The sequence below is a fragment of the Onychomys torridus genome, chromosome 10 (genome assembly GCF_903995425.1).
Source record: "Onychomys torridus chromosome 10, mOncTor1.1, whole genome shotgun sequence".
Lineage (NCBI taxonomy): Eukaryota > Metazoa > Chordata > Mammalia > Rodentia > Cricetidae > Onychomys > Onychomys torridus.
In genome coordinates, this window is record NC_050452.1 from 34410005 (window position 1) to 34481879 (window position 71875).

The window sequence follows — 71875 nt, forward strand, 5'->3', positions numbered from 1 at the left end:
CCCCCCCGGTCCCAAGACTATCAACAGTGTTTGCTACCCTCACGGGTTGTCTTAAGAATGAAGCATGAATGAAGTGCAGTTTTCAGAACTATGTCTTCTCAAATGCTGGCTGCTTTTATATTTTCTGGCAGCCTTCTCTAGTGCTATGTAGATATTCAGTTGTTTAAGTTCCTGTATCTTCTACATGCTTTATTAAAGAAACATTTATTTTATTATTTGTATATATTTGTGTAGGTCTGTGAGCATGTATGTGTTTTCCCATGGAAACCATGGCAACAGAATCCCTGGAGTTGTAGTTACACACGGGCTGCGAGCTGCCCGGGATAGGTGCTGGGAACCAAACTTGGGTCTTGGAGAAGAGCAGCAAGCATCCTTAATGCTGAGCCATCTCTCCACCTCTACTTTAAAAGTTTTAATTTATCTTTTTTTCTTTTTGAGGAAGTTCTAAGTAACTATTGGCAAGTGTCTGGTGGTAAACACATGGGTGTATAGGTCCCTAAGACCAAGATATTTCCTTTACAGGTAGCAAGTGATGAAGAGCCATGTTATCTGTTTCACAAAAAGGATGGAATGTCATTAAACTATTTATTACACTGTAAGATATTATGAGTAGTATATGTAAGAGTATTATGAACTCTGATGAAACTTGCTAGGCAGGTCTGAATTCCAGGTAACTGAGCCTTCTCTTCCTTGAACACAAAATATACGCTTTAAGTTAAAAATGTAAGCCACACATAGAGTCAAATAAACTTGGGAGCAGAAAGAAATCGGATAATGAGAAGAAAACAATGCTCAAGAGCTTGACAAGAACGGCAGTTGCAGGTATGGGTGGGTTATAAACTGAGCTGACATCTGGCAACGTAGTCCTATGCTCTGTTAAGTCCCAGCACACCAAAACATGGGAAAGCAATTAAATGAAGTAAACATAAGGAGGTGTCATGCAAATGTGTAATTGACTAATGACAATGTTTGAAATCACAGCAGCCCCAAGAAAAGAACAGCTTGTCACATTTTAGTTGTGAAAGTTTTTTTTTTTTTTTTTTTTTTTTTGAAAAATATGTAGAGAAATGCCCCCTTCTCTTCCGCTGAAGGGCATCTTGGTTGAAAGGCCAGCTCTAAAAAAGGCCTGACCAAGGTCATTCTAGGGGACCGTGGTCACGGAACCCGGTGGGCGAAAGTACTCTAGCAGTCGCAGAAGGACCAGTGTTCATCACTCTGTGGTGGCCAGGGAGCCCTGGTTACCGCCAGTTCCCTGGATCTCGAGCTGTAGGTTTTTTGGACAGAGCCAGGCAGAAGTCCCCAACCAAACAGATTTGAAGTTGATGGATGGAGGAGAAAATGGTAGGGACATCGGCAACTTGAATAAGTGCCTGTCTAATTAAGGCGTTCAGACCCGAGTTTTAAAACTATGACTCAGCTGGCCAAAGCACCATAAAACAGAACTCCCAAGTTCTGGCCAACTCACTGCAAGTTGGTGCCCCAAATACATCTAGGTCCAATGTCTGACCTGCCGCAGATTTTTGGTATCTCGGGATGCTCAGCGGCAGCAGCTAATTGAGGTCCGCACTTGAAGGCGCCTAATGAGGGCGCAGTGGGCCTTGTCCTTCTGGCGACAGCAAGTGTCTCAGAGCCCGTAACTGGCTACGTTTTACTTCTACCAGAAACCGAACTGCGTCCAGATTTTCTCTCGGGTGCAACTTGCCGCCAGGCACAGTTCCGGGCTAGTGGGAGAGTGGGCGTGGGAAACTGGGAAATCCAAACCTGGTATCCAGCGAGGGGCGTGGCCGGACGCGGGGAGTCCCCGCCCCTCCCAGCAACGACCCCGCCCCCACGCTCTAGAGTTTAGCCAGCGCTCGCGCAGGGCACTGAGTCCTCTGGACCCCAGGAGAGTAAGAGTAGGCTGTGTTTCCTTAGATCGCGCCGGACGCTACCTGGCACCAAGAAAGCTCAGATTGCTTCCTGCAGCCGGGATAACCTGGCTTGCCGGTGTCCGCAGATCCCGCTGCAGTTGCGGCCCGAGCCAGGGCGCCCTTGCCGGGCGCTCTCCCCAGTCTTGCGCTTCAGGGCGCGCACCGCCTCTGCAACTTCTTTGCGCGCCAGGGACCGAGAAAGAGTCTGTGCCTGAGAACTGGGCTCTGTGTCCAGCGCGAGGTGCAGGATGGAGAGCAAGGCGCTGCTAGCTGTCGCTCTGTGGCTCTGCGTGGAGACCCGGGCGGCCTCTGTGGGTAAGGAAGGAGCCCACTCTCTGAAAGTAAGGCGACGAAGTAGGGTGCGGGCGGAGAGCGGGGATGCGAGAGAGAAGAGGACCTAACTCGGAGAGAACTAGGGACCTGCCCTTTGGTGTTCTTTCATTATCAACGGGGAAACGGGCTCAGAGACCAGCCCCAAACGACTCAGCCAGTCGGTGGTCTCCAGAGCTCTAGCCCAGAACTCTAATCTCCCCTAGGTTTAGGTTGGAGCTTGTTGTGCCTCAGGCGCTGGGGAGGCGGGAGTGGAAGGCGCTCGGAGCCCGGGCAGGAGATGCTCCTATAGGCAAAAACAGGCAGTGAAAACGCCTGGAAGCGAGCGCAAGCCTGGCGCCCTGCGTGGCATCCTGCACTCCATGGAGCAGGGAACCCGCCCCTGCTCCGCTCCGCTTTAGCTCCAGCACTTGAGTACACCGACTGTGTGAAGTGAGGTCTCTTCATAGCGCGACACTTTCCTCCTCCAACTTTCTTTGATGCAGGATGCTACTTTCCTCGCAGGAAGAATAGGGGTTCCCTCTTCTTTGACAGCTTCTCCCGGTGTCTTACAAAGTAACTATCCACTTAATACCCCAAAGCGTTTGGTCCTGGGGTAAACTCATAGTCAAAAGCTGAGTTTCAGAAACCTCTTGGGTTTGGCACCTAGTTAGAGGGCCACTTTTCGCGTCACTTAAAAATGCTCTCTGCTTCAAGGTTAGTAGCACACACGCTCTTGGGCTCTTGGTGCAACAAATTCCCTTTCCTTCCCTTCCCCTCCCTTCCCTCCCCCTCCCTTTCCTCCCCTTCTCTCCTTGCACTCTTCCTCCTCTATTTCTCATTTCCTTTTTGTAGTCACAGTTTGCAGATTTCCCAGTCTCCACCCATTGGAGAATGAAGGGTCAGAAAAAAAAAAGTCAATTCTGTAAAAACATTCCTTGCATCAGAGGAGAATTGCATGCCTTAAAAACACTGGCACTAACATACAGAACCAAGATCATCTGTCCACAGTTATTGAATTTTCTTCATAATGACTTGGTTCATCAAGCCAGCTCCGTCCTGGGTGCTCATTTGTCCCTGACAAACCGGCACTCTTCCCCCTTTCTGGGAAGAGAAAGACAATCTGGAACATGTGCTTGCCCTGTGTCCCACAAAGAAGTGAGTTGCTTTGAAGCCTGGGGTGTTCCTAGTACAGCAGTTTAACAGTAGCCTGCTTCCCTGAATAAAATAGAGGTTGCCCTTTTGGAGTGTGTGACTTGCTTAATTGGATTGGACTATAATTGGTGCCATCGAAGTCTAGAGACAGAGCTGCTGTTGTTTTTCCTTCTTGTCTTCAAGCGGGAGGGATAACAGTGCGCAAATTAATTAATGTTGGTTCTGGGATTTGAACATAAAAGGGCTTTTATTGTGTAGTAGCATATGTACCTCTTACAGTCAGAATGAGCTGTTGAAGGGAGAGGACCCAAACTTGCCAATGAAAATGAATGAAGTTTAAGGGCGGGGGGTAGTGTTAGTCATTGATGTAACTCTCCAGTTATTATTGATAACCTTGTTGACTAGATTTGATTGTGGATAGATCCCTAGGATAGCGCGATGTTGTATTTGGCTTCTGATGAATGGGGTGTCTTGTCTTTTAAAGATGAACATAGCTAATGTGCCTGCAGTCTAAGATAATCTCTGGCTGTATTTCATTATAGAGACAGTCAAGAGGCTCTCAGTGACTGTGGCATGTAGATCAGTGGAAGGCATGTAGATCCTGTAGGAAGTGCCGAGGGGTCACTTCCCAGCGCTGAAGAAGAATGAAGGTCTTTTACTGCCGAGGTGGAGTGGACCCAACTTATTGAATGGCTAGTTATTTGCCACCACATTTTCCCTCACACATCTGCCCAACTAATGGCTTCTTTTTCATTCGGCTCATTATATGGGCTGTATCCAGTTATTGTTCTTAGGCTAATGTTTCTCAGTCATGTTTAAAAATCTATTTATCAAACAAATTGTTTATATTTTCCGCTTCTCAAACAAAGTAGAGTTCCATCATTGGAAGACTTGTTTCAGGGCATTTTAATTGCTTGACTATGTTAAGGGCAATGACTTCTTTCATATGGAAGAGTGTTGTACGGATTGATTGAACATGACTACCCAGTTCTGCTGCTGTCTCAGGGTGCCCCACAGAGCACCCATGATACAATCACTTTAAATGTATATTTGCAGATCTAGGACTCACCAAACACTGCATAAAGTTCAGAACCACTGCCCAAACACAAGTCATTCACATTGTCAACTAGCTGCTGAGGTTTATTAATGTCATTTAATTTCCAATGTTTTCAAATAAATCTATAGTTATATCGGCAACATATGTGCATCTGATTAACTTAGGTGTATTTGGGGTGGTATGGCTGTAGACTGTCCTGCACATCTGTGTAGGTGTGTGAGAACCTTTGCTGTTGGTTAATCGCCTACCTCCAGTTGTTCACATGGGGCCTCCGTGTCATGGCACTGGATATTTGCCCTAGCTATTTGCTTATACTCTCTTTATCTGCACAGCCTCGTATTTGCTCATGTTCAGTTATTTGCCCAACAATGTCATTGCCAGCTGAGGCCTCCTTAAGAGTCATCTGTTGTTAGCCAGTGTGAATTAGAAAGCCTGGATGGTTGCCTGGTATTAACTAGTTATTTTTTCTTTAGACAGTCTCACTCTGTGGCCCAGGCTAGCCTCAAACTTCTGGTCCTCTTGTTTCATCCATCTGAATGCTGGGTTTCCAGGTGTGCACCACCATGCTAGGCGGGCCAGTTACTTTTCAAGCTGAGCGTTGGAAGATTTTGATGTCCCTTAGCCTGGTGGGCAACTTCTGTTTTTCTCATGCTTTTAACACACCTGGTGACACTTTACATTTAGGTGACCAAAAACTAGTTATCTTGCTGTGAAATGACCTGTAGAGATGTGACTCTCTCGTGATTTTTTTTTTTTTCTACACTTTAATCCTTTAGGTAACACGTATCTTGTGTCTGGAGCTTTTGAGTCAAGATGAGCTCAGAGTTTTGATTAATGAGTTAAGGCTCCCCCCCCCCCAATTGCAGCTCATTAGAGTTACACTATTTTTAGTTTTGTTCAGAGAAAAAGTATATTAATATGTATATATATGAACTTGAGAAATGTTTCTCTTTCTCAATTCCTTTTTGTCCATTTAAATGTGCTGTTTTTAGGAGCCACAACCTAAGCGTTTGCTACTCAGTTACCAAAGGAAATCTGCTACACTGCATGATAACAGACAATGGGACAAGGTCACAGTGGCTCCTGTCCCTTTCAGGGGTATGGAGATGAGCTGTATAGAGATCTCTCTGGGGAGTTTTGACTAATCAGCGATCTAGCTAGATGTGTGCATCCTATGCTTTACAAGAAATGTCAGCGGGTCCTTTCCCAAGGGCCTGAGATCATCAGATGGCCGTTCACCGGGTTTCAATGTCCCATATCCTTTTGCAAGACCTTGAAGTTGGCAATGCAGGAAAACAGGAACTCCACCCTAGTGCCGTGAATTGCAGGACTGTTGTGTGGGTTTGTGACCATCTGCCCATTCTTCCTGTTATGACAGAGCTTGTGAACTTTTTACTGGGAATGGGGCAAAGTGAATTCCACTTTTATACAATGAATTGCTGAAGAGGCCTTTTAAAACTTGTAGTGTGCATTGTTGATGGAAGGTGTTTCCTATTGGGTCCAACTCTTATCTAATTTGTTTCTAGGTTTGCCGGGTGATTCCCCCCACCCACCCAAGCTCAGCACACAAAAAGACATACTTACAATTCTGGCAAATACAACCCTTCAGATTACTTGCAGGTAAGGATTTGTTTCAGATTCAGATTTCCTATGTGGAAGGACTCATTGTTTACTGAGGTCACAACAATTTCCATTACTGAAGAATTATAATAGTATTGTTTAATATGTTATGAGACTTCTAAGAACTCACATAATAATGAAACAATGAGAAAGGTCTTTTCAAACTTTTGTACTGTCTTGCTGGGCCTTTTCAACATGTACAAGCATTTTACACTAATGCAACACACACACACATGCACACACACATGTGCATGCATGCCAAAAACTGACATGTGATAGACATTCATGACTATTGATAAGTCAGTAAAGTTAAGGACATATCCTTATGAAATAGAGTTGAAGTTTGAGCCATGTACATGTCAGTCAGAATGGCTTTTGGACATCTTTTTAGCCCTTCATAAGAACTGTATTCTACAAATGGAATTCTGTCTGTAGTAGCAATTTAATCTCTAGTCAATAATATTCCTGACCATATGTCCTGTTCAAAACATGAGCTTCAGACTCTGGCTTGATGTTCATGGCCACTTTTCCACTTGCCAGCAAGAAGCCATGTTGTTGATGCTGGATGAGCAGGCCAACAAAGTTCTTTGACAAAAGTGGCCTTTGAATTTTGCTTTTCAACCAAGAGGCAAGAAAGGAAACCTAGAGGAGGTATAGGTGGATGTGGTGATCATTCATGAAAGACCTGGAGGTCTCTGCAGACAAGTGTGGTTTTGGAGATGATGTTGACAGATCCAGGCAATGGTACTATCTAAGAAGTGTGCTTGGCACCACAAAAAGTCCTGGCAGCTTGTGGCCATTGCCTCATTTTTTAAAACTACCAAGTGGTCCACAGAATAACTCAGGTCTGTTTTAGATTGGTGCAGTGGCCTAGGCCTCCCTCTTATATGAGGTCTGCAAAAGTCACCAATACCTAGTCCTTTGGGCGGAAAACAGAAAGAGAAAGCCTTAGCAGGAGTTGTTTATCTTCAACAAGTCACGGCATTTCCAGAGACTTTCCTCTACCTATTCTCAGACACAAAGCTCACTTAAGATCTGCAAAGGTTCCTCCCTCCCTTTGGAAATGGCAGAAACATTTCTTGTGTTCTAAGCAAACCCTGGAGTAAACAGGTAGTCAATACTGCGATGTCCTGGGATTTTCAAGCTCTTTGAATGAAGGCTTGGTGGGTCACATTGTTTTATTCATATTAACCATCTTCCATTTCCCTTGTGGAGAAATGAAACAATAAATGTGTTTCCTATTTAACATGACCCTTATGAGGTACCACAAGTCTCCTTTCTCTGAGACCTCTCTCCTTACCACCACCACCCCCATACCTACATGATGACTCTGGCTTCCTTGCTGTTCCCCCAACACTCCAGATGTGCACTGGTCCCTACCCTTCACATTTACTGTTCCTGCTTGAAATGCTGTTTCTCCTGATGTGCATAGGGCCATCTTGGCCAGGTCCCTCCCTTCTCTTGGCTTCCTTCATATTTTTTTCTCACAGTACTAAAATCACCACTTTTTATACAATGACTTGGACTTTCTCGTTGTTTATCTCCCCTGATTAAAGTAAGGTTCCATAAAAGTGCTTATTTATATCTTCTTGGTGCACACTAGGTAAGTGCTCTAGAACTGAGCATTATATCCTTGGTCCCTTAAAGTGTTGGCTTTTGTCCTTAATAATGCTCAGCAATCACATATGCTTAAAATATATTGACTGAAAGAGTGAGTGTGTGAACTAACAGAAAACACATGACCCTGTGGGTGATTTCTGAAACAGAGTGTGTGATCTTTGGTGGTATGTCCATGCAGACTGTCTTGAGTCAACTTTAAAGTGTCTGTCGAGCCTTTTACATGCATGTGAGAACCAAACCTTCTGTTCTCTTAGTCATGGCCTCATGCCACGGAGTGTCACATGAATATCTTCCTGGAATACTTTTTTCAGGGGACAGAGGGACCTGGATTGGCTTTGGCCCAACAATCAGCGTGGTTCTGAGGACAGGGTGTTGGTGACTGAGTGCAGCGACAGTGTCTTCTGCAAGACACTCACAATTCCAAAAGTGGTCGCAAATGATACCGGAACCTACAAGTGCGTCTACCAGGACATCGACATGGCTTCCACCGTTTATGTCTATGTCCAAGGTAAGCAGTGGGCCGCAATGTACTTCCCAGTCCACTCACTGAGTCTAAAACACAAAAGGCACCAGAAAAGTTGAATCTGACAGAAGCCTAGTTGGAAAGGCTGTTTGCCAAAAGAAATATAAAAACTTCTCTCCCAGGCTTCCGTTGAGAAAGTACTCACTGCCTGCCTGGGCTTTGCTCTGAACTGCATTTCTCTCCTCCAGTGAGGTTAGTCCTGGTCCTTTTTCTATGATGCTCTGCGATTTTCTGTGACCCGCCGTGGCCTATAGGGACTCATAAAATGCCTTTGCTGTTTGAGACCCTGGGATCTTAGAAATGGAGGGAGATTGGAAGTAAATTATAGAGAGGTTTCTGTGGTGAGATAGGTTATCTAAGGAGGGAGGAGGTTTTTGCAGGAATGCATAGCCAAGGACTCTGGAGGTTGTCTCTTTCCCCTCCCCCATAAGATCTCGCCTTTCCAGACTCACACTTTATTAAAAAAAATTCACATACCCATGGGCAAAGCACAGCCCCACCTCTAGAGAATGCCTCAAGGGATGACTGCATTTCTTGTCTTTGCTTGTGTGCTCTGAGAGGGCTGGAAGTTTGGAATCAGCTTCAGGGAGATGCAGCCTAGGGACATGAAAAGTCACTTCGTAGTTAGCTGGGTAGCTGTGTGGGCTTCCTTTGCATACTTCACCTTTAAGGGCTAATGATTTAGGCCTGATTTACAAAGACCTTTCATTTTATGTCACAGGATTAACTTAGCTTTTGTCTTGCTTCAAAGGGTTAGTTTAACTCCATAAGCAAGATGTGTAACTTAGCATCTTTATAAGTAAAGCCACAGTGCCATATGTATTCATTCAATGTTCAGAGCATGAATTATGATCTTTAATATTTTAAAAATTGCACACCACTTTTTCTTGTGGAAAAACCTGTCTTCACTTATGAGATGCACTTCTCAGAAATATAAAGGTTGCATTAAATAGAAAGATTTATTTGTTTTTTATTTTTTGTGAATGAGAGTTTTGCATGTATGTATGTGTACTGTGTGCATGCCTGCTATCTATGGAGGTCAGAAGAGGGCATGGGACTCCCCCTCCGGCCCAGAACTGGAGTTACAGATGGCTATGAGCCACCATGGGTGCTGAGAACTGAATGCAAATCCTCTCTGCAAGAGCAGCCAATGCTCCTAACTGCTGGGCCATCTCTCCAAGTCTGGGTTGCATTATATCTGACATGGGCATACTGCGCTGTGTTTCTTTCAGAGAAGGGTGGATCTTTAAAGCTATTTTATTATTCATCTATATGCAACCTTACATGTCAGAGGACTTGAGACAGATGAAAATGACTTCAAAATTTTTTCTAGAAGCCACTATTACCAGACAGGAAGGCTATTCATCAGGGCAGCACACTTGCAGATCTGCCCTTCCATTTTAGTAGGGACAGTCAATGGAAGACCACATCCAAATGACCCATGGTGCTCTGGGGCTGCTCAGTGGTTGGGTGATCTTTCTGCCCAGGGTAAGCAAAGTCTAAGGTGGAGTTCTGTGCCCTCCTCCTCCTCACTCTGCAGAGCTGAGGGAGACAAGGCTCGGACCTTGGGGAATGTCTGGCTCCTTTTGATCTGGCAGTCTTAGGAGATGTGGCTGTCTCAGAAGATTGCAAGGATTTCCTGCTCTCAGCCTGTTTGGAAAAGCTACAAGATGAGCCTCTCCCACAATATCTTGTTACTTCCTTCTCCCCGAGTCAGGAAACCTGGAGACATGAGAAAAGTCATTTCATGAGTTACCGTAAATATTTTATTTTGAGAGGATGCGTGGTTGTTTAGTGTCCCTTTGTTTATTTCCCCTTTAGGGCTACTGAAATAGAACTGATTCGCCAAATAACTTTAGTCTTAAGTAAAGAGGTTAATTTAGCTTCTCCAGGCTTTCTCTGAATGAAGCAAATCATGTAACATTCCATTCACATGTGCACCGAGGGTAGACAATAGCAACAAGCGGTGGTCTCTGGCGCTGTTTGTCTGTCTTCTCCATGCCTTTGGATTCACCAGGAAATTCTGCTCCTGCTTCAACTTAGCACTCTAAGCTGAGCTATCCAAGAGTTTGGTCATGAAGTTTAACAACAGGAAAGAAAGCATTGACTATATTATTCCCTATGGACAAGTCCTTAATGTCCCCCTCTGGTCCCCACCTCACTTCCTCTGTCCTCTGACCCATCTAGAGGTAGACGGAGCCAGGAAGCTGGCCTTGGCCTCGTAAGATAATGGCTATGGCACATGGGGGGCAAAGCTAGCTGCATTTCTCTGCTTTCCAGCTGGGGAGGAAATCAGATTTTTGCTGTTGAAAGGAATTAGCTACTCTTCTTCCCTTTGGTTTCATTAACTCTTTCTTGACCTCTGAAAAGGCTTGGTCAGATTGTTGGGGGGGGGGTTAGGAGCTGAGATGTTATCTCTGAGATTTCAAGCGGTGACTCCAGACCATGTCCCCTGTCTCTGGAGAATGGAGAAAATTCTCAGCCATGTCTTAATACTGTGTGAATGCTGTCTGAAGGATATTAAAATCACTCTGGCTCAAGCTTTCTGCATTGTGGTTTACCAAACATTCATTGGCAGAGATACTAATAAGTTCTAAATCTTGAACTAAATGTAGTGGTTATTAAACATTATTGCATAAGGGCTTTGCTCCTCGGCACTCACAGTCTTAAGGTGTCATAGAAATCATTCTTTGAATCAATCATCTAATTGTTATTTTCTCTTAGTTTAAAGCCTCTAATTTGATTTCAGGTCAGTTACATTATTTGCCTACTAAAAGAAATGAATTTTTAGCATCCTAGAACTCATAGTTTAGGTGTATGGATTTAAATTGAAATGTTTATTTTATAAAAACAACTATAATAATCTCTTAAAGCATGGAATTTTTAAAATAGATTTTACTTGTTAATGATCCATGTGGAAGAAGTTAAGCTCATTTTTGGAGTTTTCATTCAGGTCTCCCCACCCCCACTTCCCACTGTGTGTGTGCGTGCGTGCATGCGTGTATGTGTGTGTTTGTGTTTGTGTGTTTCTTTCCCCTTCTTGGACCATATCTTTGGAGCCAGATATCTGCATGCAGACTAACCTGTGGGCATCTTTGCTCATGCAAGTTGTCAGTGACAATCATTCACTCATTCAGTTAGGGTTCATGGACCCAAGAATATCAACTCTCCTGCTGATGACTCACTGGGAGAATTCCCTTTTCTTCCAGATTACAGATCACCATTCATCGCCTCAGTCAGTGATCAGCATGGCGTCGTGCACATCACCGAGAACAAAAACAAGACTGTGGTGATTCCGTGCCGCGGGTTGATTTCAAATCTCAACGTGTCGCTCTGTGCAGTGAGTTGCCTCTTCTTCATTCGCCTCCTAAGTTTCCATGGTTGCAAGCCTCTTTGCAGATGCTTCCTGCTTCCAATAGCATGTCAATAATGCACTGCAAAGATCCAATAGGGAGGGTCAACAGAACAATAAATGAAACCAACTTACATTCTTGAAAGTAAGATGCCTCCTTCAGGGGTCATCAAGTTAGGACGACACTGGGTAAATATTCCTTTTTTCTTTGTTGCTATGCAGAGATATCCAGAAAAGAGGTTTGTTCCGGATGGAAACAGAATCTCCTGGGACAGTGAGAAAGGCTTTACTATCCCCAGTTACATGATCAGCTATGCCGGCATGGTTTTCTGCGAGGCAAAGATCAATGATGAAACCTATCAGTCTATCATGTACATAGTTGTGGTTGTAGGTAAGTGGGTATTTCCTTTCTGTGCTATTCATCTCATAAAGAGAGGCTTTCTACGTGAAGATCCTGGAGAGGAAGGTGGAGGGTGGAGGGCAAGGGATGTGAAAAAAGAAATTAGTTTGGGATATGGTGCTGGTCAACTCCTTACAAATGCTCTTCTCTACCAGACAAACATTGCAACTGGGGCAGGGGGTGGTGTGTCTCCTTTCTTGCCAAGACCAAGAATGAAAAAGTGTCACCATAGGAGCTCGGTTTTATGAAAAGTGCAATATTCAGAGCATTGCTGGGCACTTGTATCTATTTTATGGAAAGTTCAGCAATTTACTCAAGTGGGCCCCATTGGCCCAGACTTTATTATTCACCAGGTTACAACATTTTGGAAAATGCTGAAGGTAGTGATTTGTAAATCACTATAAACCTTTTTCCTAAAAGCCATCAAGAAGCAATGAGTCCCTCAAAGAGAAGCGATGTCACATGCTTTGCACCGCTTTAAAAGATGTATGCCAAGTCCTAGATGTCTTTTCCATCTTGCTTTCTGCTTTTATCATTTCCTTGCTCCAGGATTTAGGATTTATGATGTGATTCTGAGCCCCCCTCACAGAATCGAGCTATCTGCGGGAGAGAAGCTTGTCTTAAACTGTACAGCAAGAACTGAACTCAACGTGGGGCTTGATTTCACCTGGCAGTTCCCTTCTTTGAAGGTAACACAAACGGCTCAAAGCCAGACCTCTGAATACTTTGATTACAAACTCCATGGGTCCTCTCTGGTCAGGTGAATTATAAAGGCTTTAAAACACATGTGCATGCACACAGAGACACACGTATGCCTCCCCACACACATATGCACACACACACACACACACACACACACACACACACACACCAGTGCACCCACACTTAATATAGGAGTATGGCAGAATACATAGCAACCATGAAAATAGACCTTGCTAGGAATCCCAACCCACCCTGCTGCAGTTGGGCTGAGCCTATTGGTCTCTATTAGGTTATTAATCATTTGACATTACATTATTTCTCTGTTCTCTATGTCCCTTGATCTATTTTTTTCCTTTAAGAGATGACCTGAGTTACATTTCTTTTTAAACAGTTGTATTTGTTTCTACACTTCACATACATCTCATTCTCATTAGGTAACAAAGGCTTCAAAAATCCTACCTCGGTTCCACATATTTCAACTTCCTCTCTTCTCCTGAATCCCTATGCACATGTTGCTGATGTGGTGTTCAAAGCCTCAATTATTAATAGTAATGTTCACCAAGGGACAGGACTTGATTCAGCCAGTCTCTAGGAGCTATTGGATAGTGTCCTGCTGAGCTGTGAACATTTACTAAACTCTTTTTGGTTTTCAGCATCAGCATAAGAAGATCATAAGCTCGAAACCCCTTCCCGGGGCTGGGACCAAGAAATTTTTGAGCACCTTGACAATAGAAAGTGTGACCCGGAGTGATCACGGGCTATATATCTGCTCAGCGTCCAGTGGGCTGATGACCAAGAGAAACAGCACATTTGTCCAAGTTTATAGTAAGTGACCATTTCCTTGCTAATACACTGTACCTGGGGGAGTGAGATGACTTATATCAATTTAGGTTGCCTTGCTCATTCACAAGGTACTTTTGAGTTCTTGTTAATGACGACACAAGACCTGGAGGTCAACAGCATAGCGTTGGAGTCAGGGACTTGGGTTCAAAACCTCAACTTTGAAATGACATATGGTAAGTGTTCAGTAGGCATTATTTGTTATAGATGTTCCCGAGATTCTAATTATTACTGTAAGTAGAGTGTTCATATATATGACACCATATTGTTAAAGATTTCAGTTTACTGTAAGGAAGGCTAAGGGGCTTACTTGGATAAGCATGCACTTCTCGAATTGGGAGAACCCAGGTTCAGATGCTTTCTCTGTGGCTTTAGAACCAAATTTTTGGTTCTGCCCTCCCATTTCCATAGCTGTCTCTGTTTAGATAATTTATAGATACTAGAGCTCTAGATTGTGCTTTTACAGGACTGCTTTGAAGCTTACATGTAATAGTTTATTTTGTGACATCAGGGTTTTGCACATGCTAGGCAAGTGATATACCAATACAATACTTTAAGAAAGCGAAGGAAGGAAAGGGGAGAACAGTTAGGAGGTTGATTGTTCAAATCCAGGTGAGAGATGGTGGAGGACTTGGACTAGGGTATGTGTGGAGGAAGTAGAAGTGATGAGATCCTGGATCTAGTCTGACAGCAGAGTCAGCAAGACCTGCTAATGGATTCACTGACTGTAATAATGACTTGAGCTTTAACACAAAGAGATGGCTTATGCTTTAACACAAGCAATAGAACAGTGGTATTACAAAGTGAAGGGGGCCGTGTGGGGTGGTATTTGGAGAACAGTGTTGAGTGCATTGCATTGGAGATGCCCATTAAACATTCAGGTGGAGATGTTTGATATATAAACTTGGAACCCAGAGAAGTCAGGGCAGGGATTGAAAGTTTGAATATGTAACAGATGCTTTAAATGTGAGACTAGATAGAAAAGGGAGCAGGTAAAGAGAGAAGGTCTGAGGAGTGAATTTGGGAGAATCAGCACATAGAGCATGGGTAGAGGATGTCATGGGAGCAGAGGATACGGTGTGCCCCCTGGGATTTAGAGAAGGCTGTGTGGAAGAATGGATGCTCAAGGCTCATGAGGGAACACTAGCGAGGAGAGAATCCTGACAAAGGCTGGAGGGGAGCTAGAATGTGGCTGCTATGGACAGTGTGGGACCTCTCAGAATGGCAGTCTATATGTGTACTCCAACATCTAACCTTTCACCTGATTAAAAATCCAAACCAAAAGGACATTTACACTAACTTGGCATTTATGAGAACCATTGCTTTTGTTTTCTTGTAGCAAAGCCTTTTATTGCTTTTGATAATGGTATGGAATCTTTGGTGGAAGCCACAGTGGGCAGCCCAGTACGAATCCCTGTCAAGCACCTCAGTTACCCGGCTCCTGATATCAAATGGTAACTACTGGAAATAAAAGCCAAGTGCTGATCTGCACAAACTAAAATCCTTCTGCTGCACTGACTCCTGGGATTATCTTCTATAGGTACAGAAACGGAAGACCCATTGAGTCCAATTACACAATGATAGTGGGTGATGAGCTCACAATCATGGAAGTCAGTGAACGAGATGCGGGGAACTACACAATCGTCCTCACCAATCCCATTTCCATGGAGAAACAAAGCCACGTGGTTTCCCTGGTCGTGAATGGTGAGTCCACTCAGTGCTTCCTTGCCCAAAATTGATTAGAAGGGAGAGAATGACTCTTCCTACATCTCCCAGCCATCCTTCCTTTGTCTCCTGTTATATCATCCACATGCTTAACTGGGCCAATGCATAAAATATGGGAAGTGACCCAGGGAAGTGGATTTGAATTGAGATGTGGTATGGCCTGCTCTGGCCATGCCTCCTTGAGAAGTCATGGAAATGTGCTGTTGGGGGTCACATGCAAGGTGAAAGTTGATGGCACCCCCTAGACAAATGCCTCGGGGGTCACCCTAAACTTTGTGAGCTCCCATTGCTCCTGTCCACAAAACTATGCATTGAGCAAAGATTTGGGCAACTCTCTTTGTGTTTTGTGTGATGTTTTAGTCTGAAGCTTTAGCATCTTTACTCCAGATACGTGGCAGAACTCCACACAGGAGACCCGTAGAGGCTAGCATCCTTGGCTGACTTGCGGTCCAGTCAGAGGACATATTTTGAATCTGCCCAGGAAAGACTATAAGCTTTAGATTTAAGGATGATGTAGACTTGACTTTCCTAAGGTAAACGTTACAATTAAGTATTTGGGGTTAAGGGAAGAAAGATGTCATGGTCAACTGAGTGTAGAAGGTTCCATGCTGGCTATGGACTTTTTTTTTTTTTTCTTGCAAGACTTCTTAGAATCTTCTCTATGCTAATGAATATTGCCTTCTCCATTGGAAGAGACAGAGTTCAGAGGATTTAACTAGCTCATTTGATGAGAACACTTTTCCTACCCCAGTAAATGCATTCATATTTTGCTCCAAACACAGTCGGAGAAATGCTTCTAGAGTAATCCTTTGTGCTCCCCCGCTGGTACCACGCATTCAAACATCAAGATATTGCCATACAACAGTAGTGTTCTTCCCACACCTCTCCATCCTCCTCTGTGTGTCTGTCGAGCATGGCTTCATTTCTTATTCCTTTAGGGAGTGTTTTAAAGATAACAGGTTCTGGGATGGTTGCTTGGGAGCAGCATGGACAAAGGGGATTCAAGAGAGGGGAGGAAGACAAAAGGCACAATGAGAAGGAAATAACCAGACCGCAAAGACAGAGAGACAGACAGTGAGAAACTCTTCATCGCTCTGCTCCATGGAGTCACCACATGCAGTCACCTTAGCATTTCCCTCGCTGTGTGCAATAAAGACAGACGTAAAGTTGGGGCTTCTGGTCAGATGCCAGAATGTACTACCTTTGTCCTGGATTTCGCCACCTGTCAACTGATGCCCTTGGGCAAGCCTTTTCATATTTGCCTCATTTCTTCTCCTGTGTAGAGTGGGAGCCCTAGCCATGGTTATGAGTACTGAAAGTCAGTCAGTTGAAAGCACCTCAATAAGACTTGGTGCACAAGAAATGTATTTGCTGGGTTATTCCAACAGCTTTCTCTGTGTTGCCTCACCCTATTCTTGCTAGGCTGGAGGACATGAAGAATAGTATCTTTAATGTAGAGTAAGTGAGTGAGGCCTGGGCATGGGGAGGTTGCCGAAAGTCACTTGGCTTATTGGGTTTTAGCTTTATGATACCATAAGAATTCAGGCTGTCTCTGAGTCTAGGTGTTCCTTTGGAAAAGCAAGCCGAGGCGAAATCATCTGAGTACAGAAGGCAGATCCGGCTGCTGAACTCCTCTGCTTGTTCCTCATAGCAATCAGGCAATTCACAGGTTGTCTTTTCTGTGTCCAGTCCCACCCCAGATTGGTGAGAAAGCCTTGATCTCTCCCATGGATTCCTACCAGTATGGTACCATGCAGACGCTGACGTGTACAGTCTATGCCAACCCTCCCCTGCACCACATTCGCTGGTACTGGCAGCTAGAAGAAGCATGCTCCTACAAGCCCAGGTAAGCAGGGCCATGTGCTCTGTTTTGCATGCCATCTTGCATTCCTTCTGGCCAATCTACGCCATGATTCCATCTAAACCAGCAAGGCTATCTCCAAGGACCCTTTCAACAATACTTGGACTCTCCTTCCACTGTCCTCTGTGTCTTGAGTTTGAACCTTGGCTTGGGGCATCCCACTGTGTGAGCCAGCTTTCTTCTTAGTTAGCCCCGATGTCTACCTCTCCAAATGAACACTGTTTGCTTAGTCTGCTCATTGCCAGTCTTTGGATCATCTTCTGCCTGTAAGCTGGAGAGAACCACATTGCTCCTCCTTATCTGTGGGAAGGTCCATCTCTCACAGGAAGTGCTGATGGGATGGGAGGCAGCGATAAACCTAGCCCAGGCCTCAAGAGCCTCTGGCTCAGCTTATCAAGGTCTACCACAAGTGCAGACATCCTTAGGGAAAACAACAGCCACCACCTTCAACCTACCATCCCAAGCATTCCACTTCCTGTTGTTGTTTTTGAAATAGCAAACACAAGTTTCTTCCTCAGCTGCTGGCTCCTTCCTAAACAAAAGCCACAGACCCAGAGAGATGACTTTAAGAAGCCCAATGGCTTCCAAGTTTCCTTACCTTCCTTCGGACTGAAGCAACTTGAGTTATCTTGTCGATTCAGTGTATGAATGGAGTCTTGTTCCCTAAATAGCTACTTCCCTTCTGTATCCTCAGTCAACCACCTTGGACCTTTCCACCGTTGTTAGCATCTATTTTTAATTGGCGCCAAGTCTTATGAAGTGTTAGCCTGTATCAAAAGTTATCACTGAGAACATGATAACCAAGGTCTGGCCCTTTCCGGTACTATTGATTCGAACGAAAGAAAAGTCAAATCATGACAGGCTGTGCTTTCCCCTCCTACAGCCAAACAAACCCATACACTTGTGAAGAATGGAGAAATGTGGAGGATTTCCAGGGGGGAAATAAGATTGAAGTCACCAAAAACCAGTATGCCCTAATTGAAGGAAAAAACAAAGTGAGTTTGAACTTCTTGATTTTTGAATATATCTCTTTCTAGTTCTCACTCTGAATAGAAGAAGGTGGTACAATAACATGCAAAGGTATATTGGAGGTTATTAATGAAATAGCCTTTGTGACACCATTCATAGTAGCCAAGTTCTAGAACACACACACACACACACACACACACACACACACACACACACACAGAGAGAGAGAAGAGAGAAAGAGAGAGAGAGAGAGAGAGAGAGAGAGAGAGAGAGAGAGCTTCATCTTTAAAGAAGAAATTTATGACATTTGTAGAAAGATGTGAATCATCATGTTAAGCAAAATAAGCCAGACTTAGAAATACAAATATGCTTTCTGTCATATAAATCAAGATTGAAAAAAGTACACAAAGGTATAGAGGACTATTTGGGAAGAAAAGAGGGATCATTTGGACTGAGGAAGGTGAACAGATGGGGTGACTGGGAGAGAATATTATCTAATTATATTATGCATGTGTACAAAAATGTCATAATGAAGCCTATTATTTTGTCCAACTAATACCTACTAATTTAAAAAAAGAAGAAGCAAACACAGTACCCATAGCTTACTAGCAGTGTGTTGAAGAGAAACAAAACACACTGCTGCCATCCAGTGTGCACATCCGCTGAGAGATAATTCCAATTCTGCACACATGAAAAATGAAAAGTGTGCATAATACCCATTAAAGTGAATCCTTGAGGATTTCCAAAGCTCACTTGCATCCTGTGGACAACTGCCTAGTTAGAGCTGCTGACCTTGGAAGTTAGACAGTGTGTAGTGTGAATGGCAAAGGCAGGTCTTAGCAGCTGTGGGGGCTGATGGATTCAGTCTGGTGGGGGGGGTGTATGGGTGTATGCATACTCAGCCTACAATACTCATGGCTTGGGACTTGTGTGTTCACAGACTGTCAGTACTCTGGTCATCCAAGCTGCCAATGTGTCCGCATTGTACAAATGTGAAGCCGTCAACAAAGCGGGACAAGGGGAGAGAGTGATCTCCTTCCACGTGATCAGTAAGTCAACTCTTGAGGGGTGGGGTGGGCGTCCCTCAGAAAGTGGGTGCTAAGCTGTGAGCTTCTCTGTCATCCTTGGGGTTTGAGTGAGTAGCACGGTGTATAGTTAGGACTTGAAGGTAACAGAAGTTAAGCCTGCTCAGGTAGCCTCTGGGCTTGCATGAGGGTTCATGTGCTGCTGCTGACATCGGCCTGAGGATGCTTTAGCATGCTCTGAGGCTCCAGCTCCGTGTTGTGTATCTTGCTCACCAGTTAGTGTGATTCATGACTCACTGGGGTTCGTGATGTTATCTGTGGGTTTGTTATAGAGCAGCAGTGAGGCTGGAAGGGAGTGGAATGGCATGCGAGTACGGGACTCTGCCTTCCAACACTCCTGATTGTGTCTATGCAGCCCAGTTTTGTGGGTAAACGTGTGCTGATTGTACTGGCTCAAATATTCAGTCTGAGATAATTGTAATAAATGTAGTTTTACTGCCACGTATTAATAAGAAGGCATTGTTAAATGATGATTAAATGCCTTGCTTTGGGATTTTATTTTATTTTTCAGCTTAGAAACCATATCCAGAACTCAAAGTGGAGTGCAGTAAATACTTGGGGAAAATTAATTTGCATTTCCAAATAATAAATTTTGGGAAACGCGTTGTCTTGTCTGGCTCTGTCCTTGTAGTAATGGCTGGGAACGGCAAGACCTGTCTTTTATTTCTTCATAGCTGTGAGTAGACAGTGGTGTCATGCCCCGACTGAAGTCACCACCTCTAACTGTGGCTTTACATTTCAGAGGGGCCAGAAATCACCGTGCAGCCTGCTACCCAGCCAACCGAGCAGGAGAGTGTGTCTCTACTGTGCACTGCAGACAGAACTACATTCGAGAACCTCACATGGTACAAGCTTGGCTCTCTGGCCACATCGGTCCCCCTGGGCGAACCACTCATGCCAGTTTGCAAGAACTTGGATGCTCTTTGGAAACTGAATGCCACCATGTTTTCTAATAGCACAAGTGACATCTTGGTTGTAGAATTCCAGAATGCATCCCTGCAGGACCAAGGAGACTATGTCTGTTCTGCTCAAGACAAGAAGACCAAGAAAAGACATTGCCTAGTCAAGCAGCTCATCATCCTAGGTATGGAGGCATTCCTGCACGATGGGCTGCAATGTCTTAAATGCAGTGTATTTGGGTGTGTGTTCATAGCACTGGCTTCTGGGAGCTTTTGTAGTAGGCTGGAACACCCTAGAAACAGAACAAAGCTAATAGTGGTTAGGGGATGCATTGAAATTAGAAGACAGCTTGGCCTGTTCTAGCCTTTTATGATGAAGTTATTACCAGTATCTACAAGGGATTAGCTTGAACCAGGGAACTTCCTATGGCATCTTTGAGCACTCAGTGATTAAATCAGAATGTTTGGGTAATACTGTGAGCAAAGAGAGTGCCAGAACCTCATAGTGCAGAACTAGAAGAATGGGATGAGAACATAGGCAAACACTGTGGTCATGCCATTGTGAGGTCTCTAATTCATAAGGACAAAAACTGGCCTCTGCTTGCTTACTATTGTTGTGCATTAGCCACAGAACCCAGTGGCATACACTAGGTGCTCAGTGTGATATCTGCTTCACAAACAGTGTGATGAGGGAGTGAGTTTAACATCCAGAAGATTCCATGGGAAGGGCACTACACTCATTGCCTGTACTTCTGTGGTTTCCCATGTGATCTAGGGTAGCTGAAGTTCAGTGAGATAAATTTGTGATTAGCAAGCCTTTCACATTCCCTGTGGGGATGATCTCTGTGCCTTGTCTAACCTTGTGCTTTGCACACAACCTGGGTGATCTCTGCTCTGTCTCTGGGGAGAGCTGGTGAATTTAGGGGGGTTCTCTTTCTTCCTTTTCTTTTTGTCTCCTTTCTTTGCTGTACCCTTCAAGGTTCTTGTGATGTGTATCTTCTCTGTTTTATAGTGCAAGGAGGAGACACTTCCCAGGTTATCTACATCAAAATTTTATATGAATATCATCTTTCTGAGAGCTTTGGAATATCTCAGGAAGTCCCTCCAAATAAACACCAGTGTAAGATTTCTGTTATGAAGACTTAAGGACAGAAGGAAAGATGTTTTTGAGTTAAGTCATTCCCAAGACCCTCAAAATCACAGCACACATAGGACCATTTATAACACATGAACATTAGTAGCTGGTCCAGTTGTGGAAGGATTTAGAAAGAGATGTGAAGGAGGCTCCTGGCTTAGCCATGATCAGGGAGTGAAAGATCACAGTCAGTGGGTGTGTTTCCAAAAGGATGCCCGTGTTGTTCCCAGAAATCTGTTCTTAGAAATAGACCAGAGCCCAGTACACGTGTTTGAACTCCGATGTAATGTGCAGCAGAGATTATCACATTTTGTTAAGTGTTGAAGTGGATTCTTTCAACGTAATTCTTTTTGATTCTCATTTGGGTTGGACAAGATTTTTCCAAGGCAGTTGGATGACTTGCAGGAGTGGGGTAAAGCTTGTGTTTTGCTGTACATGTAAACAAATTCCCATGGGTCCGTGCCTTTTTGTAGGATATTATTGTTTGGTTTGTTTGTGTTTTAGTGGAAACTACATTGGACTTTCAGGCTCACCACATTCTGTTATTAATACAACCATCTACTTAGTTATAGGGACTGGGGTGAGATACTTAAACCCCCTGAATGCAATCACTTCACCTAAAACTAAGGCTAATAGCCTGGCCCTCATCATATATGGATGCTAGTAAATAATAGAAATAATATAAAGTTACCCCATGAACATAAGTCACTCCCTATGTACTTGTGCTGAAGTTATGCCCTTCCCCAGTGAAAACATGATGGAATTGTACACTTAGTGGCTACCACTTTGATGAGAAGGAGTTGCCCTTGGGGAAAGCCTTGTGTGATTGGAGGGGAGAAATTCTATAACCTGAAAAGAACAATCCTCACACATTCCCGAATCCTCATTTTGTGATTTGCATGTAGGGTGGCTGAGGTGAACATTTAAAAGCTGCCGTGGTCTCATCCACCAGCAATGCTCTTGTCAATGGGCAGCTTCAGCTTGCTTTCTCAGTGGGCCACGGATGCTTGAGTTTGGACTGTTTAATAGTCACAGGACACTAAAGCTGTTCTCAGTTGGAACCATGGGCTCCATGGTTTTCTTTTTGTGTGCATAGAGCGCATGGCACCCATGATCACGGGAAATCTGGAGAATCAGACAACAACGATTGGAGAAACCATCGAGGTTGCTTGCCCAGCGTCTGGAAACCCTACTCCACACATTACATGGTTCAAAGACAATGAGACACTTGTGGAAGATTCAGGCAAGTGAAACCTGTCTATTTCTCTAGTGGAAGAATTTTTTTCAAGGATGCTATGTAAGACTGCTGTCATTTCTTGGTTTGTTTCAAAGTAGACAGAAAGCAGTGTTTATGGGAGTGGGGAGACAGCTCAGTCAGTGAAATGTTTGCCACACAAGCATGACGACTTCCATTCACATCCCTAGAACCCATGTAGAAAACTAGACTCAGCATCCTTCTGTAATACCAGTGCTAAGGGGCAGGGTGTATGTGTGTGGGGTGGGGATGGAAGACAAGCACATCCCTGAAGCTCATTTGCCAGCCAATCTAGCTGAATCATGAGCTCCAGGTTCAGGGTGAGACCTTGTTTCAAAAGAATAAGGAAGAAAATAATAAAGATGACATCCAACATTGACCTCTATGCACATGTAGGCCCCCCGCCGTCCCCATGAACACACAAAGTGGAATTTGGGCACAGGATCTCTCTGACTTATTTCAGAGCCAGAAGCAGCATATTTGGAGCCCTGTTGATTCCGCATGGAGATCACCTGGGAGATAGTCAGTAGTCAATCCTATGTGCCTCTTTAGAGCGGATGATAGCCCGAGGTGGAGGGCAGCAAGTATTCTAAATATTTGCTTGGCTAAAGCACAGATTACATCATCAGAAATAAAGCAAGCATTTCCTTCCTCCTTTAGGCATTGTACTAAAAGATGGGAACCGGAACTTAACTATCCGAAGGGTGAGGAAGGAGGATGAAGGCCTCTACACCTGTCAGGCCTGCAATGTCCTTGGATGTGCGAGAGCGGAGACACTTTTCATAATAGAAGGTAGTGTGACATCATAGACTGGTCAGATGGTTTTGGGGATTAGTTTGTGTTCTTCATAGCCTCAAATACTTTGAGTAGGATGGCATGTGGGTGACTGTTCTTCGTGGAGGTTAAGTGTCTCATATCCAAAATATTTGGGAGCAGATATAGTCCACATTTTAGAATATTTTCACAAGTTTAATAGATATTTTGGGGAGGGGACTTACATCTAAGCATAAAACTCATTTAGGTATATATGTGTATGGCCTTATACACATAGTCTGAAGGTAATTTTAGATAATATTCTCAGCTCACCTGCCCTTTGACTGTGGCTTGTCTCTTGAGGTAAGGGGTGGGTGCTCACAAAGTTTCAGATTATTTGTGCTCTGGGAGTTCTGAGTTAGGAATTCTCCACCTGTTCTTTATAATCTGTCTTCAAACCAGCAAAGCAAAATTAGAGGTATTCTTCAGCCTGGAGCATATTTCCTATTCATGCAGTTCTTACTGTGAGAAAACCTTGAGCCAGGAATGATGACTATCCTCCGGTCCCTGGTTCTCACTTGTTTTGAGTGGCCAAGTTAACTTACAGGAATGACACTCCAATATCTACTTGGAAAAAAACTTAGAATTGGTGTTGACATTGCTATTCAGTCAATGACAAGCATGTTCACTAGCGCCGAGACAAGATTCACTCATAAACAATAGATGATTGCTTTTGTGACATGGTTATTGAAAACTGAAAGGAAACCTCTTTCCTTCTACTGTGTGTGTGTGTGTGTGGGGGAGGGGGTGATGTGAAATCTGCTCTTTTCTTCAGTCAGCAATCTGTGACAGACAGAATATTCCAACTTATGAAGAGTGTGCCTGAGTCCTTTTGTGTGTGTGTGTGTGTGTGTGTGTGTGTGTGTGTGTGTGTGTGTGACACACTAAGAGAACAATGTAACTATATTGTGTGACTGAAGGAGTGGTATGCCAGAGGATGATTGAGGTGTAGTAGAGAGGTAGATTTGGCAGATTTCTAACATGTTAAAGTCTAGATGGTGGTCCTTTAATCTGTCAAACTCACATTGTGAATATTGCACCTAGAGCTACTAGCATGCTCTCAAATCTGTAAGGTTGCTAGGATCCCGTACACTGCAGCAGCAAGTGAAGATGCCAAGGGGCACGGAAGTTCTGTTTCTTCCAGAGGCTTTCATGTTAGTGCTGATCTCAGGGAGGATGCGCCGGTCAATTCTCCCTGGTACTCTATCTCCATCCATTAGCCTTCTGTGTTATAGGTTACTCCGCCTGTGTGGGCACAGTGGTGTGGGTATTGCAGAGACTCACCTGGAGACAATTGCAAGATGTTCAGCTCTCAGGTGTTAATATGAGAATAGTTAGATAGAAAGACCTTTGACCTTTCTTCTCTCATGTGAATAGGCTTTTAAATCTTTACACACAGACAGAGAATTACTTTCTCGAGAACAGTAAGGTAGCCAAATTCACTTACAGATGCACTCTAGAGCTTGCCTCCCAACTGGTAACTCTAATTAATTGCTTGGCTTCTGCCTTCTGGGCCATCCCCCCTCCCCAGCTTGGGGCTCGGTTCAAGTCACACTGCACAGTGTGAGTGGAGAGACAGAGACCCCAAGTGACAATTACATCCTAATCACCTCCTTCCTGATCAATCAGTGCTGAGCCTTCTGACTGTGAATCTGCACTTGGAACATGCTCTGGGGAGGAGGCTACAGCTTTCCTTGCCCCTTACGCCAGTTCGTGTTCTCTCTCTCTCTCTCTCTCTCTCTCTCTCTCTCTCTCTCTCTCCCTCTCTCTCTCTCCTTCCTCTCTCTGTCCTCTTCACTCCCTTTCTCCTCCCTTCTTGTCCTCTAAGCCTCTGCCGTGTAGGCACAGGATAAACTCTGTCAGTTGGTCAGTTCAGTTTGGACAGACCCAACTTAACCCTCGAACAACCCACCAATTTCCTGTGTCTCTAGTAGCTTAAATATTTCAAATCTTATTTCTTCAATCTGAAAACGGAAAACTTACTGAAAAAGTGAAGGAGGGTAACATATTTAAAGCAACAAGTTCAAAGCAGGTGTGTGGTCACAAGTGACTGTCTGAGCAAAGGGCTTCCCTTTTCTCCTTGTGCAGTTTCCTAAACAATCACTTCCCCCATTCCATGCAAGTGAAGATATTGAGTATTGGCACAAAACTAGACTGTATTACCAACAATAGAAATACATTTTTTTTTCCTTGAAAGAGGTCGCTTGCCAAACACATCTTATGTGCATCTATCTCTTCTGACACTTACACACCTCTGGTTCCTTGTTTGACAGTTTTATTGCTGGATGATTTCATGAGAAGTATGCCTCTGTTATTCCTTAAGGGTGCCGTGGACTCCATCAGACTTAAGGAGTCTGTGGCTGTTGGTCTCTCGGAGTCTTGAAAGTAAATGTGTCTGAGCTCTTGCCCTCTGAGTCACACGTTTATCACCTCCTACCAAAGGCTACGGGTTTGCAGTGGTTAATCACTCCAATGTGTCTTCCAGGTGCCCAGGAGAAGACTAACCTGGAAGTCATCATTCTTGTGGGCACTGCAGTGATTGCCATGTTCTTCTGGCTACTTCTTGTCATTGTTCTACGGACCGTTAAGCGGGTAACAATATAATATCTCCCCATCCCTTGCATGTGGGTTCTTGTGATTAATGGAACCTGACTGGGCTTCTTTCAGCTGCTTCTCCCCATTGTTATTGGCTCAATGGGCACATTTTTACTTCACTACAATAACATTCTTGTCCATTTTTTGGGCTGAACTATGGGCATTAATTGAGGGAAGCCACTAGAGGGGCAAAGGGTTTGGACTGTCCACTGTAATTAAGATTCAGACACTTTATTCTGAACTCATTTTGGAAACGAAAGAGGCACCAAAAGCAGGATTATAATAGGACTTCTCTCAAACGTCATGAGTTTTATTGGAAAATGAGATACCATGAATGGGTCCCCTATTAAAGAGCAACAAGTATACAAAACAGCAACCAAACAACAGGATCTGTGTGTGACTGGAAGGACTTACGCTTTCCAGGCCAATGAAGGGGAACTGAAGACGGGATACTTGTCCATTGTCATGGATCCAGACGAACTGCCCTTGGATGAGCGCTGTGAACGCTTGCCTTATGATGCTAGCAAATGGGAATTCCCCAGGGACCGGCTGAAACTAGGTGAGTTGTCAACAGCTATTAACTTGATATTGGTTTTGCCAGCCCACCTAACTCGCCTTGAAGACAACGGCATGTCTGGTCTATTCAGATGATGCATTCTGATTTATAAATATTAATTCTATCTCTTGACTTTGGGTAGTCATCCATATAGCCTTCTAGTAGTAAGGAGCCTATATAACCATCCAAAGCAGGGCATTTGGAGAGTGAAGGACAAAGCCAAAACAAGGAAGTAAAGTGGGATGTGGGTCTAATGGACTACAACATCACCTTAACCAATTAGAACCTTCAATTAGCCCTCCAGTAGTGTGATGTGACAGCCCAAGTCTTTGGTAATTGTCATTTTCATTGGTTCTAGGGAAGCCTCTTGGCCGTGGTGCCTTTGGCCAAGTGATTGAGGCAGATGCCTTTGGAATTGACAAGACAGCGACTTGCAAAACAGTGGCCGTCAAAATGTTGAAAGGTAAAAAGCAAAATGACATTGTGATGTGGTTCTCTCTGTTTTGCCCATCATTAAGTGTGGTATAAGGCTTGCATCGGTGGCTCTGTGCATAGGAGAGCCAGAAAGCCCCTGGCCTATAGTGCCTTTGCACAAATTGGAAACAGTTTCCTCCTATGGAGCCTCATGCAAGGGTACATGACCAGTGAGCAAAGATCGACTTGCACAATTCTGTTTAGTGGTCCTGGTTATATGGGGAGAAACTATCAAGTTCTATTGAAGTTGTTCCTCAATGTATTATGAGGTAAGCTGATTATAAACCCTTTAGAAATGAATATAGAAGTTTGCTATCACTAAAAATAGCAGAATGCAAAACCATCATGTCCTCTAGAATTAGAACATGCCAAAGAACTTTGTTTGTGAAGGTGTTTTGCAAAGTAAGAGTGGCTATGCAAACAGAAGAAGATGTGGGTATTGTTTTAGACATCAGCATCTTTTCATAGTAATGGAGCTACAGCCTGGACGTTCTCATGAGGGGGGGGGGGTGATATAGGTAAAGCTTCTGCTCCAGTTGTGGCTGCTTCTGTGGAGGGAGATGCTGCTGCTCGCCCTTTGCCAGTAGGTTTTGTGCCTTTCAAAGCCCCTTCTTCCATTTGCATTTTCTGTCTAGAAGCTTAGCGTGTGTGTGTGTGTGTGTGTGTGTGTGTGTGTGCGTGCGCGCGCGCGCGCAGAGATGGGTCATCAGGCCCTGAGGTGGAACCCATGGCTGTGAGTGAGAGAAGCATAGCAGTCCATACAGCATCAAATACAATCTTGGCCCCACTAGGCTCATGTGCAAACAGCTTTGCTTATGTGTTGGTCCTGATAACTTATTTATTTGATGCAGATCAATTGGAATATCAGTATGGACCTGAGCAAATTTACCACATTCAGTTATGTGTGTGTGTGTGTGTGTGTGTGAGAGGGGGGGGGGCAGAGACAGAGAGACAGAGAGAATATATGCATTGTCAGAGGACAACTTTCAAGAGTCAGTTCTTTCCTCCCACCAGGTGGGTTCCGGGGTTTCAACTCTCGTTGTTAGACTTGGTGGCAAGTGCCTTTACCCATCCAGCTGACTCACTGGTCCCTAGATCTGAGAATATTTAATGTATGAGATTGCTTCTCTATGGGGAGACTTTGAAATGATCAGGCCCTAAGCAGCCTACTGAACCTGAAGTTGAAAATTCCAGTTTTGTACAGAAGGAGAATCTGGATGTGATTCTATCCCAAATACATTCCCAACTTTACAAGAACCTTCACCTTAGATTCCTTTAAACACCAGTCATTCAGGGTTTGCTTAAAGCAAAGCTTTGCTCTCTAATTAGAAAACGGAGTTTCCATTTGACTTTTCGAAACACACAGTGGTTCTGTTAGCGATAGCTGTGCCCCACTGGGTGAGCAAGCTGCACACTTAAGGGCATCCCTCATCCTACGGCAATGGCCACACTTAACTAGTTTCTGTCCTTCTTCTGAATTTGTAGAAGGAGCAACGCACAGTGAGCACCGAGCCCTCATGTCTGAGCTCAAGATCCTCATCCACATTGGCCACCATCTCAATGTGGTCAACCTTCTAGGCGCCTGCACCAAGCCCGGAGGTGAGCAACTGCTATGGCTACTTGGGAGAATCCCAAACGTACTACATGTCATAGAAAGTTAGTGGGCTCTATCATCAAAGGATCCTGCAGCGTCCTTTGAATTAAAGAATGGTCTCATCGTGGGGATGCGATTTGCTTCTTGTATAGTAAGTGTTCGATGGGGAAAAAATGGACATCCCCTAGACCTTGAAAGCAAAGAACCTGTTGTCACCTCCCTTTCCTCCCACCCCTAAGTCATCTCCACTGACTGCTGAGGTTTTGATTATTCATGTAGAATTATCTCCTTGAAAAAGAAAAGCTACAATAGAAGGAATTGGTTTCAGCTGATTTCTGCCACCCTGTTCCAATGAAAGGTTATATGGAGTCTTCTTCTAGGACAGTCTTGAGCTTATCAGTATGCTAAGCATGTAGTGAGAAGTGTTCTTGAAATGCATTTTCCTTTCTCAACACGCTGTGTTATTTGCAGGGCCTCTCATGGTGATTGTGGAATTCTGCAAGTTCGGAAACCTATCAACTTACTTACGGGGCAAGAGAAATGAATTCATTCCCTATAAGGTATGCCATTTTCGACAGGAGCCTTCATCAGGAAAGTAGAGGGAAACCCAAAGTGGTGCATGTGTGTCTTTTAGCTGAAATTCTTTGCATACTTCCTGGGTTGTCTCAACTCCCACTTTTATCTTCTGGGGGTTGTATGCTTCTCATATTTTATTTTTAGGACTTTAATCTCCTGACCCATTATGATGGTGCTAGATTTGATCAAGGAGAGGGTAGGGCAGAGAAAGCATTGGCTCTGGATTACAGTCTGTCACCTCACCCATATTTGGCTCTATGGAGGGTACATCCCTCTGTAAAGAGGACACTAATGACAGTGTGTCTGAGTATTCCTGGAAACGAAGCACTTACCACTTGATGCTTGAAGAGAAGGAGCTTGGTGTTATAGAAGGAACGCTGTTAAAACTTGCCCCACCTTTCAACTCAGAGACTATAATTCTAGAATTGTCTTCCTTCTTTGCTTTTAATAATTTCAACTGTTTGTGGCCTTGTAACACATTAGAGACATATTTTACAGTAGAGGAATTTGTACACCCCCTTCCTTTCCAGAGCAAAGGAGCGCGGTTCCGCCATGGGAAAGACTATGTCGGGGAACTCTCCATGGATCTGAAACGCCGCTTGGACAGCATCACCAGCAGCCAGAGCTCTGCCAGCTCTGGATTTGTTGAGGAGAAATCCCTCAGTGACGTAGAGGAAGAAGAAGGTAGCTGCCCTTGCTGCCCCCACGCCCACCCATGCCTGATGCACACTCTTGTAGAAAGAGATGATGGCAGGATGTTCGGCCATGGGGGAAAGCTTCATGTTTGAAAGAAATCTAAATTCCTAGGCAGCATTCAGTCAAGCTTAACTGAAGCCTGAAATCACTAGACAGTAAACTCCACTGGGAGGCAGAGCGGGGTTTATCCTGAGAAGTCTAGGTGACTCAGTGGGCTACATGGTGGTGAACAATCAAATCTACACTCTGACCCGATACTGGATTGACTTTATTGGCAGTAGGACTTCAGTGCTATGTTTGGAAAGGGAGAAGGAGCATTTTGGTGCTTGGCTAGCCCTCACTGCTATAAGGGGCTCAGACCCAGTAGGTAATGCACTTCAGCAGCACACAGAGGCCCCTTCGGTGATCTCCACCCAACCTTCTCCAAGATGGGTTAGGACACTATCCATCATTTTCACCCCGTTCCAGTTGGCTTCTTGCATCTCCTTTCTGGCCATACTTTAGATGTGTCTCATTTGGTGGTGATCGCAATGATATGTTAGTGCTGTGTATGGGTGGAGCTGGACCTCAGCCTCATCTCCAATGCTGCAGTCAGCTCCAGAGCACACGGCATGTCTGTTTTAATCAGAAAGAGCAGGCACGGCTGTGTGCTCAAAGAGACAGGGATGTCTGAGGCCAGCCAGGTGCCCTCAGGAGTGTGAGTTTAGACAAACCCAAGCCCCCTTGCTGACAGAACTTAATCTACCTTCTTTCTCTTGGAAGCTATTTAGGCAGCTGGTGGCTAGGGGTGGGCTAGAGGGGCATGGGGAAGTTGGTCTAGGCCTTTAGTCACAAGGTCTGCAATGAGGTGGGTCGTGCACCCTCTTGCTCACAAATGGTAGCCAGTGAGATGGAAATGCAAGGGATTGGGAGTAGGAGGTATAAGTGGCTTAGAATTGCAGGCCTGGGCTTTGCCTCTCTCCCTGTCTTTGGAAAGTGAAGAGGGCATCACTGTTCCTCAACAGCTCTCTAGCCCTCGGCGTAAGAAGTCATTGAGGAAGAAGTCCCAGCCTTCCTAATTCTAACAAGGCTATTATGGCAATTGAGTTTGTGTTTACTCCGGTCTTGTGTCCAGGAAAGAGACAGTAGCCATATCTTATCTGATCTAAATTAGGAGAGCATTTCCAAATACCCAGGGATGCCTTCATGTTTATGTGTCTCAGTGACACTTTAATAAATGCTACCAACTTATGTAAATTCACCTTTCTTTCCTGGCTGGTGTCGCTCACTCCTATTCTTGGAGAAATATCTCCTTGACAGGCCAGACTTCATGTGCGTACTACATGTCCTAAGTTTGAAAGTGAGAGAAATAAATCTCTTTCTGGTATTTTTAGTTATCTGTTGTGGACTGTAGTTTGAACTTTGGTCTTTGTCCCAGGAGACAAAAAGCCAGAGAGAAAAGATTTGATGACCCTCAATATTGTTGTTTTATTTTTAGAATTCTTAATAGGAGCTATTGTTTTTTTCCCTGTGAGGGCATGGGAAAAAAACAACAGCAGCTTGAGGTAGCAGACTTGAGAAGCTCCCTTTTCTCTCCTCGCTGCCTGCACCGATTTCATCCCTATTCTTCCTTCTGGGTTTAGTGGCTCAACTGGACTAAAGTGAAGAAAACTTTCTTTTCCCCAAGGAGTGTGATGAAGGCTAATAATTTGAGGTTTAGCAAATGGGCAGGTTCTCTGCTTCTGTCTCCTAAAACTGACCCTCATGTCTTAGCGAGGTCACTCAGGCTGACTTAGAAGCAAGGCTACTGACTGGTGGGAATACTCAACCACGCCCTCTTGCCTCTTGTCACAGCTTCTGAAGACCTGTACAAGGACTTTCTGACCTTGGAGCATCTCATCTGCTACAGCTTCCAAGTGGCCAAGGGCATGGAGTTCTTGGCATCAAGGAAGGTATGACAGGTCAAGGGGAAGTAAGCTTTCTATTCAGATCACAGGCTTAGAAATGAGATGTCGCTTGTTTGGTTTGGAAAGTCATGTACCACTTTTAGGATTCTTAAAAGTGTCCCCCAGGGAGGCTCTTTTTCTGTTAATTAAAGGTAGCAAGAGGTTTCATGAAAATAATTCGTAGAATTAATACTCATTGACCAACTGCTAAGTGCTAGGTTTTGTTTTTGTTTTTAATCTTTTTTTGGGGGGGAGGGTGGCAAGGTTTCAAGACAGGGTTTCTCTGTGTAGCCTTGGCTGTCCCTGGACCTCACTTTGTAGACCAGGATGGCTTTGAACTCACAGAGATCTGCCTCCCAAGTGCTGGAATTGAAGGCGTGCACCACCACCACCCAGCTGACTAGGTAGACTTCTAACTGTAGTGCACCAACCAAGACAGCCCGGCAGCTTCCTGGTGTTCACAACACTGGTGGTCGATGGGACAACCAATCAACACGTAACACAGAAGGAAGGTTAAGTAGGAACAGAGGTTGTGGGATGAAGTAAAACAGGAAGGACTTGCAGAACATATGGAAATACTGTGTACAACTGTGTGTGCACATGCTAACATGCATGTACTTCAATGTTACACACGCGAAATGCGGAAGTCTTTACTAAGGATTTGACATTTGAGCCTTGAAGAAGTAGGGAGCAGGGTCTTGTAGATATCTTGGTGTAGTGAGGTCTATTTTTAATTTATTTTACATTCATCACCATCCATCAAAAAGTTGTTTGCTATTTGTATAATTAGAAGCCAGGAAGGCCAGGCTTCAGATGAGGACGATTAAAATGGCTAAAATTAGAAAGTAGGCCAAACAAAGGCTGAGGTGGGACGTGACAAGTGACAAACAGTCCAAAGGTTGTAAACACCGCTGAGGTGGGAGGGGGGCCGGGGGAAGTCACTGATGACCTTGGGCAGAGGAAGATGTGGTCTCACAGTCGGTAAGAAAGGTTCACGATCTCTTCAGGAAAAGCTCTCTGTTGGTGAAGTGCGGTTGCTGCAGGGTCCTAAGGGAACAAAGGGCTTTCATATTTTTTCTGTTTTCTTTATCATTGTAAGGTCCCTTGCCCCTCTTCCCACTGAAGTTTAAAGTTTCCCAACAGCTTCCAGAACCTCAGGATCTTAGATAGTTCTGCTGGTTACTTCTTGTACTCTATTTCCCAACGAGAAGGGAGAGAACCAGGGTCCTCCAGGATCGTCCCAAAGGGCAGGGCCTTGAGTCTTTTTCAAAGGTTGTTATTTTTGTAAAGGCCAGAACTCACTCTTAAGCCAAGTAATTCCTTTTGTCAACTAGAAGGGGAAATTGATATAGTGGTTGGGGAGTGGGGAGCCAGAATTCTTTCTTTTTTTCTTGTAACCACCAGGTGATCTTTGTGCATACTACCTGGTCATCCAGCTAGAAAAGGAAGCTCTTTGGTTGAGAGCAAGTAGGGGTACAGTCTGCTTTGTGGCCTTTCCAGTTTTGCTGGATCACGCTAGGCAATGCAATCCTGAATATTGTGGTGCAAGGGAGACCGCTCTACTGACCTGGGGTGATGGGTAGGGTAGAGACAGTGATTCCCGGCTCCCATGGTCACTCTTGTGCTGATCCAGGTCTCCCAGTAAGCCTTTCATTCATGTCTAAAGCTCTTTTGAGGCTCTTATGCCCTCCCAGATGGTGCTTAGGCTGAGGGCTATAATCGTAGAGTGATATAGCTGTTTAGTAGTTGAAAGTCAGAGCAAGTTAGAGGACAGAAAGGAGAAACCACTGGGAGAGCTGAAGATCCCAAGGCTTAAAGCCAGCTCCAGTGCTCTACAGAATGTAGTCCACTCATGTCGGCCAGCCTTGCCTGGGTTGACCTTTACTACAATATCAAATAGTTTGAAGCAGGATGAGTACCACTGTGTACTGCCTCCAGATCCAGGCCAGCTTCAGTACCAAATAAAGTAGGAAGCCAACCAAACCAATCAGAACCCTTGCTTCTGCTGTCTACACATCCATTCCAAACAAATCTATTCTGGGAATCACCCAGTTTCAGCCACAGAGGATGCCAAGCAAAAGGATGTGTGGATGTGATCAGAAGCACATTTTTTAAACTGTGTCCATCATCAGACTATAATTTAATCATCTAACTCCAAAGGACAGGACTGTTTATGGAATAAGCAGATGTGTCTCAATGAAACACACAAGCCCTTTTCCTGACCTGTTGGGATAAAACACTACCCCAGTCCTTGCTAGGCAGTTGGTTCTCTGATGTTGGATTTTTTTTTAAAGCATGAGGTCACAACAGATGTAAAAGAGATTAGCTGTGTAGGGACTTAATCACACATACTGTTCTTTTCACAGTGTATCCACAGGGACCTGGCAGCAAGAAATATTCTCCTATCAGAGAAGAACGTGGTTAAGATCTGTGACTTTGGCTTGGCCCGGGATATTTATAAAGACCCGGATTATGTCAGAAAAGGAGATGTAAGTATCTAAAGATGAACTGTGTGGATTCAAACCTTGTGATTTGTGTTTAGAAGTGAAGAAAGTATTTTCTTCAGAAATCTGCCAATTTGGGTTCTCATACCTTGTTATCATCACCCACTTAGGCCCGACTCCCTTTGAAATGGATGGCCCCAGAAACCATTTTTGACAGAGTATACACAATTCAGAGCGATGTGTGGTCTTTTGGCGTTTTGCTCTGGGAAATATTTTCCTTAGGTAAGTCACTTCTCTTTGACCCTTTCCTGGGTGGGGGTTCAGGAGCAAAGAAGACAATAATAGTTGATGAGCCCTGTAAGACTTTTCCTCTTCTGTATTTTACCTCCTGTCAAACAGAATTTCTAAGAGGATTTAGATGGCAACATCAAGAAGAACAAAAGAAAAAGGCTCTGTAGACGATAAGGATGTGTCAGAACCAGGCTTAAGGGCTTTTTTATGACGAATTCAAATCGCACAATGCTCCTTCCCCATCTTATTCCAGGTGCGTCCCCGTATCCTGGGGTAAAGATTGACGAAGACTTTTGTAGAAGACTCAAAGAAGGAACCAGAATGAGAGCTCCTGACTACACCACCCCAGAAATGTAAGACTCTGAAAAACATCCTCTCTTCTCACGAACTCTCCCCACTAAGAAGGCGAGGAGGCCTTCTGCTGTGAGCATCTTCATGGCCTGCTTTGCGCTGGGCTTTCTTAGACACCTCCCTAGGTTACCTCAAGCACTGTCATCCCATTTCTGTATTATCTCCACCAGAGAGTTTTTACTAACCGTTGATAGAGATGTGTGATAAACAAGACGCCTTTACAGATAGTTGGATGCCTGCCTGAGTGCAGACTTCTGTGTCTCCTCTAGTTTTTATATCTTCAGTTAGCATCTCAGCTCTTGATAGGCTCTTTGCAAGTGCTTCCTGTTTGAGGATTATCTTGACCATTAGCTCTCAGGAGAATGGCACAGTTAACGAAACTAGTGTTTTGCTTGTCTAGGTACCAGACCATGCTGGATTGCTGGCATGAGGACCCCAATCAGAGACCCTCCTTTTCAGAGTTGGTGGAACATTTGGGGAATCTTCTACAAGCGAATGCTCAGCAGGTTTGTAACCCTCTATTCAAGAAGCTTCTACAAGGAGCCCTCAGGGCATGGGTCTGAGATCTAACAGTCTACTGCTTGGACATTTGTGTGGTACCATGTTATCCTCTTGGCCACTGAAAAGGGAGCCTCTGTCTCCCAGTTCTGAGAAGTAATGCTTCCTAAAAGCTGTAATTGCTCTTTAGACCAATAGCTTGAGAATAGACAACTCTAGTCTGTTCATAAGTTGCAGGAACCTGTTCTCTCCCTCTACCTTGTGGGTCCAGGGGATTGAACTCAAGTCGTAAAGCTTGGCTGAAGATGTCTTTACCCATTGAGTCATCCTGCTGGTTCCCACCTACTTATTTTAGTGTTCTGTCTTCAAATGTTCTTCTAAAAAAAAAAAATCTACCGACTGTGATGGGGTATGTCTGTAATCCCAGAATTCTTCAGGCTGAGACAAGAGAATCATAAGTTTGAAGCTAGCTTGGGCAGCATAGCAAGTCTACCTTCAAAAACAAAACAAACAAACAAAACAAAACAATAAAACAAATCTGATTGACTTACTGATGATCAGAAGTGGAAAGAATTTCGAGTAATTTTTAGTAAATTCTGCAAGCAAGGCGCAAACAAAACAAGCATGCCAATTATGCAAAACCATGACTTGGGCCCCACCTGGTAAATGTCAAGCTGTCATGACAGTTCCATAACAGAGTTCTGGCCGTTTTTTGTTTTAATTTTTTAAAATTTTTTTATTTTTTGGGAGAGCGTTTGCTGCTGCTCAGTGTCCCTTATTCCAGTGGGAGCCAGTTGCTTCCTGTTTCCTCCTGAGCACTTGAGTGTCGCATCCATTTCCACCGACAAACCTTCCAGACATTTATCGGATCATCTCATTTGTCCTTTCTCTTGAGAAATAACATCAGAATTCCTGCGCTCCGGTGTTGGATGTTTTTCTCTTCACTTTCTTCTGATTCCCCTTTGCCTTGGAATGTAGAGTCTCGACTGGAGGCAGGATGCTTTGAAGGTCCAACTCCCGTGGAGGTCTTTGTGGAGAATTGATGTCTGGGCTCTGGGCTCTCACATCTCATCCACAGCCATTGCCTGCTTTGTCTTCATGGCAACCATGGCCTCTTGTCCCTTCACTAATCCGGTTTTTACTTTAGTCCCTTTATTAACCTTCTTCCACACATCCCTTTCAAGTGCCCTTTTGTTTCTGTGGACCCCTTTCCAATACAGTCTGGAAGTCTTGTGTTCAGATATGAAAGCGGCACCCACAGCCAAGTGCCCCCCTGCCCTTTGTTTCTCATGAAAAGGCCCTTGAAGGTTAGCAGCCATAACAATAGCACGCTGTGTTTATTGTTTCAGGATGGCAAAGACTACATTGTTCTCCCAATGTCAGAGACACTGAGCATGGAAGAGGATTCTGGACTCTCCCTGCCCACCTCACCTGTTTCCTGTATGGAGGAAGAGGAAGTGTGCGACCCCAAATTCCATTATGACAACACAGCAGGAATCAGGTATGTGGCCAGCATCCCCTCAGGGGGGCGACAAAGCCAGCTCAGGAGGCGGGGTGGGAGGGTGGGGGGGGGGGGGAGGTGGGGGGGACATTCGGTTAGGCTGTCACTTACTACTTCTAGCTAACTGGAGTTCTGACATTCACAAGGGCAGTGCCCCCCAGACAAGGTCTGCAGAGTTGAGCCACCTCCCATCTGTGGCCCATATTGCTGGCACAGGTCTGCCTTTAAGAATTCTAAGCCTTGTGGGAGCAAATAACTAAAATGCCACAGTTGGTTAATCTCCAGGAAAGAAAAGAGAGCCATGGTACGGAGACATCTGTATTAAAATCGTCCCCATGCACAGTTTTATTAAGGTGCATTAAATGGCTTAGAGAAGGCTCAGGAAGGAAGCGTTCTGTGCAAATAGGAAACATACTGAGGACTGTCTGGTGAGGCTACAACACGCACAGGCTGTGTCCTGAATGGGGCTGTATACTACAAAAATTTGTCCCCCCGCCACCAATGAGTTTCAGCTTTGTATTTACCTAATCGGGTGCCTGAGTTTATTTAAAACAAATAAGAGAGCTATGGTACGAGGACATCTGTATTAAAATCATCCCCATGTACAGACTACCATTCCTTTTGTAACAGGAGCAGTCAGTGTTTCCTGAAGAATTTCTCTGTATATTATCACATTTCTGTCTACGCGAGAACTCTAGATTTAGGCAAGATGGAAACTATCATCTAGGTTGGATGCTGAGCACAGGTCTTAGCTCTACCTACCTGAGCCAGTGCAAAATATTGGGATTAAAGATGTAGCTATGAGAGCTTGGTAAAACCAGATGCGGTGCCTGGGTCTGCCTTTTAATAGCTGTGGGACAAGTCCTGTATCACTTGCCCCCTCCCCAAACCAGTTTCTTTGTGAAGGAAGGCAAGGCCACTGGTGCTGTTTGTGAATGGCCGCTTGGAGGATTGCACACTATAATGTACTTCTAAGTGCCTGGCACTTGAAGACACTTCATAAAGGACAGCTGTTAAGAGAGCTGTTTCCTGTCTTACCCCTGAGATGAGTCTACCTCCTCTGCTTCCAGACTTATGGCCGTTTTCCCTCCTTCCAGGGAGAGGTTTTCAGAGAGGAAGTGTCGTGAAGTGTAGCTCCCATGTGTGCAAAGTCCTAGTCCTTTCTGGCTTGACCACTGTTCCCGCCATGCTATGTAGCCTTCTCCTTAGTCAGGGAGCCATGTGATGGCTCACCGTCCTCCTCAGGTCCTGTGACAAGGCAGAGTAGAATTCAGAGCTGGACCATTTGGCTTGCTGGGTTCTTGGCATGTGGTGCTGAGCAGGAGATGAAGTTGTGTTTTGGGAGACAGAGGTGCCAATGTGAGGCTGGGTCTTCAAAAGGACTGGCTAGCGTTGATTCCCAGGAGTGTAGATGAGTGTGACACCGTGCTTTTAGAGCAGCCAGCTTGGCTCAGATTTTCAGCCTCTAAGTTCTGAAGGAGCCTTCCCAGACTAGGTTCTCTTTTAGCTGTCCATACACTGAAAAAGGAAAATTGGAAGCTTTTATTTGCAACTTCTCTCCACTTCCTTATCCTTTTCTTCATAAACAACAAAGCCCTCTCTCATCTTACAGTGCTCTAAATAAAGGCAATGCAGATTAGAGTGTGGAAGTGTGGGACTGCCCTGTGCTTCAGAGTCTCTGGGGAAAATACAGGGTAGCTAAGGCACCTCCCAGGCCATGTTCTATCTACTTTCTTGCTTCCAAGCAAGTAGAAACGCTGAATCTTTCTTGCTTTGCTTCCTCCTTATACTTTTCAAATCCATTGCATTATAAATCGAGCTGGACAGGGACATCACTGTGGGAGACAGCCTCTTGATTTGCTGCCCCTTGAAACTATTTTTAAAATACTTGTCCAACAGTTATGTTGAGAAGAGGCAGAGGAGTGGGGACAGGGAGGGCCGCTTATGTCTAGACTTGGCTTTGTTTTCAATTTTCCCCGTGGATTCTTTCTGGCCCCAAGTGTGCATTGGAGGGCAGTGTGGTTGCTTTGTCGTTTTCTCCAGGAGTTTCACCTTCCACATCAAGCAATTTATCAGAGATTTCTCTGCAGTTCTCTCCCAGAGCCAGGCTTCAGTACACTCTGTTTTCCTCACTCTGATTAATTGCCAGTAGTAATTAAATACCCGTGGTGGATTGATGCCTGGGAGAGTCTGCCAGTTGTCCAGCTTTTCCTTGATTTGGCCATCATGTTAGACTACCTGAAATGGGACTATTCCTTCTCTGCCTTTCATCTACTTCACCCTCCATATTGACTTCCCCCACCCACTCACCAGAGGGTCAGGGCACATGTGGGAACCAGAACAATGCTATGAACACAGTAGGTGCTTAATAAAGAATTGAGCAACATGCCTTTGAGTCTCTTCTTTCTTGTCCATCCCAATACTCCAAGGGAGTCATGTGGGATGGAGTGAGGAACAAGAACCCCACGTGGGTTTTAGAGCCTGCAAACTTGAGTGTGAGTCTGGTTCTACCCTTCCTCTGCCATTTTCTCATTGAGGCTTTGCTTCTTCATCTCCAAGTGGGAGATAATGAGAGATCTGTATGGGTGACTGTGGGGAGCAGATGTAAGGAGATCTTGGAAAATTCTTTGTCATTTGTGAAGAGCCATACTGTTTTTTAAATCATCGGCCTGGAGTCCAAGGGTCTGAGTCTTCTAAGATAGCTATGTGCTATCCACACCTCCTCCCTCTGCTCTGCTCTCCCCTCAGATATCTATGGAATCCAGGCTCTGCTTCGAACCTCACACACACGCCCTTTCTTTAATCAGATTCCCCGCTTTCCTGCTAGATAAGTGTGAAGTCTCCTAACTGGCTTTACCACATCTGGTCTTATCCTCCTCAATCACAGCCAACTTTCTAAAAAGTGTATCTGGTCATGCCAATCCCATGCTTAAAAATTTTCAGTGGCCTTCACAACTGTACTCTAAGATTCTAGTTGTGTGATTTTGGACAGGTGGATTTGGGGGAGGTTACCGTGAAGACACCATGAGGTGATGTCTGAAGAGCATTCAGCTCAGTGTGGTAGATCCCTCAAGGTCTTCCCGAGTGAATAGTCCTGAACGCAGCATCTTTGACAGCCACTACTTTCAAGGACTGGGGCCAGCAGGAAATGGGCTTTGCTTGTTCCCTGAATTGCATGTCCTCTTTCCTGTGGAGTCTCCTGAGGGAGGGTGTCACTGGGAACCTCATTCTCTCCTCTGCGTTGGGAGGAAACGACCTCTTGGGGAAGAGAAGAGGCACTCAGCTTCCATTTCTCAACTCTGACCCAGCAATGCACTGTGCCAGCCGGCTGCTTGTCATGGGACAAGAGTGAAGAATAGGTTTATTGTCTCTATGGACCTTTCCTGTAAAAAGGACTTCTCCTACCTACCTTTGGGCTGTAAGAGGTTTGGATAGGATTTTTTGGACTCAACCACCAGGGAGAAGTGATGTGCTGTCTGTCAAGGCTCATTCTTCAAAGGACTTTGGAATCCAAAAGAGGAAAATAAATGCTGGTTGATAGAGTTTTGTGCTTCCTAAGGCCACCAAATTTGACATTTGCCATGTTGTTCACCTTCTCAACATCCTTATAAGCTAGAAAGAATAACTATTACCCATACATGTTTAAAATGGAGCAACAGAGCTGTGACTCACTTCTATATTCAAAGTTAGACTCAAAACTGAGCAGGGTCTTGAGACTCTGAAGCATGGCTGGGTAAGACTCAGCCCACATCCCTCTGTGCCCTAGATCTGTGTCTCCTGGAGAAGGAAGAAGTTGACTTGAGATCACTTTCCAGCACAGTATCCTTTAGAGAAATCAAAGGTGTTTCCTTTGCCCAGACTGCCATGTCAACACTTTGGAGATGGCTAGGAAAAATGGAGAGCATGCAGCAATACATCCAGAGTTCCCTGGAGGAATCCTATTCAGTCAGGGCCCATCAGAAAGCAGCTGCTGTTGAGTCAACTACCACTGACCTGAGGTCAGCACTGGGCCTCAGAAACATGGTCCAAAGACACAGGGTCTCTTTTTAATCTTCTCAGTTGCATTATACTTTTAAATGGACTTTCACAGGAAATTAAACCTTCCGTGTGTGCTAGCAAAGGAAGATTTTGTTTTTCTTCTTTCCAAAGGCTGTTTTGAAGGTTGCTATTAATCTTGTGGTCGAAAGATAATGAACTTAGGTATCACTTGAGATATCCACAGCCAAATATACCACCACTCAAACACAAATAAATATTTGCTCTCTTGCAGCCAGTATCTACAGACCAGTAAGCGAAAGAGCCGGCCAGTGAGTGTGAAAACATTTGAAGATATCCCACTGGAAGAACCAGAAGTAAAAGTAATCCCAGATGTAAGTATATCTTTTATAAATAGTCATAGAAATAATACTCAGGGTGAAATACTAGCTAGATAAATATTAGCCTAAGTGTTTGAGTCTTGGAACCTCCTTAAAGCTTTCCTTGAGGGTATGTACCATGGGGTCATTATGGAGATGGATCTTTGGTTTTGCCATAAAAAGGCACCTGGACCAAAGTTCAAGATAATCTAACTGTATGCCCAACTTCACTTGAGTGCAAATGGTGTCACTGTGCAGAGAGAAGGAGACTCCAGCATTCTCGGCTGCTGCAGATCTTGTCTCTTGCTGGTCTAAATCTACTTCCTGGAAGCATTTGCTTCCTTTGTGGCTTGCACAGTCTCTGGCTGCCATACTCTTACCCTCCTTGGCGGGATGTTGAATTATGTTGTCTGCTAGATGGGTTGAGAAAGGAGTTTAATGGAGCTGGTCCTGTTCATAGTCATTGTGTCATCTCATTGTCTCCCATAAAGGACAGCCAGACAGACAGTGGGATGGTCCTTGCATCAGAAGAGCTGAAAACCCTGGAAGACAGGAACAAATTATCTCCATCTTTTGGGTAAGACTCAGCCAGATAAGAAAGACCTTTTTCAATAGGAATTTTTGAAAGGACCTAATAAAGACATTGAGTGTAGATGAGGTTTCCCCTCTTGGTGCATTTGAAGGTTGATGATGTTAATATTCCAAATTAGCAATTTGATAAATAACTAAAGTAAACCAAACAACAAAATTGATAGGCCTGGAAAAAAAATCTGAAGTGAGATAGAGGGTTTGGCCAATTTCTAATGACCAGATTTATGAAGGCTCTGGAGCTTCTGAGCATGTTGCTATGGATTGTCATATTGACTGTGATCAATGGTTTATGTGGCCCTGGCCACACAGCAGTGACATCAGCAGGTACCATGATCCTGAATAGTTAAGAATTTGCAGTCTGAAGGATTGCCAAGCCTGTACTTAATTGGCTTTATCTGTAATTAAGAAAGATGATATGTAAGTAGGTACATAGTCACTTATTTAGTATATTTGAATATTATTGTTTGAATCATTTCCCTTTCAATGGTCAGAAAATTATTAAATTTAATCTTGAGTCATTCATCTCTCATGGCTCAACATGAATGTAGAGTTGCTTTGAATACATGTAACTGATTTGAACATAAGAATTTATGAACATCTATAGTTAAAAGAATAATGAGATAATGGTAGTTATTTACTTGCCAATAGGCTTATTCTAGGTAGGAATACAAAAGGTTTGATCTACATGTAATGGGACAGCTGTATGAGAGGGAATCCCTATGGGTTTTTGAGCAATGCTTTTATAGCAGTAACAATGGTGACAGGACATTTTGCTATTTCCTTTAGGGCCTAGTGAGAAATCATGAGCACCAATCATGCACCTCTTTCATTGATTCAAACAACACTTATCTAGAACTACTAAGTGGCCACATCATGCCATTGTTTGAAACATGAATTGGTTTTAGTGTGGGGAGGCAGGAGTGGACTGGAAGGGGAAAAATGTATTTCTAGTTCTTTGAACCTACTTTAAACCATATCTTAACACAGAATAAATAAACTCTTTTTTTTGTGTGTGTGGTTTTTATTATGAATAATGAGGGTAAGGCCCTTGAAAGGGCAAACCCTGAGCTTTTCAGTCCACACAGCCTACATTTGTTAGTTTTGACATGATTACTATGTCACTGAAAACATTCCCCAGTTGCTGCTGAGTGACTGAATCCCCAATTTGTCCAAAGAATGTGGTTTTGATGAGTAAAAAGCAGTTTTTGACATGTCTGGCTTGACTGCATACACTTGGCCAGCTTTTTTGCTCTATGAATTTATTAACATCTTTCATAAGCCATGTAGTCCCCTAAATGACCGAACAGGAAAAACACAAATGAACTCTTAGAACCATCCCAATTTCCTTTAATATCATGAAAGCGACCCTTTGGCTCCAATCATTGTATACAAACTTGTCAATCATCAAGGCCGTAAAACCGGTCCATTGGTTGGGGGGCTCTGCATACCTCAGCAGAACTGCCTTTTATCTCTTCTCAGGCTTGAAAGACTTGGACCTGAATAAGAGGACTTATCTGCAACTACCAGCTAGTACCTGAAAGTAGACCTTGTCTGAGTAAAGCTGATAGGCTGATTAGGGCAGGGAGAGATAGGGGCTGGTGTCTCTGGAGGAGATTCTGCCTCCTTGGAGCTGGGGACTGGGCGAATGTGAAAAGCCTATGGGTTGTCTCCTCCTTTTCATCTGGTTGCCATTTCTTCCACAGTGGGATGATGCCCAGCAAAAGCAGGGAGTCCGTGGCCTCGGAAGGCTCCAACCAGACCAGCGGCTACCAGTCTGGGTATCACTCAGACGACACAGACACCCCTGTGTACTGTGGCGAGGAGGCAGAACTTTTAAAGCTGATGGAGGCCGCAGTGCACACTGACTCTGGGACCACGTTGTGCTCACCTCCTGTTTAAAAGGAGGTGCTCCCACCCCACTCCCCAACTCCTGGGAATCACGTGAGAGGTGCTGCTTAGATTTTCAAGTGTTGTTCTTTCCACTGCCTGGAAGTAGCCACATTTGATTTTCATTTCAGAAGAAGGACCTCAGACTGCAAGGAGCGAGTCCTCAGGGTATCTCCCGAGAAGATGACCCATGACCCAAGAATGTGTTGACTGTACACTTTTCCATTCATTTTAAAATCGTGTATAATGTGCCCTGCTGAGGGTCTCACTACCAGCTAAAACAAAAGACATCCAGACAGTGGCTCTGTCCTCCAAGAAGTAGCCATACCAGAGCAATGGACACCTCTGTGAAACCTGGTGAAAGGGGCATGTCAGTCCTTTGTGTGTCGAAGATGGGTTAGATAACTAAGGGCTGAGTCTACCTAAAAGGCTTTGTGGAGGATGTGGGCTGCGAGCCAAGTGTTAAGTGTGGGACGTGGACTGGTAGGAAGGAAGGCGCAAGCTTGCTGGGAGAGTGGCTGGAGCCTGCAGATGCATTGTGCTGGCTCTGGTGGAGGTGGGCATGTGGTCTGTGAGGAAATGCAAAGGCGGCCGGTGGCGGGGTTTCTGGTTTTAGAAGGTTGCGTGCTCTTTGCAGTGGGGCTTATAGGCGAGTTCCTGTACTGTTTCCTACTCCTAATGAGAGTTCCTTCCGGACTCTTACGTGTCTCCTGGCCTAGCCCCAGGAAGGAAACGGTGCAGCTTGCTCCTCATCTCCCAGGCTGTGCCTTAATTCGGAACACCAAAAGAGAGGACGCTCGTTCGGTAGAGGCTCCCTTCCGTGTTGAAGTGCACAGCGCAACTCAGGGTTTCTGCTGGATGGATCCCCACATGTCTGCCCTGGTTGGCAGTGTCTGAGGCCAAGTGCAGTGGGTTCTGTGTCAAGTCGGGGCGGTAAAGGCTCAGACAGGATGTATCCATTTGTTCGCCCTCCAGCCCCACTCCACGCTCACCCCCAGTCCTCAGTAGTTTAGCTTCGTGGCCTCTTTATGGCAGGCCGCTCTGAATTGGTTTGTTCACTCTCCAGATAAATAATCATTAGTCAGATTTCAAAATTACCTTATAGCCAAGGTTATAATAACATCTACTGTATCACTTAGAATTTTAACATATAAAGCCATGTCTACTGGTTTGTGCCCTTGTGCTTACATATTTCAAAAAAGAAAACTGTACTTTTCATTTGGTACCATAGTATGAGAAGCTGGGAACAATGACTGTAAAACATGCTATGGCACATATATTTATAGTCTGTTGTGTAGAACAAATGTAATATATTAAAACTTTATATTATATATAAATGAACTTTGTACTATTCACATTTTGTGTCAGTATTATGTAGCATGACAAGGGTTATAATGCTTTTAGCAGCTAATGTTGTTTTATTAAAAACATTGAAAAACTCGAAGGAATCCTTTTACAGGGGATGTGCAGCTAATCCGATCATTTTTCTCATCTCAGAGGAGGAGGAGTCAGATATAATGTGAGTGTGTTCTACTTTGCCTTGTTCTCTCTTTTTACAAAGAATATTTTCATCAAATGTTTATAACGCTTTATAAACCAATAAATGTATTCTGAGTAAAAAGATACAGCAGTATCATATTATTACAACTATCCCGTGGCCTCTTCCCACTGTCTTCATTACAATCATAATTAATACAGAAACACATCCCGAGCACTGGTGACGTATTGTTAACACATGGCCTGAGACGAGTTATCCTATGGCCTCCTGGTGAACCTCAGAACAAGTGGCCAGAGCTGGAGGCAGGAGTAGAGGCCGGACTGCCCTTCACTGTCTAGCTAAGGTAAGAGTGTAAAATCCATTGTTGACATGTTTGAATGACTGCTTTTGCCCAAATTCAGAGAGCAAAGCAAATTCCTGGCACACATATGTATCTCTACCTTCACTAATGCTGAATGCTGTTGTTTGCTTGTGTTTTGAGGAGACAGGGTCTTTAGCCCAGGCTAGCCTCCAACTCCCTGTGCATCCAAGGATGGCCTAGTGCTTCTGATTCTACTCTCTCCACCTCCACAGTGCTGGGATTCTAGGCATGCACCACCATATCTGCATTTTATTTATGTGTTTTGTAAATATAAGATTTTGAAATATTTATCTAATGAAATATGGCTATCTTTTTTTAAATGACTTTTAGGTTTTTTTTTTTTTAATCTAAAACTCCCTCAAATCTAAAGTAACACCAACATTTAAGTGGGTTTTTTTTTTTCCTCTTTGATTACATTTTCATTTACCAGACATTTCTTTTTATACATGGAATGAAGCAAGGTCTAAGTTTTGGGTTTTTTTTTTTTTTTTGCAAGCAAATTGTCAAATATGGCAGTTCCATTTATGAAATATAACTTGTCCCCCCTGAAGCTGGAGAAATATCTCAACTGCATTACTTTTCAGCCCCTACCACCTTATTGAGACCTTCTCCCAACTTTATGATGAAGAAAGTGGCTGTGAATGTGTGTGTGTTCCTAACAGCCAGGACATGGGCTGGGATCAGTGAACCAGGGCCCTTCAGGGAGTTCTGCCCCTTACTTTAATCCAGCCTCTTCCAGTAAATGAATGGAAAGAGAGCCTAGGCCCATGCGGCCTAAAAGACCGCAGAGAAAAACAGAGTTTTCTTCACTTCAGGGGTAAAAAGATTTTGTTTCTCACTGGTGGCTCCTGGCATGTTTCTGATGGCAGGAGTTTGGATTCAAGTGAAACTCTGCATTCTGTGAAGAATGCTGTCTTGCCCTGTGTAGGATGATTAGAGGCAAGGTGTGGCCTGTGCCTCCTCTCTGTCTTCCAAGTGTTGTTTCTCAGATGCTCTCTCTCTCTCCTGCCCCTGCATTAAAGAAACAGCAGTAGCTTTTTTTTTTTTTTTTTTTTTTTTTTTTAGAGTGTTTCTTGCTTGGTCAAAGGTCCAAAGCTTTAATTGGAGGCATTTGGGATGTTGAAGCGAGGCTTTGCCCATACCTCCCGTGGCTTGTGCCCTACCTCCTTCACGTCCTACAGCGTCCTCTGTGTGCTCACCTTCTGTTCCTCTGCCTGCCAGCCCACAGACCACCTGCAGCTACGTTTCTACTCCACAGCATCACAGAAGAAGGGAGAGCTGTGGGGAGGTTTGAGTGTTGATGCCTGGCTGGGCTTCCCCATCAACATGCATTCTTTTGTCCTTTGCAATGAAAGGAGAGAAGAAACGTAAAAGCCATAGCCAACCACCCCAAAGCAGCTAACTTAACCCAACTTTCCCATCTCTCACAGCATCTTCCTTTCTACCTCCGAGTCGGACATGTGTCCTCTGGTGGTAAAATGTTGGCAAACAGAAAATCTTTGGAAAGACTCGACACTTTTCCTACATAGCTGTTCACACTTAGGGAGTAATGGGCATGTATGCATTCCTGGATAGGCAGTGCATACAGCTCAAACGGGCTTAGATTCCACTTTTATAAAATCATACTTTTAGATTGGAGGGATAACTAGCTTGGTGGCTAAGAGTGCTTGCTTATCTTTCAAAGGACTCAACACTGATAGCATAGCACCCATGCCTAATATCTTCAGCTCCTAGATAGAGACATGGTGGCTTCTGGCTTCTGAGGACACCTGAACCGACACACATGGTATACCCCTATACCTCTACACACACACACACACACACACACACACACACTGAACTTTTAAATGAATCTCCTCCATGTAACGGAGGTAGACACAGGCAAAAATTTGTAGATTTTTTTTTTGAGAGCAGCTTGAAGTCCAATTCTGGGAAAAGTTGAAGAATCTTCCTACATGATAAAGAAATTAACAAGGTGAAATAAAATTGTTTACTCTGTTTTTGAAAGTGGTGGAATCTGGGAGGAGCAGCAGGAGCTCTTTCCCAACCAGGTTGGCCTGAAGTTCTGGAGCTGACGTGGTAGACACGTTACCAACCCAGGAGAAGCCTGACTCAGAGATAAGGGCATGGAGTTAGGAGAAAGTGTTCACACCAGAACTGCTGATAACACAAAGGTTGCAGTAAACTGTCACCACCATCAAGTAAATGAGCTTAGAAGACACTGAGTTATTTCTGAGATTCTCCTCTACAGTATGGAACTTTTAACTTGGTAACTCAAAAACATCGACCTTAGCAGTTTCACTGTTTTTTTGTCTTTGAAGTTTAAATATAAAGCAATACAGAGACAATCTGTATCTTAGTGTTCTATTCCAACTTGTTTTTGATTGTTTTTATAAAAAGTACTTTATAACATTGGCTGGGTGAACTTGATAGTGACAGTGTCCTCTTACATATTATTTGTGTGATTTCTCAGATTCTAGACGCCTTGCCAAGGAAAAAGGGTAGAGAAGAAGAAAACTGGCCTCTTCTCCGGTTTTCCTCCAATTTTACTGTCTTTTCCCTTTTTTCTGGTAGATGATATGTCAGAGGACCGCCCATCTATCTTCTGTTAGTGCAGCTGAATCCCACAGACATCAATCATGGTTTACAAGAGGCATTTACTTTGTTCATGATGCAGGGGCTGGAAAACCCAATACCAAGTGCTGCCTTCTGGTGATGGCCTTGTGGCTTCGTGATAGGGTCATGGAGGTGTATCACAGGCAAGGGAAAGCAAACAGGCTAGCCCACTCATTTCTTCCATCTCCTGCTAATCCATTAATGTTGTCTGGGAGCCCAAGTCTCATGATTTCACCTAGTCCCAATTGCCTCTGAAGGCCTCACCTCCAATTATCATCACCATGTGATTTTGGGGGACTGGGTGTTATTATTCATTGTTTTTAACACTAACTTTAAGAGTTAGTAAACCATAGTAGGGGGATGAATTCAGGAAGGTGGGCAGGATCTTTCAGTTGAAGATTCCCTTACAATGTTGAATCTGGAGCTGTGTGCAGTTCACAGAACATGAGACACAGACTCATACCTCAGGAATCCTCTGAACTGGTACAGCCAGCAGGTAGGATCCTGGTGCCTTGAGTGGGAGCTCTTTATAAGCTAAAATATCTTATCTTGATAAAGAGGATTGGAGACATTCCATATACCATGGAGAAAATATAACTGGGAATGAAAACCCAAGTACAAGGCTAGATCAAAGGGAAGCCAAGACAAGGGTAGATCAAAGAAATGCAGTGATAACCCATAGTATTTCCCAGATTAACAAGGACACTGGTCAATAGAATCCTGTAGCACATATTTATGAAAAACAAGGCCCTTCATCAAAATAAAAGGGACTCCAAACTCAACCCTTAACATTAAACTTTAAATGAGTAGTCTTTTGTTGGTTTGCTTATATCCGACTCTATCTACACAATGCTTATAGTGTACCAGATAGTCTTTGCAAGCGTTTACTAACTCATTAAAGTAACAGCCTCTTGTATCAGTTATCTTACATGCTGCTGTGACAAAATACCCGGGAAGAAGTAAGTTAAGGGAGGAAGTGTGTTTGGGTCAGAGTTTGATGATACAGCCATCATGAAGGGAAAGTCATGAAGTGGGGACATGAGGCAGCTGGTCACAGTGGATCTGCAGTCAGGAAGCAGAGAGGGATGAACACTGGTGCTCAGCTCATTTTCTCCTGTTTATTCAGTCTGGGACTCATGGATGACACTGATCCACATTCAAGATGGGTCCCTCTCTAGTTAGACCTTTCCCAGAGGTTGGTCTCCTAGGTGATGTTAATTCCATCAAGTTGGGAAAACTAGCCACTACAGTACCCTAACATTGCAGTATAGATCAGGAGGATGGGCCAGGGCAGGATTCAGAGAGGGACCAGAATGAATGGTTTCCACAGTGTTTACCAAGGACCGACTGTACAGACAGACATCCTACAGGTAGAGGACCGACTGTACAGACAGACATCCTACAGGTAGAGGACCGACTGTACAGACAGACATCCTACAGGTAGAGGACCGACTGTACAGACAGACATCCTACAGGTAGAAGACCAACTGTACAGACAGACATCCTACAGGTAGAAGACCAACTGTACAGACAGACATCCTACAGGTAGAGGACCAACTGTACAGACAGACATCCTACAGGTAGAGGACCGACTGTACAGACAGACATCCTACAGGTAGAGTACCGACTGTGCAGAGAGACACTCTGCAGGTCGGAGTCCTCATTCCTTTAGTTGCAGAGTTAAGGGCTGTACACAGAACCACAGAGAGAACTCCAGTTTTATTCTAGAACTCTCTGTGTATCTGGCTCCCTCATTCTTTTTCTCATTTTAGATTGAGTTCAGGGTTTTCTTGGGGGTTGTAACTCAGTCAGTGCAGCTGCCCTTAACTGATTTCAGAGTCAAGAAACACAAGGTAAGAAATTTCTTACTGAAGACTAAGAACACTGGGTTTCCTTTTGCCTGGTTCACCTTCGGTTGCAAATTTGCATTACACTTGTAAGGCAAGATGACACTGTAAGAATTTCCATGCTGGCAGAGTAGCAACACAGTAGGAATTGATGATGTTATGATAAGGACTTTCATATGCTGCTCTGCATTCCCAACCTTTCCAGATGATGAAAACCCAGAATACAGAGAAAATAGATTCCACTGCTGTCAGTCATTTTGCTGGGAATTCAATAGAAAAGTTCTCATACCATAGTTTCTCCTTTGTTGCTACAAAGTATTATCGGGGAGCATGCAACATTCCCTGTGTGCATCTGTTTCACCAAATGGAGTACATTTCTGTATACATTGCTTTGGAAGCCCTTTAGGCAGTACGCACCTGGGGTCCATGGTGGACTTGAATTTTCCTTCAGTCCAAGTGTTATAGATCATGCATATCTATCCTGTCTGATGTGGTTTGGTGAATTACCTTGAAGGTGTGTGTGTGTGTGTGTGTGTGTGTGTGTGTGTGTGTGTGTGAGAGAGAGAGAGAGAGAGAGAGAGAGAGAGAGAGAGAGAGAGAATGCTTTTTTTGTCTCTTACCACCCAATTCATTAGCAAATGTTAGCACTCTGTGTCTGTAGCTTTTGTACCAGTAAAGAGCTCAGAAGAACAATACAAAGGTGTTCTGTCAGAAACCAATCCTAAATAAGATCTTACAGAATTTGTTAATAATGCTCACATGAAAAGTTAAAGCAAAGGGGCCAATGTGATTTCCCAGAAGGTGAAGCTGATGACCTTGAATTCCATCCGTGGGGCTACATGTTGGAAAAAGAGAAAGGACTCTCACAAACTGACCTCCCCACCTTTGCCATGGCACACGCATGCAAACATACATGTACACAGAAAATAAACTAACACAAATGTAATAACTACTAAGTATTAACTTTGGGCATATATGTTAGAGAAAATTTAACCATGATGTAAAGGAATTTTTGGATAACTGTGGGTTATGGATTTAACTTCCATTATGTTTATTTCATAGACATGTAAGCAGATATGCAGTCACTCAGACTTGAGCAGTTCCAAAGGCAGAAAACTAATGTTGATCACTGACCATATGCCAGGAATTAAGGCTCACGTATGAGCTCATTGAATCCTGGCAATGAGTCCTTGCATTAGGTATGTGTATCATCAGGTTACAAATGAAGATTGGCAGTTAAATATTTAAACCTCAGTAGGCAAAGCCATGCTAGGAATCCAGACTATCAAAGGCCTCAGGGACACGTGAATAACAAGGATGGGATCTTTGCTCTTGGTGGAAAATGGCAAGCTGACTTATCCTATAATGATGAATCAACTAACCATATGAAAGATATGTGTTAAGGTGACCTGGTACCATGAAGTATCTTGTTAGTATGTGTTGGCTTCAGCATCACTGTCTTTAAGTTAGACTTATCTGTAAGATAACTCTAGTGGGGTGTGACCAAACATGAATGCTCAGCTCAGTGTTGTAACAGATATCTACCATCCAAGGAAGGCTGTGTGCTGCTCACTAAATGTGTGGCCTTAAATAAATGACTTTACCTCTTTGAGCCTAAACTTCTGGGTGAGGTTAGATGGGGTCCCCATAAAGCCTGCAGGGCAGCACTAATGGGTGGAAGTTATCTGACAGGAATGATGTCGTCATTTGTAGGAAAATGGAAATCATCATGTTAAGAAACATAATCTACACACAGAGAGATAAATCGCATGTTTTACTCTCATATGCAGGATCTAGATTTAAAAACACAACCTAAGACATAAGAGTAGAAGGGACACTGTGTGAGAGGAGGAACGGTATTCTAGAGAAAGGGGAATGAAGATGTGCTGTGGATGTCTTTCTGTATGCTGTGAATATGTGTTGCTCTGATTGGTTGATAAATAACGCCCCATTGGCCTATGGCAGGGCAGGATGAAGCCAGGTGGGAAAATCCAAGATAGAGAGTAAAAGGAGATACCAGCCGCTGCTTAAGGAAGAGCAAGATGCTAGCAGACCCATAATGCCATGGCTGTGTGGCAACTTATAGATTAATATAAATGAGTTAAGTTATAAGAGCTAGCTAGCAAGAAGTTTGAGCCATGGGCCATCCCGTTCATAATTAATATAAGCCTCTGTATGCTTACTTGGGTCTGAGCAGCTGCGGGTGGGACTGGGCAGGACACAGGAAAAATTCCAACTACAAACATGAGAAGGCAATGGGGGATAGAACATGAGCCAAGTTCACACAGCATATACACAGAAGCATGTACAACAAACCCATTGTTTTGTATGCCAATTAGGAAAGGTTAGATATTCTTATATTCCTTTTTCTATGTTCTAATTTTATATGCATGGGTGTTTTGCCTACATGTGTATGTCTATTGGTGTCATCCTTGTTCAGACAGTGTGTTAATAAGACTTCAGGGGTGGACTTCTCTGACATTTCTTGGAGACACAATCTCACAGCAAACTTCAGAGCTCTTTCAATCTTTCTGCTCCCTCTTCCGATATGATCCCCAAACCTTAGGTGCAAGGGCTGTGTTATGAATGTATCAGTTGGGGCTAGGCACCACACACTCACCTGTTTCCTGCATGTTGATCAATTGTGGTTTTCTGTAACAGTCTCCATCTGTTACAAGGAGCTGGTTTTTTGATAAGGTATGAAACCTATACTTACCTGTGGTTATAAGGATAAATATTTGGAATGTCATTAGGAATCATGATGATTTAGTAAAGTGGTGGCTGTAGGTTCTTTTCCAAGGTCCCAGGACTTCTCTTGTCCCAAGTAGTTAGCTAGGTTTCCAGTACCAGGCATTTCTCTTTTGTTCTGTGGGCCTTAAGTCCAATTAGAGAGCTGTTGGTTGCTACCAAGACAAGCAAGCTACTACCACACCCTTATTGATGAGATGTCATGCTGTTGTTATTTACAGGCACCATAGCTGGGTATGGCTATTGGTTCTTTCCCTCCCTGGGAAGCATGCACTGCGCCTTCAGGAGTAACGAAAGCTGTTCCCCAGGGAAGGTTCTGTGAAGAGTTCAAGGGGGACTCAACTTCCCTTCTTTTTCACAGCACAACCTTACAACAGAAGAACAATGAACAAAAGCCTCTCTAAAGATTTCTTGTATTTGCTAGTACCAAGGAGAGCAGATTGAAATGACAAAAAAATCTCAAAAAAAAAAAAATCTCATCTTTCTCAAAAGATGAGGGAAGGGACTTACATCTCCTATAAATATATTTAATCATTTTAATGAGTCACTGGAACATAATTTCAGCATAATATTGTAATAGGTATTTTTCATTAATTTAAAAACTCTGAAAAATTTGAACTACTCACATCAATATTAAAGGTTGATTTTTTTTTCCTTATCGGTTGCCAGAAATGCCAAATGCAAGCTTATGTGGTCCCTGACACATCTTGAAAGAATGCCCCAGTGCCCAAATATTGAAACATTTAAACCAGCAGCCAGAAGGACTGCAAAGTCCTCAGACGTGGCTACAGCATTTCTACCAGGATGGGATGCTTTTGTCTATTATGATTGGGGTTTTCTCTCTGCCACCTCAATCAGTGTGTGACAATACGAGGCACTCAACCATTATCTACAGGTATCAGTGCTAGAATCAGTCCTTTGGCGAATACAATTGGAGCCTATTGGCCGTCATCAAGTTGATTATTTTGTCATTTCAGTCTGCTCTCCTTGGCACTAGCAAATACAAGAAATCTTTAGAGAGGCTTTTGTTCATTGTATTTAGGATAAGGCTGTCATGGCTTTTCCAAGGGAGTGTATTATGCTACGTGTATTAGTTACTTTTCCCATTTTGGTGACAAAAATACTTGACGACTTAAGCGAGGAATGACTTATTTTTGCTCATGGATGAAGGCTCCGTCATGGCCTGGTGGTGGGAACAATCCATGGCTACTGCAGAAGAGCATGCTGTTGCTTGTTCCCATCTTGGTGGAGCAGGAGGGAGAAAGAAGGATGGAAGCTGAACCAGACTGTAAGTCCATAGGCTAATCCCCGGGGTTCCATTTCCTCCAACTAAACTCCGCCTTCTACACTCTTCCAAAACAGAGCCACCAGCTGGGGCCACATGTTCCAACACAGGAGCCTGGGGAGCCACCTTCAAACCACTACACTATGTAACCAGTTGGGCATGTGGAGCAAGGCAGGAGTTGCCCTGCTGTCTCCAGGATGATTAGATACACTTGGACTGTGACACTCAATAACTGTAACCACATTGAAGAATTCATAAGAGCTGCAGGAGGCCCAAAGGCAGAGAGGGCGGTCGGGGCCTTGGAATGTAATGAATGACTGAGAAACTAGAAATAGACCAGAGAGGATTGGAAGGCCATGCGGGGACCCTCTTTTAATACATGAAGAGGTTCTAGGACCTCATCCAGCCTTTCTTTCATCTTCTCAAACAGCAAAGTCAGAAAACAGAAACCACGGCATAGACAGCACCTGGGCCATCTGACTCCTCATCACATGCGTTTCCCTTTGTGCCTTTCAGATCCTCCACTCCCTGGAGTAAAAGGTGACTGCTCAGAAAAGCTGTTGGAGAAGAGGTAAGAATAACAGTTCGATTCAGAGACCTCCAAGTCACCCTTTTAGCATAGCGTCCCAGAGACCAAGAATCTGCCTTGAAGGAGACAGACCTGTGTTTGCATCCCGGCCCCATGGCTCACTAGCTGTGTAGTCATGTGCACATTCTCTTAGCTCCAGTTCTCTCATTCATAAAGTGGGGGTGATAGTCTGCACACCTCCTAAGGCTGCTGTAAGGATCAAAGGAGGGACGGATGCGTTTAAACTGTTTACTACAGGACTTCATGCATAATAAGCACTCAGTGAACACATCAATGAAAAAGAATGTGCCAAGTCTACCTGTCATTTCTCCTTGCCTGATAATCAAGATTTCCACCTCAAACGGTCAAAGTGCATGCTTGGAAGAATGCGTGCAGTTCTTCTGAGGGCAGGGAAGTCAGGGTTTGTTTTCAAAATAGCTGTCTCCCCGCATGACGACCAAGTATGTACACAGCACTTGAGTCTTCACAGTGGACTCCAGACTTTGGCTTTGTTTAGGGGTCAGGGTGGAATGGAGACAGGAAAAGCAGCTGAGACACCCTGGCCAAGAGCTGGAATCCAGGCTGGGGAGAGCAGGGAAGTGAGCCTGTGAGTCACAGCCTGGAAGGCCCCAGTGGCCATGTCCCTCAGACTCAGACTCCTCACACAGGGCGACATTTCCTGCCCTTTGCACCCTGCCTCCACCCTATGAGTTTCTTAAAGCAAGTTATTTGGCTGAATTGCTCTAATCCAAGGGCAGGAGTGCTTTCTGTGACTGCCAAGGCTGGGGAAGTCCCAAACCTTAAGAAAATATGTGTGAGGTGAGCCGGTTCACGAGCCAACATGGCAAGAGGAGGTTGGTAACATCGACTCATTTCCTCCTGGGTAGAAAGGCACAGCTGACTTGTGAGCCAAGAAGTTCCCTGCTTCCAACACGAGGGCTGCCAGAGTCCTTCCACGGAGCCCCTGGGAAGGCAAAGACTTCACTTTGATTTGGCTGCAGGTGTCTCACGCTCTCCCCTTGGAATTTCATATTGGAGCTCCATGTTGCATGAAGGTCGGCCTAGGAAGAGGTGGCCACTTGGGAGGAGAGCTGATGTGTGGTCCTCTTGGTCCAGACCTTCTGTTCTGACAGGTTTATGGAGGACAGAAGGCAGGGAAGTACCTCCCCTTCTTGGCTGTGACCTCTTTCCCTCATTTCAGGTTGGGACCCTGTTTAGGCCCTCTGGTCTGGAGACTGATTAGGCCCCAGGAGGCTTTTCCTGGGGTCATCGGGAACCTGGCCAGGCCTTGGAACATATGGCGCCGATAACAATCTCCTTCCCCAAGATAAGGAGCCATTTCAGGGACTCTGAGGAAGCCCGGGTTTGTTTCCATAAAGCTGGACAATGTAAAGTGTAATCCCTACACAGATGTAATTAGCTGTTAAGCATATTAAGTCGTGAGGAAGGAGTGCTCTGATGCCTCATAAATTACTGTGAGTCTGCCCAGGGGCACCAAGTGGAGGGCAGGTATCTTTCCTGCTAGATTGTTAGAATGGCACCTGATGATGGATTAGGCAGCTGATCTTGCAGTGTTCCAGCAAACACTGAGCTCTCAAGGAAGCAGTGAGTGGGGGAGCTACAGCTGTGAAGGACCAAGGCTCTGGGAGCCTTTTGTTCCCATACTGAGAGCGGCTTTGGCAGGCTGTATTATGCCTAACTATGGCGACGGGCTCCGTGTCTTTTCTGTGGACTTCAGGGCTTGGTATGAAGGTTATATTATGATGTGGGTTTCCTAGGAGGGCCAGGTGATCCTGGTAAAGGATGCTTCCCCTCTAAAACTGCCAAGTGGGTGATAAGCAAGTCAGTTAAACCTTCACAAGTCAATTAATGTCTGCCAGAAGGAAGGATACTCGATGGCCCTCTGTCACCTTACATACCAATTTTATATAAATAACAACTACAAAGACAATCAATGTTAAGAGTTTGTTCTGTTCTGGGAATAGAGCTAAGTATCCAGAGTAGCGCTCAGTGTTCAGTACTAAAGGGTCATACATCTGATCTTCGCTATAAGAACTCTATAAGCTTGGTTATTGCCAATGTACAGGTAGAGAAACAGAGGTTTAGACAGGTTAATTATCTATCCGAAGTTGGAATTTCTAGGTATTGGATGCAGGTTGAGACTCCAGATGCCCATTCAAGAACTCACACTCCTCCAGCTGATTGAGCTCTTATGGGTCACTTCTGGTCAGGTCTCTCATTCCTCGGGCTCACACTGGTATGAAGACCAACAAGAATCAACTGTGAAGACAGTTTGGCAGAGATTTCAAAAAATAATCTATTTACTTTCTCTAGCTTGATCTTTTGAAACTCATTGGGGCTTTTTTTTTATTAATGGTAATTTGTGGTGGTATTGTGTTCCCCAAAATGTTGGGCACCCTAATAAATTTATCTGGGTTCAGAGAACAGAACAGCCACTAGATACAGAGGCCAGAAAATGGTGGCACTCATGCCTTTAATCCTAGCATTTCAGAGACAGAAATCTCTCTGGATCTCTGTGAGTTCAAGGCCACATTGGAAACAGCCAAGCATAGTGACTCATGCTTTTAATTCCAGGAAGTGAGCCTTTAATCCCAGGGAGTGATGGCAGAAAGCAGAAAGGCATATAAGGCATGAGGACCAGAAACTAGAAGCATTTGGTTGGTTATGCTTGTAGGCTTTGAGCCGCACAGTTCAGCTGAGATCCATTTGGATGAGGACTGAGAGCCTTCCAGTCAGAGAAAACAGGATCAGCTGAGGAACTGGCGAGGTGAGGTAGCTGTGGCTTGTTCTGCTTCTGTGATCTTCCAGCATTCACCGCAATAACTGGCTTCAGGTTTGATTTTATTAATAAGAACTTTTAAGATTCCTACTACAGTAATTAGCTTGGGAACCTTTAAAAAGTTACTAATTTTTATTTACAGTAAAGTATCTGTGCATGAGCACACAGTGCCCCAGGAGGTCAGAAGAGGATGTCTGATCCTACGAAACCGCAATCACAGATGGTTGCTAGCCACCATGCAGTTACTGTGACCCAAACCCAGGTCCCCGCCAGAGCAACAGGTGTTCTTAACCACTGAGCCATCTCTCTAACCCTGTTTGGGAACTTTTTGAGACAGCAAAAGAACAAGACTGGGTGGTAAGAAGTGCTTGTAATCCTATCTTTGGCATTATTTTATAAAGTACCCCCCCTTATCAGGTCATGATCCTATGTATGTATTTATGTACTAATAAAATGACGGGCATCACTGTGACATTTCCATACATGTATGTAACAAAGTTTATTGATATTCACATTGCCCTTTCACTCCCAACCTCCCTCTGGTCCACTTCTTAGGAACGGTTATAACGAGATGATAAAGAGATTGTTACAAGAGAAACCTGGGGATGTTTGAGTCAGATCTTCTGATGGCTCTTCCTTTGGCATGAGCCGGCACATCCTGCAGTGGAAAGGCTGAGCAGGCAAGCTTGCCCAGCACAGCACATTTCTGCGTGGACCGCTACCATACTAGCTTTTCTTCCAGTTGACATTTTCTTTCTCTTCTGAGTCCCCCTGGCATGCCCTAATCAGAAATATGAACACTGAAAATGACCACTGTTCACATTCAGCTTGTGTGTACTGCAGATGAAAATTGGGACATCATAGCCCTCTTGCGGAGGCCACTTGGAACTTCTAGCCATCGGCATGTGGCAGAAAACTTGGAGAACCCGAGTCATTCTAAGAAACAGCTTTAGTGATTTCTTTTAAATGACAAGAGATTCTCCCACCGGATAATTAAAAGTTTCTGCCAGGCTCCAGCTGGCCTCTGAAACCTGAATTGGACCCTGAATCATACGGCTTTGGGTCTATACATAGGTGAAGCATGACCATCTTGAGCTAACACACAGGATGATGAAATTGGTGCCATCCATGGAGGACGATGGGAAAACAGGAGGCCAGTAGAGACCAGGCAAGAGTGAGGCCGGCAGTGGCCAACTCAGCCAGGCTCTGTTGGAGGAAGGCAGCTAGCTCCATATCTTATCAATTGTCATTTTGTGTGATTTAAGACAGCCCAGCATTAAAATCTTAAAAACATGTGTGGGGGTGGTGTGGGGCAGGCATGGATAGAAGTCTAAATGCCATGGTACTCATTTCCAGAGCCCTCAAGAGATAATGTCCCCGTGGAAGCTGTGTGGGGCACTTAAGGGTGACTTGCCACTCAGCATAATTCAGTCCCAAAGTGACAGTTACATTTTCTGATAAAGGCTCCCTCTTGCCTTACTGGCAGAAGCTGATGAACATGACCATGGAGTTAAGCACCCAAGGCAGCAGGGGAAACTGAGATAAACCACTGCAGTTATTAACTTAGGGGCTGTTTAATGGCACCAAAAGTGTCAGGAGCGTGGCTGGTCTGATCTGACTGCATTCCCACTGTGATCCTGCTCTTTTCAGGTACAGTGTGCTATGTTGGCTTGGCAGCCCACAGCTAGTCCTCACTTCGTGCATCTGGAAGGCTCACAGTCAGCTGTCTTCGCACCCCGCTGTGCTCCTCAGAGCTCCCTGGAGACAGTGGCGGGTCAACGTGAAACTTGTCATTCATATTTGGGGCTCTTGGCTTTTATTCTCTTTTCATCCAAAGAGATGGTGTTCTCCAACTGTTCAGACAATGTACCCACCAAATGGTGCTGGCCAGACTAGGGACCCAGCGGCAGAGGAGTAATCTCAGAGCGAGTCTGTCACTGAGTCCAAATCAATTCAAAGTGGCTCCAGCATCTTATCCTAAGAAAGGAGTCACCAAAACTTTGGAAAACATAGGGGTATACCTGCGGTTATAAGACAAGAGGCTCTTGAATAGGACCCCAACGGCACAGGGCACAGTCCCATGAATCAATAAACAGGGCAGGGCGACTGAACTGAAAAGTTCCTGTGACATAGGGGAACTACCAGCAGAGTGAGGAAATGGCCTACAGAGTGGGGAACATGGTTGCCAGCTGTCTCCCAGACAGGGCGTGTGATATCGAAAATAAATTTAAAAACTGCACACATTAAACACCAAGATTGTAAAATTACTGATCAATGAATAGAGAGGTCTCAGAAGAAATACAAATGGCCTGTGAGTTTTTTTTTGTTTTTGTTTTTTAATGTTTCAAATCATCAGCCATCAGGGAAGTGTAAGTTAAAACCACTTGGAGACTCTATTCTATCTCATCCTGCTGGAATAGCAGTCTCAAGATGAGGAACCCTGGTCCAAATGTCTTCCCAGGGAAACCCAAGGCCAAACACCAGAGCAAGTGTCCACCGATATCTTTTGAGCCTGGGAAGTGAAGATGGGAATGAACTTTGCCCTTGTTATTGTAGCTGGACATAAAGATCTTTGTGCTGTTCAAGTTACACTGTATCTCACATTTAAAAAAAGATCATCCATAGGAATCTTTTGTCAGTTGCCTGTGACATGATACAACATGTCAGGGCTGGAGGGAAGCCCTAGTTTATCACGGCATGAGGGTCTCCCTGGAACAGCTTGTCTTAATCAGGCCCACGCATCAGTAGCTACGCTCTAAGCAAGGATCTATTTGGAGGCGGGACACTGATGAGAGAAAGGTGGGCTGTACTGTGGACGGGTTTTAGGTCACCCCTTATCCTTAGGAAAAGCCTCCTCCCAGGACTGTGGTCCTTACATCCTCACATGCATGTTATTCTTGGGTTTTTGTTTAGGGATGGTCGTGATCAGGGCAGGGATGCTGATGTCCAGCATTTAAAAAGAACTTCCTTGGGAAGAGGAACAGTCTGGAGAGGCCACTGAGGAAGGGCATGGGACCGCAAACTCCAGGAGTGTCCTCATTGTAGAGGTATCTAAACAAAACAAAGCAAAAAAACAAACAGCCGCAAAACTGGCCGAGTGGAATAATAATAATAATTCTGGGGCCACTGTTGCTTCTAGAAGAAGAAAGAGCCTTTAGGTTTGGAAGGGCTTTTATTGACTAGAGGGTAGGAAGGGGGAGGCCAGGGGCCACAGAGGATGTGTTTCCTTCCTCCTGATAATTGTTTGGCCAGTTGCTGAACACGCTCACACACCAGGGTCTGCAGGAGGTGGTTGCCAAGAGAAGCCTCTCCATATATGCACATGGGGAAAAGCTACCCATCTTGAAAATAACTTTTCTGAACTTGTTAGGTGTCACATTCCACTGCTCTGCTACTTGATTGCAGGTTTGGGAATCAAGCAGTTGGTGGCAGGACATCCTTTGGTGAAGCCTCTTGGCTGAGCGTTGGTTGTCCCGTCTTATCCTTACCTGTTTGGGAGCCTTGTAGGGACTGATGACCAGGTAAGAGCCTTAGCACTGGCCCCAGATTAACAGTGCTTCCTCAACAAATGGTGGTGTCGCAGTGACAACTGGTACTCTTTTTGTGTGTCTTGTTAGGAAGAAACACTAACTATAACAAAGATTCTTTATTTAAGCAAGGCCTAGCTAGGAAGTGTTGCTACCTAGCCATCCATAGTGGAATGGATGGGGGTGGACCACAGAACTGAAAATTACTGGGGATTTTTTAATAGAAGGATTTATCATACATTTATTTATTTGCCCCTCAAATGGGCATCAGCACAGAGGCACGGGCAGCATTCTGGCTTCACGGAGCTATAGTTGGGGAGGTCTCCCTTGAACCCAATCCAGGGCTTTGCAGGCAACTCTGCTTGAACTCTTTCAGAACAAAAAGCTCCTTCAGAAGCCCGTTTGTAGACCTTATCCTCTCAAGAGGTCTCCCACCTCAAGTGTTTGGGGAAGCAAATGCTTACAGTATTTGGGGAGGGTCTCTAGTTCACTTCTAAATAAGCCACTAGCCATGAAGAGGTCATGGCAAATTTAGGCAAGGAAGCCTCCTGCACCTTCAGGATCCTGGACATTTCCGATGTATTCTGGAAGGATTGGGAACCACTTAATATAGATATCCTGTAAATTCCACTCTCCCCGAATATGTGTTTACTCAAGTGTTATGGGAGCATGTTCTTCTGTCTGTAAAGTGAGATACTCAGAGAAGGAAAGGGAGCAGTCCTCTCACCCTGCCACCACCCCTGTCCCCCCATTCCATCTGCTCTCACCCCCATCTCCTAGATAATCTTTGGCTTAAAACTGTTTTAAAGTTTAACTATGAAAAGGTTCAAGCTGCAACACACTGGAAACTTTTTCAGTGAATACGCGTGTACCACCCTAACGTCCCTCTGTCCTTCTACCTACCCATCCACTGACTCTTTTCCTCATTGTTTTATAAAGTAGTTTGTGCCTCTTTGACCCAAGTCACTTTTAAGATAACAGGGCAGCTCTGTAAATCTCAGAAAGTTGTTTATGTCCTTCCCATCAATCTCTGCCAGTTCCCTAACTCACCAAAGCAGCCACATTGTTCCTATTTTCTACTGTGGGTTGGCTTTTCTGGTTCTAGAATCCAGGGTGATATTGCAATGTGTTCTCTTCTTATGAGCCTTTAAAAAATTAAATATTATGTTTGTAAAGTCACTCTCTATAGGGGCTGGAGGCATGGCTCATCGGTTAGGAGCACTTGCTGCTCTTGCAGAGGACCTGTATTTGGTTACCAACACCTGCATGGTTACTCACAACCATCTATAACTCTAGATACAGGGGATCTGTTGCCCTTTTCTGACCTCTGAAGGTACATGGAAAGTATGTGATGCACATACACATAAATAAATATGTTTAGAAAATGAGAGAATTTGGAGTCGCTCTATATTATTAACTGTTTCCATAGTTCCTTTTGATTATCACTGTCTTATTCCAAATTGTGACTATGTTTCTTCATTTTCCTACTGAAGGACAGACACCCAGACTGTATCATCCAGGGGATAATGTAAATAAAGCCACGTGAGCTCTCTTATCTGTGTCCTCAGTAAATAAATGTTTTCATTTCTTTGGGTAAATATTCAGGACTGGAATTGTTGTGTAAAACATAGCTGCATGCTTAGCTTTATAAAAGATGTCCCATTTTACACGCCCTCAATAAATGTACGAGAGCGCTTCAGTTGGTCTAGACAGGGGTTTGGTAAAGGCTGAGGATAAATACTTCGGACTCTGCCCATTGTATTGTGTGCTGTAAATTTCCAAAGTTATTCATCTCTCTGGAGAACCAACTTCTGACTTTCCGATTTTTTTTATATGTTAACATCTATATTCTATCACCTTAAATTTCCACACACATATGTTCTTTTATTCTATTTGTTTTGCATTTAATTTACTCTCCTTTGACATCTTAGTTAGGTTACCTCATTTTTTGACCTCTAAATTTTTCAAACAGCATTTTACTCCATAAAAGCTTTCCCAAACACCACTTTAGACACACCCCATCTACCATGTATTTAATTTTTTGTCATTACTGTGAGTTAAGTTTTTTTTTCCCTTAGTGATTTGTTCCCTACTGGAGGCATCATTGGAAATGCATTGCTTAGTTCTCAAATCTGTAGCAAGCTCTCCAGATATAGTTTAGATTGATTTCCTATTAAATCTCAATTTTAGATATAATACACTTTATGGTTTTCAATCCTTTAAGTTTTATTAAAATTTATTGTATAGCCAACATATAATGTATCATGGAAAATAGTCCATAGGTATAAGAAAAGAATGTGTAGTCTAAATTTTTTTGGTTAAGTGCTGTTTTCTTTTTTTCCTGTTCCTCTCTTCCCTCCCTCCCCCTCCTCCCTTCCCCTCTTTCCTCTTTTCTTGATAGCGTAGCCCATGCTGGCCTGAACCTGTGACCCTCCAGCCTCAGCCTCCACTGTGCAGATTCCATCAGTCCAGCAGCAGGTTCAGTGTTCTATGACTATCAGTTAGCTTAAGTTTGTTGATAACATGAATTAAATATCTTATACTTGTTCTGATCCTTATCTGCCTGTCCTGTCAATTACTAATGATTTAAACATTTCTACATACAATGGTATTTTCACTTCTTCTATTAGTTTTTTAACAATTTTTTTTGCTTTATAATTCTTAATCATTTGGGCTTTGCTTTGTATTTTTTTTATGAATTGGACAGTTTAACATTGTCAAATATCTTTCTTTGTAACTAATAATATTTCTTGCATTGAAATCCACTTTGCCTGATATTCATACCACTATCTGGTGATTAACACATTTTCCTACTACTTACTTTGACTCCATGGCTACAATTTTATCTAAAGAATTTTTCCTGCAAATAATATATATTTGGAAACTACATTTTAACTCATCTTCTATTTTCTGCCCTAATTGGGAGAGTTTATCAAATTTCCATTGCTATTATTGACATGGTCAATGCTTTAGCTATCTGTTGCTAAGCAATGAATCATTGCGAAGGTGTGTGCTACCTAGTAACTACTACAGTGTGCTCATGGTGCTGTGAACTAGGGCTCCAAATGGAAAGCTCACAGTGGCTCTTCTTCCCTCTACACTGCCAAGGGCCTCAGGGGGATGACTCTGAGTTTGAAGATACAAGGTTGGAGGATCACTTTCCAGGGACTTCTTCACATTCTTAACAGATGCTGTGGAAGGCAGGCTCACCTGGACTGGGGACTGAAGTGCTGTGTGTAGCTCTTCCATCAGTAACCACTGTGTGGGAAATTCCCAACTGTGCTTCATGTTGGCTGAGCAAATGTTCACTGTAAAGGTCAATGTCCTGAGATCCTTTGTTCCTAACATCAGAAGCCATTGTTCAAAGCACTCACCAGCCTATCCAGGTTCAATGACAGGGGTCATAGAGCCTACCTTTCAAAGCATGGGTGCTCAAAGAACTTGCCACCATTCCTTAAAAACAGTTTTGGTTGGCTTGTTTTATCTCTTTATTCCTTTTTCTTTTTTCTTTCCTTCTCTCTCTCTCTCTCTCTCTCTCTCTCTCTCTCTCTCTCTCTCTCTCCCTCCCTCCTTTCTTCCTTTCTTCCTTTCTTTCTTTCTTCCTTCCTTTCTTCCTTCCTTCCTTCCTTCCTTCCTTCCTTCCTTCCTTTCTTTCTTTCTTTTCTTTTTTGAGACAGGATTTCTATGTGTAGTTTTGGTGCCTGTCCTGGATCTCGAGGCTGGCCTCGAACTGACAGAGATCCACCTGATTCTGCCTCCCGAGTGCTGCGATTAAAGCTGTGCACCACTGTAGTGGGTAGCCATCCCAGCCTTGGCCTGGAAGTTCCAACCCCCATTGAGGCGGGGCGGCTGAGGGAGGAAGCTGAAGACCCTGAACCAAGAGGAGCCTCTCAGGAGCCTCCAGAGCCTCTCCTCTCCACCACTGCCTGGCATATTCCTTTTTCTTATTTACAAGTTTTCTTTTGCATCAACTGGATAATTTTTAAGCCTTCTACTGGCTGTTGAGCTCTCTCTCTCTCTCTCCCCCCCACCCCCGTGTGTGTGTGTGTGTGTGTGTGTGTGTGTGTGTGTGTGTGTGTGTGTGTGTGTGTGTTTCCAACTACAGTCTGTATTCACATCACACATAGGTTATTTTGAAATCATTTGTGCTATTTCAATATATAACCCCCCAAACAGTACTTTTCATTAACCCTCTTTCTACTCATTGTGAGATGTTGTCTTTTTTAAATCTATTGTCACAAATGCCATAACTACATAATTCAGCTTTAAAAAAACATTCACAAGAGAACAAACTATCCTTTACAGCTACCCATTTTTAAAAATTCATAAACTTGATTTACAGAGTGGTTGCAGATTCCCTGAAAAGCTGAATGGAAGGCACATCCAAGGATTCCCTTATGTACCTTGTCCCAGCACCAGTACAATGACCCAGATTAGTATCCCATGTCACAGCAGTGTGCTTGTTGTGATCAATGGCTCAACACCGACACATCAGCACCATACAAAGTCACCTTCATTTCAGGGCTCACACAGGAGACTTCTGGGGCTTTTGACACAGGTCTATCATGTTTATCATATTGCCTTTGGAATGTGATACAGAATCACTTGTCTGTCCTAAAACAAAACAAAAACAAAGAGACAAACAAACAAAATCCACTCTGCTGTTTCCATTCACCTTCTCTCTCCCCTCCCCTCTGGCCGTCATTCATGTTCTTCTTTCCCCCAGGTTCAGTCTTTTCAGAATGTCACAGTTGGGACTGCACAGAACAGCCTTCCCAGCTTGGTAGCCTCTTTCTCTTGGTAACAAGAGCTTGAGTTTAGCTGTGGTTTAGGTAGAATTTGAATATGCACTCCAAGGGTTCAGATGTTTGGAGCTTGGCTTCCAGTATAACTGTATTGGGAGGCGATGTGGAACACATAGGAAAGGGGGTTACTGGGAAATAAGTAGGTAGCTGAAGACACTGACCTAAAAAAAAACGTAATAAGAGTGGTCATCTTCTCAACCCCCTTTTAAAAACTGTCTTAGATGTGGTGGTCCCTCGTCTCATTGGTTACTGGTGTTTTTGAAGCTTTTGGGAGGGGAGAGGGTTACTAATTTCATTCTTAGTGAGCTTGTTATTGACATAGAAAAGCTACTCAGTTTTGTAGACTGTTATTTTGTTGATTTGATCCAAGAGTTTCTGGTGGGCTCATTAAAGTCTTTTAAATATAAGGTCACATCAATGCAAACAGGCATAATTTGACTTTTTCCTTTCCTGCTTGCATCCCCATTTCTTCTATTCTTTGCCTAATTACTCTAGCTAAGGCTTCAGGTGCTATACAGAGTGAAAACGGGGTGAGTGGATGCTCTTGTCTTGTGCCTGCTTTTAGGAGAAATGCTTTACTTTTGGTACATTTAATGTAATGTTGGGCACAGGTTAGTCATATAGTCCCTGTAGTATGCTGTGGTATGTTCCTTCTATTCTCTGGTTTCTTTGTCAGAAAAAGGATGCTAAACTTTGTCTTACATCTTTTGTGCATCTTCTGAGATGATCATCCTCTCTCTAGTCCTGCATCTATCTGTGTGCTATTCCATTTTCTGATGTGTTGATGTCCTTATATCCCTGAAATTAAACCAACTTTATCATGATACATGATCTTTTTAATGTATGGTTGAGATTGGTTTGCAATAATTTCTTGATAATTTGTAGCTATGTTCATCAAGGAAATGGGTCTATAGGTTGTTTTTTTTTTTATTGTTTTGTTTCTTATGAGAGCCTGATTTGGTTTTGGTAGCAGAGTCATAGAACTCACAGAATTTACTTGGCAGTGTTCTTTATCTTTCTAGTTTACAGGACGGGTTGAGGAGCACAGTGTTAGCTCTTTGATGATCTGGTAGAGTTCTATACTGGATAGGTGTGGTCCTGGGCTTGCCACTGTTGGGAGACTCCACTACAGTTCCAATCTCATTGCTCACCACAGAGCCATTGAAGTTGTTTATATCCTGCTGTTTCAGTGTTAGGAGGACAACATGTCTAGAAATTTACCAGTTTTTTCCCCTTAAAATTCCCAGCTTTTCAAAATAAAGGATTTTTTCCAAATTCTCAACTGATCCTCTGGATTTCACTGGCATCTGTTTTCATTTCCCCCTCTGCATCTAAGTTTATTGTTTATGTCTACTGTTTCCTCTCTTTTAGACAGTGTGGCTAAGGATTTGTAGATCTCCTTTATCTTCATGGATTCTCTGTATTTTCCTTTTCTTCTCCATTTCATTAATTTCTGCCATGGACCTTCTTGTTTATCTACTGATTTGAATTGTCCCTGTTTACCTGAGATGTTAAGTGACATCATTAAGTTATTTATTTGAGATCTCTGTATACTTATTGTGGAAAGCATAAAATTTCACCTTGAAATCTCCTTTTCTGTGTTCCAAAGTTTCTGATAAGCTGAGATTTTATTTTCATTTGATTCTAGGACTTTTAAATTTTTTCCCTGAGGTAATAGAGGATGAGAACATGAGGAAATGGAATGGTCAAGCTGAAGGAAAGACAGAGTGGGAGAGCAATGAAAGAGATATCTTGATAGAGGGAGACATTGTGGAGTAAAGGAGAAACCTGGTGCCAGGGAAATTCCCAGGAATCCACAAGGATGACCCCATATTTGACTACTAGCAATAGTGGTGAAGGTGCCTGAACTGGCCTACCCTGGTAATCAGATTGGTGACTACCCTAACTATTATCATTGAGCCTTCATCCAGTAACTGATGGAAGCAGATGCAGAGATCCACAGCCAAGCACCAGGCCAAGCTCCGGGAGTCCAGTCAAAGAGAGGACACAGGGATTCTATGAGCAAGGGGGGGTCAAGATCATTATAAGGGAATCTACAGAGACAACTGAACCAAGCTCATAGGAACTCAGTAACTTTAGGCCAAAAGCTGGGGACAGGACTAGACCCTCTGCATACGGGAGACAATTGTGTAGCTGGGTCTGTTTGAGGGGCCAGAGCAGTGTGATCAGGATCTGTCCCTGGTGCATGAACTGGCTTTCTGGATCCCATTACCTATGGGGACACCTTGCTCACCCTTGATGCAGAGGAGAGGGGCTAGGTCCTGCCTCAACTAGACATACCAGGCTTTGCTGTTCCCCCATGGGAGAACTTACCCTCTTGGAGGAGGGGATAAGGAGTGGGCCTGGAGGGTTAGGTTGGGGTGGGGAAAGCAGGAGTAGGGATGAGGGGGGAATCTGTGGTTATTATATAAAATGAATAAAAAATTTTAAATAAAAAAGATTTCCTCCCTGATTTCATTGACCATTCACTAGTATATCTTTCAATTTCCATTTATCTGTATGATTTCTTTTGATGTTGATCTCTACTTTTATTCTATTAAGATCTGGTAAGACAAGCCAGGTGTGGTGGCACAGGCTGATCTTAGTGAGTTTGAGGCCAGCCTGGTCTACAAAGTGAGTTCCAGGACAGCCAGGGTTGTTATACAGAAAAAAACAAAAACAAAAACAAAAACAAAAACAAAAACTCTGTCTTTAAAAAAAAAGACAAAAGATCTGGTAAGATGCAAGAAATTATTTTAATTATTTTGTATTAGTTGAGATTTGTTTTGTGTCATAAAATGCGAAGAATTATGTAGAAAATGCCATGGGATGCCGAGGTGAATTATATTCTACAGCTGTTAAATTGAATATTCTGTAGCTGTCTGTTAATTCCAGCAGATCTATGGAGCAATTTAACACTGAACTTAATTAATTTTTTTATTTTGATAATCCATGTATTGATAAAAGTAAGGTATTGAAGTCACCTACTATTTATTATTGTGTTTAGATCTATCTATCTTGTTATTAACCCCTTAGGGTGACTGAAGTTCTTTCTCAAATGGCATCCAGCCCACAGCCCCCTGGCACGTGCTGTATAACAAACTGAATATGATCTTTTCTCTACTGCTGACCCATCACACTGAAGGTCCCAGAGTTCCACCGGCACCCCCACCTGGACATAAGGCTTGTGAGGACAGTAAACTTGCCCTGTGGGTAGGACTCCATTTGTGATGGAGCTGCCTGGCTATATCCTTTTGGTTGGGGCTTCTGGAGAGCCATGGTGGAACCACGTGATGCTTCCTTCTTTACAAGGAATTTTCCTTCTCTCTTCACACTTTCCAGTCTGGAAACCCTTTGTGGTTTCTTAGTCTCTTTTCTTAGTTGTCCTGACTCTTCTTGTTCACAGCGTCATCATTGAACCTGACTTCTTAATCCAACAAAGCGACTCACCTGATTGGTTCCGATGCTAGTTCATTTCTTCGGTCTATAATGCTCCTTATCTTTTCAGTTTTGTGGCCCCTCACACCATGGGAGACGGGCTGGCTATAGGAAGCCAGTGTTTCCCTTCCCCCATGTAAGAGACTAGAGCTGACTGGAGATGGGCATTTCTCCTCTGGGTCAGTTAGGCTCTGGTGAAGTGCTCGCAGAGAAGGCAAAGCAACTTTGCTCAGCTCTTGTCATGAAGAACGGTGCTCTAGAAAGGTTCAAAAACAGTTCCACACCTTCCCTCTCTGCCAGAAACACAAGGGAACATCTCTGATATTTACTGTGAGGACCTGGTAGACACCCCCACCCAACCCACCCACGAGGGAAACAGGCATGAAAACCCTGCTGTGACTGGGTCTCTCTAGAGTCTTTAATCCTGTGTTGTTCAAGGAGTCTTCATGATTTAGTCAAAGGTTTTGTAGATCTTCCTATCTCAGTAGCAGAACTGGTTTCCAAGGTGGCTTCTGCTCTGATTAGCTATAGTTCTACATTTATCTGGCTTTTCAATTTTGGGAGGGACAGCTTGCTCTGTGCCCTCACCTCTTTAATAAGTTAGCTCTTGGTAGGATAGAGGGACAACTTCTAAGTTGGCTGGAGACCGGAAACACACTAACTGTTTTCCTGACTACTCCTTCCTTCCTGCATGTCTAGGTTTCTACCTGTGATCATTTCTCATTATACTGAAGCATTATGGGTAGTGTCTGTTGTAATGCAGATCGCCTTGCAGTAAATTCCCTCAGCCTTCTGACAATGTCTTTATCCTGGCAGGCTATAGAAGTCCATGCTGCTGGTTATTTCCCTTATAGAAGTCCATGCTGCTGGTTATTTCCCTTATAGAAGTCCATGCTGCTGGTTATTTCCCTTATAGAAGTCTAAGCTGCTGGTTATTTCCCTTATAGAAGTCCATGCTGCTGGTTATTTCCCTTAAAGAAGTCTATGCTGCTGGTTATTTCCCTTATAGATGTCCATGCTGCTGGTTATTTCCCTTATAGAAGTCTAAGCTGCTGGTTATTTCCCTTATAGAAGTCTAAGCTGCTGGTTATTTCCCTTACAGACATTGTTCCAGTGTCTTCTGGAATACTTTCTTATTTGTAGAGTTTCTGGTGAGAAGTCAGTCATTCAGGTCTTCTTTTAAAGATATTTTCCTTCTGTTTATGTTTCATTGATGTTACTCTTATGTGTTATTTTTCTTATTATCAGAGAGAATAGGGTTCAGTGAATTTCCAGCCCCATAGGTTGATCTTTTCATAAAACTTGGAAAGTTTGAATCAGTATTTCTTCTATAACAGGTTGTTTGTTTGTTTATGTCTGTGTGTATGTGTCTGTGTGAGTGTACACCACATGAGTGTGGGTACCTAGGGAAGTGGAAGAGGGAATTTGATCCTCTGTAACTGGAGTTACAAGTGGTTGTGAGCCACCCAACCTCGAAGCTTGGAACTGAACTGTGTGGTCCTCTGCAAAAGCAGCAAGCTCTCAATCACTGAGCCCTCTCTGCAGGCTTCACTCATTATTTCTTCAAGTATTTGGTGCTGTCTAATTTTCTATCTCCTCCCTTCCTGGGACTTCTGCTGTGTGTATGTCATAAACTCACCGTTATTCCATGCTTATTAATACTATTTTCACTTTTCCTCCTTTGCACTCAACTTATATATTTTTGTATATGTTTCCGTGTGTGTGCAGAAATATATGTGGAGCCCAGAGGTAAATGTTGAGTATCTTACTCAGCTGCTCTGAGTCTTATTTTTTGAGACAGGATCTCCAAGTGAACCTGGATTTAACCAACTTGGCAAGACTGGCTGGACAGAAAGTCCCTGGGATTCTCTGTTTCCACCCGGTGCTACATTTGCATGCACCACTGCACCTGCCTCTTATGTTGGTGCTAGGGATGGAACTCAGGTCTTCATGCCTGGGTGGCAAGTATTTTACCAACTGATCTGTCCCCCTAGCCCAGGATGAATAATCTTCCTTGCTCTTTATTTACATCAACTGAACTTTCCTTCTGTGACTCCAGTTCCTGTTTTTAAAACTACTAACAACGTAGATGCAGTATCTTTCAGTTCTATAATTATCTTCTGTTTTTAATTCTATTTTCTTAAAATAATGTATTTTTAATATATTACATTCATATTTTCCCATACATTTGCTAGCATATTTATGTTATTTCATGCTGCTAATTCCAATAGCAGGTGTCTTAGGGTTTCTATTTCTGTGAAGAGACACTGTGACCATGGCCACTATTATGAAGAAAAGCATTTAATTGGGTCTGGCTTACGGTTCAGAGGTTTAATTCATTGTCATCCTGGTGGGCAGCATGGAGTAATGCAGACAGACATGTGCTGGCGAAGGAGCCAAAAGTTCTACATCTGGATAGGCAGGCAGAGGAAAAGAGAGTGAGCCGCTAGTCCTGATGTGAGCTTCTGAAACCTCAAAGCCCACCCCCTGTAATACACCTCCTCCAATAAGGCCACACCTACTCCAACAAGGCCACATGTCTAATCCTTTCAAATAATGCCACTCCTTTTGAGCCTATGGGGGTGGGGTGGGGGGTGGGGGTGGGGGCTTGTCTTCAAACTACCACAGCACATCTTCCTTGAATCTTCCTTCACTGTTCCTGCATCCTACCCAGAATTTTGAATTCTCTCATATTGTTTTTAAACAATTTCAGTTTCCCCAGGATCATCTCACTAGTAACAAAACAAATCCTCTCCAACATTATCTGACATGTCAGTGATGCCTGTTTTCTGATCCAAAACTTTCCTAGGAGATAGGA

At 43.9% G+C, this 71875-nt stretch overlaps 1 protein-coding gene across 1 annotated transcript; it reads left to right on the forward strand.

Annotated features, from left to right (window-relative positions):
- The first annotated feature begins 1867 nt into the window (after positions 1-1867).
- Kdr (kinase insert domain receptor) lies at positions 1868-45187 on the forward strand. Its single transcript, XM_036200137.1, has 30 exons — positions 1868-2225; positions 5958-6051; positions 7983-8179; positions 11404-11534; positions 11769-11937; positions 12496-12635; positions 13302-13473; positions 14828-14942; positions 15029-15192; positions 16903-17059; positions 17958-18069; positions 18984-19092; positions 19871-20212; positions 22259-22405; positions 23078-23209; positions 25716-25822; positions 26249-26384; positions 26740-26844; positions 28341-28454; positions 28921-29009; positions 29556-29709; positions 31555-31652; positions 34013-34135; positions 34261-34372; positions 34635-34734; positions 35133-35238; positions 36580-36731; positions 41002-41101; positions 41578-41663; positions 43381-45187. Exons 1-30 carry the CDS (start codon positions 2159-2161, stop codon positions 43574-43576), a joined length of 4026 nt encoding a protein of 1341 aa, XP_036056030.1. The 5' UTR covers positions 1868-2158; the 3' UTR covers positions 43577-45187.
- The last annotated feature ends 26688 nt before the right edge of the window (positions 45188-71875 follow it).

Bases quoted from the DNA above. Each gene is read 5' to 3' on its own strand.
- Kdr (XM_036200137.1), top strand. From the start codon at position 2,159: ATGGAGAGCAAGGCGCTGCTAGCTGTCGCTCTGTGGCTCTGCGTGGAG. The intron at 14,943-15,028 runs GTAACTACTGGA...TATCTTCTATAG, and splicing joins CCGGCTCCTGATATCAAATG to GTACAGAAACGGAAGACCCA. The intron at 20,213-22,258 runs GTATGGAGGCAT...TTGTGTGCATAG, and splicing joins CAAGCAGCTCATCATCCTAG to AGCGCATGGCACCCATGATC.